This window comes from Peromyscus eremicus, chromosome 8a (genome assembly GCF_949786415.1).
Source record: "Peromyscus eremicus chromosome 8a, PerEre_H2_v1, whole genome shotgun sequence".
Lineage (NCBI taxonomy): Eukaryota > Metazoa > Chordata > Mammalia > Rodentia > Cricetidae > Peromyscus > Peromyscus eremicus.
Genome location: NC_081423.1, coordinates 46,424,697 through 46,496,785, shown reverse-complemented (window position 1 = coordinate 46,496,785; position 72,089 = coordinate 46,424,697). Strand labels below are relative to the sequence as shown.

At 45.4% G+C, this 72,089-nt stretch overlaps 1 protein-coding gene across 2 annotated transcripts; it reads right to left on the bottom strand.

Moving 5' to 3' along the window:
• Nucleotides 1-37,183: 37,183 nt before the first annotated feature.
• Pmp22 (peripheral myelin protein 22) lies at nucleotides 37,184-69,265 on the bottom strand. 2 transcript variants are annotated; one of them, XM_059269391.1, is made up of 5 exons: nucleotides 69,114-69,265; nucleotides 65,016-65,132; nucleotides 63,407-63,506; nucleotides 45,917-46,057; nucleotides 37,184-38,491 (listed from the first exon to the last, which is right to left on the bottom strand). In XM_059269391.1, exons 2-5 carry the CDS (start codon nucleotides 65,091-65,093, stop codon nucleotides 38,328-38,330), a joined length of 483 nt encoding a protein of 160 aa, XP_059125374.1. In that variant the 5' UTR covers nucleotides 65,094-65,132; nucleotides 69,114-69,265; the 3' UTR covers nucleotides 37,184-38,327. The 2 variants fall into 2 exon arrangements, with proteins under 2 accessions (XP_059125374.1, XP_059125373.1); XM_059269390.1 differs by lacking the exon at nucleotides 69,114-69,265 and adding an exon at nucleotides 66,609-66,767.
• Between the last annotated feature and the right edge of the window lie 2,824 nt (nucleotides 69,266-72,089).

Sequence of the window (72,089 nt, the reverse complement as noted above, 5' to 3'; positions counted from 1 at the left end):
GTCTTAAACTATTCAAAAGAAGAAGAGAAAAGAAATAAAAGAACAGAAGGATCACTCTTACACTCCTTCTATGAAGCTGGTGTCACTCTAATACCAAAACCAGGTAGACACAACAAGCAAAAGAAAAATACAGGCCCATATCCCTGGTGAACATGGACTCAAACGTGCTCAAAAAATACCTGCAAATAGAATATAGGCAGACATAAAAAAGATTATCCACCATGGCCAAATTAGCTTTATCCCTGAAAGGCAGCAATGGTTGAACATATGCAAGTCAATAAATGCAATCAACCACATAAATTTACTTGAAGACAAAAAAAAAAAATCATCTTAATGTTTGGATGGGAGCTCCACCTCAACCTCTGGTACCCTGGCTTCCCTATACTCAAAGAGTCTGGAATGTTCTGGTAGAAGCTCCATTTCAGTCCCTGGCTCCCTGGCATCTATATACCCAAAGAGTCTGGAATGTTCTGGTGGAAGATCCATCTCAACTCCCCTCCCCAATTTCTTTCCCCAAGCCCGCCCCTTCAAAGCCTGGCAAACTCAGCTCCTCCCCAGAGATGCTCAAGACCACTCCCACAGGGTATTTAAGCTGTATCCCAGAAAACAGACACGTGGTTTTTCTGGTCTCTTGTCCCTGTCTACTCTTGGGGAGTGGGGTGACGGCAGGGGGCAGAGAATCACCCAAGAACAATTTACCCATTAAACCAGGGCTTTTTCTAATTTAGGCTGATTTGGATTGATGCATCAGCGGAGAGGCTTATTGGGGTACAAAAAACCTTTCACTTAATAGATGATAAAAAAAAAAAAAGAAAACCTTTAACAAAACCCAACATGCTTTCATGATAAAAGTGCTATAGAATGTAGGACTAGAGGAAACATACCTTAACATAATAAAAGCTGTATATGAGAAACCCACAGCCCATATCATACTAAATGGGGAAAAAAAGCTGGAAGCAATTCCACTGAAGTCAGGAACAAGACAAAGATGTCAAATATACCCCACTCCTTTTCAATATTACGCTTGAAATACTAGATAGAACAATAATACAACAGGAGGAAATTAAAGGGCTACAAATAGGAAAAGAAGTCAAACTACCACTATCTGCAGATGATATAAAATGATACATTAGAGATCCTGAAAATTCTACCAGAGAACTTATAGAAACAATCAACTCAGCAATGTAGCGGGAAACAGAATCAACTTGCACAAATCAAGAGCTTTTCTATACATCCCAAACAAACATACAGAGAAAGAGATCATAGACACACTCCCATTTATGATAATCTTAAAGAAAATAAAATATCTAGGAATAAACCTAACCCAGGAAGTGAAGGGCATCTACAACAGAAATTTTAAACCTCTGAAGAAAGAGAAATTAGAGAAAGATACTAGAAAATGGAAAGGCATTCCATGTTCATGGACTGGTAGAATTAATATTGTGAAAAATGGTTATTTTACCAAAAGCTACTTACAGATTCAATGCAACTCCAACCAAAATCTCTATCTCATTCTTCACAGAAACAGGAAAAAAAAACAAAACAATACAAAACAAAACAAAACAACCTACCCTAAAATTCATATTGAACCACAAGAGACCCTGGATAGCCCAAAAAATCCTGAGTAAAAAGAAGAGTGATGGAGGAATTACCATTCCAGACCTTAAGGTTCCTCCCTTGATGTAAGTCTTTCAATTTAGGCTCTATGCTTTACACTGTGGTATATTTTGATACTTCATCTTTGTTACAACCCATCTAAAATGTGAAAAATCCAACTCTATTTCCTAATAAGCAAGATGAAATTCCTAGTGCTGTCTCACACTTACTTCAGCATAAGCTGTTAGCAGAACTCTCTGGAAGTAAGGCAACTTCTTACAGCACTACTCAGAGGGGAGGGTAGGAAGAAAAGTGGGGACAAGAATGATTGAGCTGGCACAAGCTGCAGGAATAGGGTTAAAGATGCTCTCCAGCCAGTGACTTTGCCCCTGTTTCCAGTCGCACTCAGAGCCCTGGACACCCACATAAGGCCAAAGGGCTTTCCTGTATGCTGGGCATTTTGATGTAGCGCAGCCTTGGGGAGCACTTGGTACCCACTATCTCAAGCTCTGAGAAAATAGGGCACTGAGTTCCAATATAAAATTTGGCCTGGCCATTGGGGCTAAATAATAAGGCTAATGTCTGTTCTAAGAGCACATCCAGGTTACCAGTGTTGACTTCATATGAAAAGTGCTGAACACTGCATCATCCACCCTCGGGCTCACGTGAATTCTTATTTTTTTTTTAAGTGCCACGTCTCTTTCAAAATACACATATTTGTGCATATTAACACTTCTTTAATTGGGACGTGCCTACAATTTGTCATCCATTTAATGAACACAGCTCGTTTTCCTGGGAAGATGTTAAGTCAATGGCACGTCTTCTTAGAGCCACACAAGTCAAGGAAACAAAGGGACAGATCCTGCTGCACAACCCGTGGTCTGCCTATTGGGTCCTCAGAGAGAGTTAGTTCATCTGGCTGCATCCTGGCTCACAGTCCACTGAGGCTGCGCACAGGAACTCTGCAGAGGATGAAGGAGAGGAACACTACTCCTAGCTAGGACATTGCCAAAAAAGTCTTCTGCTCACTGCTGTCCGCTAACTGGGTTCTCTGGAAATGCCGGGGTACTGAGAGCTCAAAAGAGAGAGGGATCTGAGGGCTCTGGGGGGTCGACAGAGGTACCGGAAGGGGGGCAGCACAGAGACAACACATCTGCTCAATCAGATGGCCACAGGCCAGCCCTGCACTGTTTTACACTGCTTTCTCTTTCCCTCTGCTTTGCCCAGACTAAAAGGCCTGAGACCTTGGACTGGCTTCACATCCTCCATGGGAAATGTTGCGGTCATTATTAGACTCATCCTCTGAAAGCAGATGAAATAGTAAACCATAGCGGATGAAATAGTAAACCAGAACATCAAAGGGCCAAGTCCATCATTGTTGCTCTCTGACTTTCTGACCAACGTGTTTTTCTGAGCACATTCCACGGTTAAATGTCCTGGCATTGCCAAGTACTCTCATATTAACACACATTAGCATGCTTTAAACTGTATCATTTATTTATCTCATTCGAATATTCTCACTATTCTGTGAAAGGAACAAATTTTGGTTGCTCCGCATTCACTTACTTGGAGAGGACCCTCTCATTATTTACTGCATAGATAAAAAGGGAGACACTGCAATTCAGTGTGTGTGTGTGTGTGTGTGTGTGTGTGTGTGTGTGTGTGTGTGTGTGTGCATGGTTTGCCCTGGGTCACTCTTGGCAATAGAAGTGGAATCTGTTTCCTGGTACCTGGCCAGAATGCCTTGCCTAAAGATAGTATGTATGTATGCCTGGAGCGGCTGGTTGTCCTGGCAAAAGACCAGAATGAACCCAAGGTGAATAGTTGAGGGATCAAACAGAGAAGCAGGCCAGTTCTTTCTTAACCTCAGGTCGACTCCTGGGTAGGGTGTGTGACATGGAAGATGACTTTCAACCATATTACGAGGTTGGTGGTAAAGAGGGCAGAAGTCTCCACTCTGGAATCTCTTGATCTTCTGGGAGATGATACTTTTAATTTACATCCACACAAGACTGTGTCCCAAACCAGAAGGGTTTTGCCTAATTCATCATGCTCCCCAGGCCAGACAATGGGACCCCTGACAAGCAGAACATCATAGAGTGAAAGGAAGGGACACCGTGAGGGCTCATGAATTGCAAATACCTCATCATTAAAAGATGTTGCCTTGCTTGGGACCATCTGCTTGATATGCTAGGGCCCAGGACCTCGGGCTAGAAACATCTGCTGCTTTAATCATTTTACCTCTTAATTAAAGCACAGGCGAAGGGAAGCCAAACATAGTCATGACCCTGGACATATCACAGTTTAGCCATATAGATCGGAGACCACATCCGCCTTGGTCGGGCATGAATGAGAATACACAGGTGTGCCGTTCAGCCAACACATGCGCTCCCCACTGAGATAAAGCACACACGGGTCCATGAATCCCCTCCCATTGATGTGATGTACCATTTTGAAGGCACTTGGTTTTGCAGTTTCATTGATCCTCCACTGAGGCAGCTTCCTGATGGTTGCCTTTAAGCTGTTGTGCCCTGAGGCAGGTTGGTCAAGCAGTTAATGATCTATAAATAAACACTTTAGGGCACTAGGGGAGATGCTTTTTAAAGGAACCCCACTGCTAATCCTTTTGTACTGCCAAGAATCCTTTTGTAAAGGACACAGACACCCCTCAATTGAACTGTTTGGTAAATTCGGATGTTTATTTCAGGTTTCACGTGCATTATCAAAGTGACAGTGTATGGAAATGTGTACTCACTGTGTAAACAGTAAGCACTCAGTAAACAGTAGGTGACACTATCATTTCTTCATTCGCAGTCCGCCCACATTATTTTGAACTCACTTTTAACGCTTGCCCAGTCACCCTGGGTTTGAATCTTGCTCTTCTTCGCTTCCCATCAGCCTGTGATCTCTCCAGAGCCTAGCGTGCTTTCTATTTCTTTGACTTTGTTGTTCATGTGGCTGCCTTAAGTTGGGTTCGGCACCTCAGGAAGCTGCCAAAGAGCTTAAGTTAGGAGCAAGACTCGTCATCTTGTTGTTGTTGTTGTTGTTGTTTATTTACACAACCAGTTCTTATAAGTATCATTCTGTCTGCCCTGGGAAGGCATGGCTATTCTGGGGTGGGCGCACTGCACAAGGTACTTCCCTTTCTTCAAGAAGAGTAAGACAAGTACACATGACTTTAAGTACAGGGCTCAGTAAAATGTCAGTATTAAATTCTATCCATGCCCCAGAATAGAGCTGGGAATGGGGTGGGGAAGCCATGTAAGACAGGATCAGTGGGAGCAGCATCTCCAGTGACCTGAGGTACCTTCCTGGGGCCCACATGTTAGCTTCTGCTTTACTCCTCCATGAATAGTATTCCTTTAATTATTTTCTGCAGCATGCTGGTTTGGTAGTTAGGAACTGCCTTATCTTACCTTATCTTGAAACTTCCTTCCTTTACTGCTGGTTTTTGAAGACAGCTTTGCTGGATACAACAATCTTGGTTGGCAGTTATTTCCCTGCATATACTGTTCCGTGCTTTCCTTTAGGTGAGGAATCTGATGATATTCTCATGTATATTCCTTTGTAGGTGAGTTGGTATTTCCCCCTTACATCTTTTACTGTTCTTTCTTCCTCCCTCTCTTCCTCCCTCCCTCCCTCCCTCCCTCCCTCCCTTCCTTCCTTCATTAGACATGGTCTCTCTATGTCATCCTGGCTAGCCTCAAACTCACAGAGATCTGCTTGCCTCTGCCTCCCAAGTGCTGGGATTAAAGGTGTGTGCCACCTCACCCAACTTACTATTATTTCTTTGCTTTATGTTTTTGACATCTTGACTATAATAATGAAGAGGGTTTTTGTTTTGTTTTGTTTTGTTTTGTTTGAGGTTCTAAACACCTCTTGCACTTAGATGTCTGTCTTTTTCTTTCTCTCCGTTTGGGAACATTTATACTATAATTTCTTTATAAAATATAGTAAGTTTCACTCCTGCCAGGGAACCAGGTAGGCAGACTGCTGATCTTCACCTCACCCTGTTCCTCCAGACCCAATGCCTCAGTCTCAGCCCCAGCTCTGCAGCAGTACACCTCCTGCACTCTTCCCTGTCCCCCTGCCCTCAGACACTATGGATCCCACAGATCTTCCTCCTAACCTCCTTCCCTGCAACTCACTGCAGTATCCCAGCCTCTACCAACAGCAGGCATTCCATGCAAACACAGCAGCTGAGCAGGTCAGGGAAATGGTTAAGCTAGCTGCAGACCTTCACCACGTCCTCCTCTCCTCCAAACTCAATTCCCCAGTCTCATCCCTGTCTCAGCAACAACACACTTGGCACAGCCTTCCTTCCCCCTTGCCCACATCTTCTGTGGGTCCCACAGGTCTTCCCCTCCTAACCTTTGTCTCCCCACTTATCACATTATCCCAGCCCCCACATCCAGCAGGCACTCCCTGCTAACCCACAGGCCTTCTTGGCTAGGGAAGCAGATAGGTTGTCTGTATAGATCTTCCCCTCTCCTTCTGTTCCTATAGATCCAATCCCCTAGTCTCATCCCCAGCACTAGAGCAGACCCTCTGAGGTGACCTCTTTTCACTGTCTCTCCATTCCGAGGAGATGAAATAAGCAGATCCTGGTTGACCACTCTGCTCTCCTCCCTCCTGTGAACTCCTTCAGACCCCCAGCCTATCCTTATTCCTAAGTGTCAGCTCCCAATACCTAGAAACACATTTTGCCTGGAACCCCCCAGTGGCCACACTTACCAGATCAAAAGAATATTCCCTGCCAGGCAACACACAGCCATCACACAATCCAAAAATCCAGAAAAGACACAGAAACCAAGGAACAAAATACCCACCCAACAAAGACAAATCCAGAAATCAGCACCTAGACCTATAATCATCCCAATCCAAGACGCCAGAGTAAAAATGCAGTCAATAACAGCCAGAGCAATGTGTCTCCACTAGAGCCCAGTTGTCCTACCACAGCAGGCCCTGACTGTTCCAAGATAGCTGAAGCCAAGAAAAAGACCTTAAAGCTGCCCATATGAAGATGATAGAAGTCCTTAAAGAGGAAATTAATAAATCATTTAAAGAAATCCAGGAAAACACAAACAGTGGAAGGAAATGAATACAACTATTCAAGACCTTAAAATGGAAATAGAATATATAAAGAAAAACCCAAACTTAGGGAATTCCAAAAAATGAAAAATTTTGGAATTCAAACAGGAACTACAGAGAAAAGCTTCACCAACAGAAGACAAGAGATGGAAGAGAGACTCTCATTCATTGAAGTTACGATAGAAGAAATGGATGCATCAGTCAAAGAAAATGTTATATCTAAAAACCCCCTGACACAAAACATCCAGGAAAATTGGCACACTATGAAAAGACCAAACCTAAGAATAACAGGAATAGAGGAAGGAGAAGAATTCCAGCTCAAAGGCTCAGAAAATATCTTCAACAAAATAACAGAAGAAAAATTCCCTAACCTGAAGAAGGAGATGTTATATAAATCTCCCCCCCCCCCCCCCCGTGTGTGTATAGAGCACCAAATAGATTGGACCAGAGAAGAAAGTCCCTTTTGCACATAATAACCAAAACACTAAACATGCAGAACAAAGAAAGAATATTGAAAGCTGCAAGGAAAAAAAAAGATCAAGCAACATATAAAGGCAGACCTATTAGAAATATAATTTATTTTGCAGTGGAGACTCTAAAAAAGCCAGAAGGGCCTAGATGGATGTGCTGTAGACTCTAAGAGACATAGGTGCCATCCCAGACTACTATACCCAGCAAAACTTTCAGTCACCATAGATGGAGAAAATAAGATAGTCTATGATAAAGCCAAACTTAAATAATATCTATCTACAAACCCAGCCCTACAGAAGGTGCTATAAGGAAAATTCCTACCTAAGAAGGTTAACTACACCCATGAAAACACAGGAAACAAATAATCTCACATCAGTAAATTCAAAAGAAGGGAAGCACACTCACACGCACACCACAAACACACATACACACACACACACACACACACACACACCACCACCACCACCAACAACAACAACAACAATAATAAAATAACAGGAGTCAACGATCATTGGTCATTGATATCTCTCAATATTAATGGCCTCAATTCCCCAATTAAAAGATACAAAAAACCAGAGTGGATGCAAAACAGGATCCATCCTTCTGCTGCATCCAAGAAAAACACCTCAACATCAAGAATAGAAACTAGCTCAGGATAAAGGGTTGGAAAAAGATACTCCAAGAAAATGTACCTAAGCAGCAAGCTGATGTAGCTATTTTAATATCTAACAAAATAGATTTCAAACCTAAACTAATCAAAAGAGACAGAGAAGGATAATACTTACTTATCAAAGGAAAAATCCACCAAGATGACATTTCAATTCTTAACATCTATGCTCTAAAAACAAGGGCACCCAAGTTTGTAGAAGAAATAACTACTACCATTTAAATCATATATTAACCTCACACACTGAGAATAGGAAACTTCAGTACCCAACTCTCACCAATGAACAGGTTATCCAGACACAAACTAAACAGAGAAATACTGGAGCTAACTTATGTCATAAACCAAATGTACCTAACAGAGATTTATAGAACATTTCACCCAAACACAAAAGAATATACCTACACTACACCTCATGGAACTTTCTCCAAAATAGACCACATACTCAGATATGAAGCAAGTCCCAACAGATACAAAAAAATTGAAATAACTCCCTGCATCCTATCAGATCATCACATATTAAAGCTGGATATCATCAACAACAGAAAGCTTACAAACTTTCATGGAAACTGAACAACTCTCTACTGGATGAAAAAGGGGACAAGACCAAAATTTTAAAAATTCTTTCTTTCTTTCTTCCTTCCTTCCTTTCTTTCTTTCTTTCTTTCTTTCTTTCTTTCTTTCTTTCTTTCTTTCTACCTATCTATCTATCTTTCTTTCTTTCTCTCTTTCTTTCTAGAATATATAGCATACCCAAACTTATGGGAAACAATAAAAGTTGTTCTAAGAGGCAAGTTCATAGCACTAAGTGCCTACATAAAAAAAAATCTGGAGAGATCTCATATTAGCAACTTAACAACATACCTGAAAGCTCTAGAACAAAAAGAAATAATCACACCAAGAGGAGTAGATGGCAGGAAATCATCAAACTGAGAGCTGAAATCAATAAACAAAGAGAACAGTAAAGAGAATCAATGAAACAAAAGTTGGTTCTTTGGGAAAATCAAAGAGATAGATAAACCCTACCCAAGCTAACTAAATGTGGAGAGAGAATATGTAGTTGGAAGTTTTCTCCTGTCCTACCTGGCACCGAGGTCCCACAGCTGCTTATAAAATAATCACTCAGAAGCTTATATTAATTATAACTGCTCAGTCATTAGCTCAGGCTTATTACTGACTAGCTCTTACACTTAAATTAACCCATAATTCTTATCTATGTTTAGCCAAAGCTTCATACCTTTTCTCAATTCTGCCTTGTCATCTTGCTTCCTCTGTGTCTGGCTGGCAACTCCTGACTCAGCTCTTTCTCTTCCCAGTATTCTCCTCGTCTGCTTATCCTACCTATACTTCCTGCCTGGCTACTGGCCAATCAGTGTTTTATTTATCAACCAATCAGAGCAACACATATTCACAGCATACAGAATGACATCCCACAGCAAGAATAACCAAATTAACAAAATCAGAAGCAAAAAAGAGGGAATGACAACAAACACCAAGGAAACCCAGAGAATCATAAGGATTATGATCATAAGGATAAGAGAATCTAAAAACCTGCACTCCAAATTGGTAAATCTAAAAGAAATGGATAATTTTCTCTGTGCATACGACTTACCAAAGTAAAGTCAAGATCACATAAGCAATTCAAACATACCTATAGCCCCTAGTAAAATAGAAGCAGTCATTAAGTCTCCCAACCAAAAAAAAAAGCTCAGGATCAAATGGTTTTAGTGCAGAATTCTACCAGACTTTCAAAGAAGAGTTAACACTAAACTTCTCAAATTATTCCACAAAATAGAAACAGAAGGAACATTGCCCAATTCATTTTATCAGGCTACAATTACCATGATACCCAGACCACATAAAGATCCAACAAAGATAGAGAATTACAGACCAATTTCCCTTATGAACATGGATGCAAAAAAAAAAAAAAAAAAAAAACTCAATAAAATAAAATGCTTGCAAACCAAATCTAAGAACACCTCAAAAAGATAATCCACCATGGTTAAGTAGGCTTCATTCTAGAGATACAGAGATAGGTTAATATATGAAAATCAATAAATGCAATCTACCATATAAACAAAATGAAAGAAAAAAACCACATGGCCAACTCATTGGACATAACTAAACGTAATAAAGGCAGTTTACAGCAATCTCATAGCCAATAACAACTTGAATGGAGAGACTCTCAAAGCACTTCTCAGCTGTGATTAAAATACTATAAGTTCAAAATAGAAGTTATAAATCCCAAAGCACTAAAATATTAGAGACCCATAGCCAACAAGGAAGATAAGACCTTGTGATGTTTTTCTGATGTGTTATCTTTACTACACTAAACTCTGAGGACAGAAAGGAAAGCAGAAGTTACAGTTCAACACACCACACACACACACACACACACACACACACACACACACACACATGTCCCCCCCCTCTCTCCCTCTCTCTCTCTCTCTCTCCCTCTCCCTCTCTTTCTCTCTCATACACACCCCACATATGCTTTCTCTCACACACACATGCTTGTACTCTCATCTGCCCCTCTCTCTCCCTCCTTCTTTCTCTCTTTCTCTTTCTCTTTCTCTCACAAACACTCCACACATGTTCTCTCTCACACACACACATACTCACACACACATGCTCTAACACATACATATGCTCACACATACACATGCTCACACATTCACACATGCTCTCTCTCATACACACATGTTCTCTCTCACACACATACATACTCACACACACACATGCTCTATCTTTCACACACACATACTCATACACACATGCTCTCTCTCTCTCACACACACACACACACTCTCACACATACATGCTCTCTCACACACACACATGCTCACACACACATGCTCTCTCTCTCTCACACACACACACACTCACACACATACATACTCACACACACATGCTCTCTCTCACACACATACATACTCACACACACATGCTCTCACATGCACACATACATACACACACACATACACAGTTTTTTCTCAGTTTTTTCATCAAAGGCTAATCTAATGATGGCTGTAAGGGATTTTGCAGATGTAATTAATATCCCTAGCCAGCTGACTTTTTGTATAAGAGATTATCTTGGTGAGATTGATCTTATCAGTGGAGGAATTTACAATAAGCTTACTCTGTCCCTGAGGTAACTTGAGAGAGAGGATAGGCCTATAATTATTCTTCCCCTTTAGATTGCCCTGGTGTGTGTATGTGTGTGTGTGTGTGTGTGTGTGTGTGTGTGTGTGTGTGTTTCTCATCTGCTCATGATCTCTTCTTGATTACCAGACACGTGTCTGTCACACTTCCTTTACCAATGCCACAGTCAGCTGAGCTGGGACTCACAAGTCAGTTTGCCTGCCTTCCAATCTTGGTGTTCACATGTGTGCTCATGCATGTATGTTAACATGTGTGTACATGAATATGCACAAGTCTGTGTGTGTTGTGCACACGCCTGTGCATTCTGCTGCTGTTCTTCAATAGTTGAACACTGGATGATACAAAGGGAATAAAAACTCAATGAAAAAGGAAATTATGTTCTTAAAGGACCCCAAATAAACACTTGTGGACTGTATCCCTATAAGTAACTTAGGAAACTGGACTAATAGTGTAAAAATTTCTCACAAAGATAGTCCTAGCCTTGGAAATTTTTTATGGTGAAGTCTATCACATATTTTTTAAAAATAAATAATACTCTACACATTTTCAACCTTCCTAATGCTGAGACCCTTTAATACAGTTCCTCACATCATGGTGACCCCAACCATAAAATTATTTTTGTTGCTGCTTCATAACTGTCATTTTGCTACTGTTATGAATCGTAATGTAAATATTTGATATTCAGGATATCTGATATGCAACCCCTGTAAAAGGGTTGTTCAACTCCCAAAGGGGTCTCGACCCACAGGCTGAGAACCGCTGCTCTACACAAACTCAGAAAACCACAAAGGAAGAAAGGCTTCCCAACCTCTCCTTGAAGCCAGGTTACACTGCCATCAGAACCAAACCAAAGTATTACCAGGCAAAAGAAAAACCATACACCAATGTTTCTCATGAGCAGAAACTTTACAAAGACAACTGTAACAAATCAAATCCAACAATATATATCAAGGATAGCACTTCACAGCCAAGTAGAATTTATTCTCAAAAAATTCAGGATTGATGTACTACTTAAAACCCAACTGTGCAATTCTAGAGATTCTAGCCAGTGCAATAAGACCAGAAAACTAAACAAAGATATTGTGACTTGAAGCAATGGAATCTACAAAAAAGTCTTCCAGAATTACTGAGTTTAGAAAAGAAAATACAAGGTCATACGAAAGTAATTTGTAATTTCATATACTAACACTTAGAAAATAAAATTAAGAAGCCAATGATATAGCATCAGAATATAAAATGTTTAATGATATACCTGAAAAATAAGATGTGTATGATCTATATAATGAAGATCCAATCACTGAGAGAAATTTAAAGATCTAAATAAGTGAATAAATGCTTTTATTCATAGATTTGGAGACTCAGATTTATCAAAGAATCAATTATCTCCAAATCGATGTATGAATTCAATCAATCAAAATTCCAGAAAGTTTTGTAGAAATTCACAGGCTGATTCTAAAGCCACATGAAAATACAAAGGATATGGAAAACATAAAGAACTCAGAAACAGGACAAGATTTGAAGGGATCCTATTTCATGGCTGATTATAAAATTGCCTTTTGTAAGCCCGCCAGCCTAGCTACCTGTCCCACAGGCTCCTTTTCCTCCTGGTGCTGGAAGCAACCGTGGAGCAGACACAGAGACCCACAGCCAAATATCAGGCAGAGAGAAAGCCCAAATTGGAGACCTCCATCTAGTCCCTACCCTTTGAGCTTGAGCAACCCCACAGAAAAGGGGAAGAAAGGATTGTAGGAGAGAGGGGTTGAGAACACCAAGAAAACACAGCCCACAAAATCAACTAAGCAGGCCCCACAGGGGCCCACAGAGTCAGAAGCAGCAATCATGGACCCTACATGGGTCTTAGCTAGGTCCTTTGCACATATGTTATAGTTGTTAGCTTGGTGTTTTTGTGGGACTCCTAAAAGTAGAGAGTGGAGGTATCTCAGACTCTTTTTCCTCCTCCTGGGACCCTTTTCCTCCTATTGGAATTCCTTGCCTAGCCCTGATATGAGGGTTTGCATCTAGTCTTATTGTTGTTATACCATACTTGATTGATACACCTGGGAGGTCTGCTCTTCTCTGAAGGGAAACAGAAGGAGTGGATCTGGGGGAGAGAAGTTGGAGGAGGGGCTGGGAAAGTGAAGGAAGAGAAACTGCAATCAGGATATATTGTATGAGAGATAAATAAATAAATCTGCCTTTGACATCAAAACAGACAAATAGATTGGAAGACAAAAATAGGCCCATGTATTAGTGGGCAACTGAACTTTCATAGTGATACACAGGTAACACAGTATGGAAAAGGCTGACTTTTCAACAAATCCTGCTAGACAGTAGATATGTACAGTCAGCACAAATGAACACACACACACACACACACACACACACACACACACACACACACACTTTGGTCCTTCTTAATGTCCCATGAAATACTTACCTAAATGAAATATCAAAACTATAGAACTCTAGAAGAAAACACAAAAGAAATAAATCTATGTGTTTTGACGTTTTTTTAATTTGTAAACACAACTTTCTCAAAGCTAAAAACTTCTGTTTTTTGAAATTCACTATTAGTAGAATGGAAAGGTAAGCTACAGAGTGGAGGGAAATATTTTATAACTCCAACAAACTACTTGAATCAAAATATGTAAGTAAATCTTAAAATTCAATAGTAAGAAAAAAATCAACCCAAGTTTGATGATACATACCTGTAATCCCAGCACTCCAGAAGCCGAGACAGGAAGATGGCAAGTATAATACCATCTTGGGCTAGAGCATGAGCTTCTGCCTAAAAACACAAACAAAAATCAAAAAGTGAGAAAAATGATCAAAAATTAGTTTGCTTTTCTGTTGTTGTGATAAAACACTGACCAAAAGCAACCTGGGGCAGGAGATGCTTTCACTTACAGTTTATGGGTCCATCATCAAGGGAGGCAAAGGCTGTAACTCGGGGCAAGGACTAAAGCAGAGACAAGGGAGGAACATAACTTACTTGTTCACTTCCCATAACCTGTTCATCTTAGCTTCTTATACAACCCAGGACCATCTGCCCAAGGGTGACATGGCCCACAGTTAGCTGATCCCTCCCACATCAGTTATTAATCAAGAAAATGTCCCAATGGGCATGCCCAGAGACCAATCTGATGAAGGCAACTTCTCAGTTGACATTCCCTTTTCCCAGGTGAGTTTAGACTGACAAACATTAAACAGCACACCAGTGATATCCTGGCTGCAGTAGTTAATATATTTTATAAATATTCAAGGTACAGAAGAGACGGATCATCAGTCAAGAAAACTCGGTGCTGTTGCAGAGGGCTGGCGTTCAGCTCCTAACACCCATGAATGGTAGCTCACAACTGCCTGTAACTCCAACTCCAGGAGGTCCAACCCCTCCCCTGGCTTCTGTGGGCACACACATGCACATACATGTACTAAGACACAGAAATGCACACATACACATAAATAAAAATACCAATCTTCAAAAATGTTAAGTGTTCAATGTCATTAGTCATTCAGATGCCTGAATGAAAATCACCATGACTTACTACTGCAAACTTGTAGGTGGCTACAGTTAAAGATGGGCAAATGGTGACAAGTTTCTGGAAGAGGTGGAAATCTTCTGTACTGAGATCATACTTGGAACACTGCGTGCTACAACCACTTCAGAAATAGCCTGGCAATTTCCCCCGAAATCAAGCTTACACCGGCTGGAGGAAAGATGAATCATCTCACACCTCAGTATACAATGTTCATGGAAGTGTTACTATAGTAACCCCACACTGAAACATCTACTGACAGATGAATGAGTAACACGGTGTGTGACTAACAGGATGGAATACCACCCAGTAATTAAATGGACTGAACTACTGGTACACTCAAAAATGTGCTTTCAAGGATGGACACTAAAACGTATAAAATTAATTTCAAAAATATACTTAGCCCAATATATCTAAAACACTCTCAATTTTACACACAACAAATACACCAAGTACCAATATAAATTGAACATGGGTAATTATGACTAAAGTTGAACACCTGCTCCTCAGTCATGTCAGCCACTTTCCCCAATAGTTCTGACGTGGCGCATGGATACTGTGTGAGAGAATGCAGATTTGAACCATGAGAAAACACTCCGGAGTCACAGTGCCATCTGTATTGATGTGAAAACAAAGCCCTGTGTCCCTTCACCACCTACCACAGATGACCGAAGCTTCCATCCATAGCAGCAAAAGTGAGGCAGCCATATCTTTTCTCCTCTCCATGCCTTAACACTTCATTTTTAGAAAGAGATTGCAGCGGGCATGTGGGAAGCAGCTGGGTGTGTTCTGCTGGTCCTGGTTCTTTGGACTCATCCTCCCTCACCACTGGAAGGGCCCCAAGCTCCCTGAGAATGGCCATTTATTTCTGTGTGTTGTGGTTCCCCCAGCTCAGCCGAAAGCGAAGCTCCCATGCTCCAGAGGCACTTTACAACCCCACAGAGGCTTTCCATCTCCCACTACAGGGACATTCTTACAGGAAAAGCTACCCCATCAGAGCTCTCTCATATTATTGTTATGTTTTGAAATTTAGCCAACTGTCTAGTGGTTGCATTGGAGGCCTGCTCCACAGAAGAGAACTTTATCCCTGGTGCTGTAATCCTGATAAAGAACCTGACATTGTGTTTTTGCTAAATGGTCACACTGTCAAAATGCCTTCTAAGTATTTACATTTATAGACATAGATCTGGGCTGCTCTCAGCCACGGTCCGAGCAGCTTCTTCATGCTGTGGGCAGCAGTCAATGGAGAGAAGGCTAGCTAGTCAAAGTGTTGAGAATAGGAGAGAAAGTGCTCAGTCCTAAACAGCACATCTATATCACTCCCACACACCAAGGCTCAGGGACCGCCACACAAGAGGAGGCAAAATGGACGTGCTGTAAACGCTGTCTTGTAGACATAGTAGAGGTGTCAAAGGCATGGACTCACAGTAGCTGTGGTTGCCTACACAGGCCTGCACAAGATCAAGCCAGCCCAAACCCTGGCATTAGTGGTGAAATGATCTCCAGGCCCTGCTGAGAAGCTGTCACAGTGGATAGCTGCTGAGGAAAAGAAGGAGTGCCACTCTTGTGTGAGAATGCAGGAGGTTTCCCATGCTCCAGCGGATGGCCCCACATCTAGGCACGTGTGGGCAGCACTAACTGGGCTTAGGGGGTGCATTAGTCAGGGTTCTCTAGAGAAACAGAACCGATAGAATATATCAATGGGATCTATTTGAGTGAGAGCAAGCAGACAAAAAGCAAGAGCTTCCTTCTTCCATGTCCTTTAGCTGAGCTTCCACCAGAAGGGGTGGCCCAGATTTATGGTGGGTTTTCTCAACTCACATGATTCAGTCAAGAAAAATTCCTCACAAGTGTACCTAGCTGCTCAGGTTTTAGTTAATTTCAGATGTAGTCAAGTTGACAACCAAGAATAGCCATCACAAATCCACCCCCTTGTCACCTTGACACATAATCATAGCTCCTTATGCCATGCTTAATTTCAAAACCAAAATAACCAGGTCATAGTTATGCCTAACATGGTATAACTATCCCACATACAACTGCAAATGCATTATATATTTAACCAGGTCAGAGGGTTATAAAAACAACAACAAACAAAAAGAAAACAATGATGTGAATTCTGGGAGGTTGATGTGTTTGGGGTGATAATGGAAGGAATTGGAGAGAGGAAATGGAGGGCGGGTATTGATTATATCTAGTAAGATCTATTTCATCATACACATGTATGAAATTCTCACTAATAAAGAAAAGAATTCTTAGAAGCTAAAACTGCCTTCTCGAATAAACCCTGAGTTACCCTGTCCTCTGCAGTCCCCTGGAATACACTTCCACCCAAACAGTGGATGAGACATAAAGTGAGAGAGACTTCCTAGAGAAATCCAATAATTACAAGTTCTGGGTCACCAAGTCAGCCCCAGGCAGGTGGGTCAAAGCCTGGCATTAGTAATGCAGAGCTGCTCAGTTCTTCAGTTTGTATTTAATGAGCAGTTTATAAGGTAAGCGTTGTCTACACATGCTTGCTGTGGCTCTACTGCTGGTTTGTGTGTCAACTTGACACAAGCTGGAGTCATCAAAGAGGAGGGGGCCTTAGCTGAGGAAATGCTTTGATGAGATCCAGCTGTAAGGCACTTTCTCATTTAGTGGTCGTTGAGGGAGGGCCCAACCCATGGTGGATGGTACCATCCCTGGGCAGGTGGTTCTGGGTCTATAAGAAAGCAGACTGAGCAAGCCAGGGGAAGCAAGCCAGTAAGCAGCTCCCCTCTATGGCCTCGGCATCAGCTCCTGCTTCTGGGATCCTGCCATTTTGAGTTCCTATCCTGACTTCCTTCAGTGATGAATAGCAATGCTGAAGTGTAAGCCTAATACACCCTTTCCTCCCAGACTTGCTTTTTGATCATGGTGTTTCGCTGCAGCAATAGAAGCCCTAACCGAGACAGTGCCTCTTCCTTTTGTTTCCCTAAATGGAAAGGCAGGCCCACCAGTGCTCAACAAGAGAAGCACTGTTATTGGGTCCCAGTTTTTGTCTGTGTCATGGGGCAGTCTTCACGGGGTTTTCTTTCTAAGACATTTTTCTCAACAACTGAAATGAGATTCTGAGCCCCCTCCCACCATCTCTCCCCTGCATGGCCCTTCCCAGCTCACTTCTCCAAACGCCCTGGGTGGGCCCTTCTCATCTCCCTGTAGTTGGACTTTCTTTTCAGACTTTCTTTTGGGCTGCCAGCTCCCAAATAATTGAGACTTATTATTAATTATGAAAGCTTGCCCTTAACTTAGGCTTATCCCCAAATAGCTCTCATAACTTAAATTAACCCATTTATATTAGTCTACATTCTGCCACATCACTTGTTACCTATCTTCCATAATGTACGTCCAACTTCTTCAGTGTCCCAAAGGGGTCTCCTGTGCACTTAGATTCATCCAGAGTTCCTTTCTCTGTCCCAGAAGTCCTGCCTATTCTCTCCAGTCTAGCTATTGGCCATTCAGCTCTTTATTAAACCAGTCACAATATATCTTCATACAGTGTAAACAAATAGCATGCAACATTTTCCCCTTTTTGTTTAAATAAAAAGGAAAGGTTTTAACTCTAACACAGTAAAACTATATACAATAAGAAAATTATCAAGAAGGATTACATTCAAAATGTCAAGTCCATTTGCATTTGGCAAATTTTGAGAAATTTTTTTATTAGCTATCCTATCTTAATGAGTCCAAAGTTTTATATCAGAACCATTTTCTATCGTAACTTGTATTGCCATCCTAAAAATACCTTTTTAGACCTTAAAACATCTTCTTAGATAAACAACAACTTAAGCTTTGATGTCTCTCAATCTTAAAAACTTTACATCTTTTTTGTAAGTTTCTTTTCTGAATTTGGTAACAAAGAAAACTGTAAAACTATAACTATCTCATCTTCAACTCCATCAGAGACCCGAAAAGGATATAATATTACCTAAGTAAAATAGGAAATGTAGAGCAAGCAACTTCCAAAACTATAAAAATGACAAAGACATCTGGCTGCCTGAACAGTCACCCAAGGTTCCTCTGCATATTGGGGCATCCATCTTCTGCCTACAGGACCAGAATATCTGACATACTTCTCTGTGAAGCAGGAATTTTGAAGGACTGTCCTACCTTGTCTTGGCAAAGTTCAGCAGTCACCTTCATTTGTGTTCTATTTGTCCAATTTGGACAGCATACTGTCAGTAGTTGAGGCAAATACAGTTTCTTGACCAGTGGCTAACTTTGCCACAATGAAAGCAAACCCCATATGGAGGTTCTTCAATGCCTATCATCCTTTTTTTAAGTAAATTGGTGCTGCCAGGAACAGATGTGTATCATTGCAATGAAAAGCCTTATATTACTAAAACATCTTAAATGACATATTACATAGATCTCTCAAATGTTTGAAGACCATCTATCTATCTAAAATAAATCTATGTTTGACCCTGAAAACATACCTAACATGACTACAAGTTTGATTGTTATAAATGACTAACAACAAACCTGCATTTTTAATTATCCTAAATAGTTTATAATAATAGCTTTCAAGGACTAGAACTACACATTACATTTTTAAATGAGCTGCATAGGTACAATACCTTAAACAAGAATAAAAACATACATATAGTATGTTATAACAAAAATAACCTTAAATTTCTATCAGTATACAAAAATCCATACAAAGATAAGATGTTTGATATTAATAATTGCTTTTTAGTTTAAAAGGAGATTCAATAATCTACCCTTTTATTCTATCATTTCTATATTCCCCCTTTCTTATATTCTCAGAAAGATATCCCTGAATTTAACCTCCTTTGCTTAGTTTTCTGCCTGATCATGAACGATAACAACTTGCAACTAACCTCCCTAAACAATAATAATCATCCATAACCCACCAAACAACCAAAACCCACCTACCCTACCTCTTGAGAATGTGGACGTCATGTTCTCTAGACTGCTTTCTGCTGGGGGCAGTAACATCTTTAGGGGACCCTGAGATAATTGGGATAATGATCAGGTCCTAGAATAGCTAGTTGTCTCATTTGTTGTCCAGTCTCTGTGTAATGGGAAAGTGTAGGGCTTATCTGAAGTCCTGGCTAGAGTAGTCTGTGAGGCTGGACCATCTCAGCAAGCAGCTTCAAAGTTGTTCTGGATACAGATTGATGAGGCAACTTCAACAGAGGCATTCTGAGAAGTTGGATCACTTGGGCTACTTGACTTCAGTGGTGTCTGGTCCTTTTTTTTCTGAAAACACAAACTTTTAAAGGTAACATACGTATCTGCATTAACACAAGTATGGAATTGCAGTGTATACAAGTCAGTTAAAGATGATTTGTTTGAGCAGGTAAAAGGCATCTGTCAACATTATAAGTCTGTTTGGACTGTATAACCAAATTGTCATGAGGACTCTATAGCCAACAAGATTTATCATGTCTGTCTTAGTTATGGTTTCTGTTGCTGCAATGAAACACCATGACCAAAGAGCAAGTTGGGGAGGAAAGGGCTTATTAGGCTTCCACTTCAGGGTTACTGTTTATCCACTGAAGGAAGTTAGGACAGGAACTCAAACAGGGCAGGATCCCAGGGGCAGGATCTGATGCAGAGGTCATGGAGGGGTGTTGCTTACTGGCTTGCTTCCCCTAGCCCACTTCTTATAGAACTCAGGACCACCTGCCCAGGGACGCACCACCCACCATGGGCTGGGCCCACCCAAGTTGATCACTAAATGAGAAAGTGCCTTACAGTTGGATCTCATCAAGGCATTTCCTCAACTGAGGCTCCTTCCTCTCTGATGACTGTAGCTTGTGTCAAGTTGACAGACAAAACCAGCCAGTACAATGTCTTACCCAGTCTCAGAGCTGGTCTCATGTTTCCATCAGCTTATACATCACCTCTCTTGCAGTTTTTCTTGGCTTATTTTTTTCATGTCTGCAGCCAAGATTTCCAGGGGTTCTCCCCCAATCAAATTTTATCTTTATTAATTTTTAAGAAATCTATAGCTTTTTGTTTCTTGTGGTAACAAAAGCATAACCTCTCCTCTAACGCAATACATTTTATGACTTCCATTCTGAAGTTGAGACATTCTTAAAATATATAGGCTGGTTTAATTCAGCCATTTTCATAATCCACTGTCTCTTAGCACCTCCCACTAAAATTCAATGATAAAAATACATACAGAATACAGCACAAGTTAATAGGGAAGAAAAGCAAGCAGGAGGATGTGTGAAAGCTAAGATCTTTGTTATCTGTTGAGTTCAGCCCACTCCCAAACAACCTAAATCACGGACCTCCTGAAATTTCCCCCTTCCTTTCAGACTTCAAATCTGAGAGTGCATGTATCTTGAAGACTCAGGTGTTCTGAGCAGACCCAATGCCCAGTCTCTTCTCAATTCTAGCCTGATTTCTACCATGGATGACTGAGGGGCCAGCACAATTAATATGTTGCCTCAAAGGAAACACTTGGACAGTTTGATACTCACCCTCCTGCAATTTGAGGAGCAGAAGAGCAAGAGCTTGACTCACACACATCTGGACAGGCAAAAGTCAGGATGTTGTCACCAGCTGGTACTTGTGCCTGCAGACAGAGGGTGAGGTGGGAAGTGACTGCAACCGTTGCCCTTAGAAGCCAGAGCCTGGAGTTTTGTAAAGGGCTGTGCTTGAGATCTAAAGGGAGAGGAGCAATTACCAACATCTGTGCCAGCAGAGATTGCAGTCAGCAGTAACAGGAAACACTGGGCTATTTTTGTGCCTCAGCATATACCTGGAGCCCTATTCAGTCCAGTGTGAGCGTATGCTGAGGTTGACCAGTTGCTGATGGGATGTTGAGCCAAAGTGGGGTTGCACAGGAAAATGATAGTGGTATCATGATGGCCTCAGTGATTCCACACACCGAATCAGGGGTGCTAAGATAAACATTTAATGTCCTACTTTCCCACTGTTCAGGAGACTTAAAAACAATCTAGAACATGTTAGCACAGCTTTGAATGACAAGACAAAGTGTAGTTTTGGAGATAAGATGGCAAAATCCCAAGAACATCATTAAATCAGAATAAGCCTTGTTCTCACCCAAGACATTCCCTGCAATGAACTTTTACTATAGCAACAATGTTCCCTAGAGGCTTATTGTGTGGAAGGATAATCCATGGCAAAGTTCAGGTATTTCTGGTTTTCAGGTATTCCTATGGTCATAACTCTTTTTTTAGAAAGGGCTGGAGAGATGGTTCAGAGATAAAGATCACTGGCTACTCTTCCAGAGGATCATGGTTTGATCCCCAGCACCTAAGCAACAACTCACAACCACCTTTAACTCCAGTCTAAGGTGATCTGACACCTTCCTCTATAACCCTTCTAGTTTCTGTGGGCATTGTATGCATGTATTGCTTGGACATACATACAGGAAAAACAAAATGATAAAATAAAAACAAATTTAAACCCTTTTTTTTTCAAAAAAAAAAAAAAAGCTACACAGGGTTTCTCTGTGTAGCTTTGTGCCTTTCCTGGAACTCACTCTGTAGACCAGGCTGGCCTCGAACTCAGAGATCCGCCTGCCTCTGCCTCCCGAGTGCTGGGATTAAAGGTGTGCGCCACCACTGCCCAGCTAAACCCTCTTATATATACCAATATATTCTCAATAAACAAGTCTTATTTCCAAGTTAACAAACTCCTTTATGGAAGAGACATACCTGAATTCTATCATCTGCCTGGACATCTGTAGTGCACTGTTCATAAATGAGTAAATAAATGACCGTTGGTCTGCAATCCGTTTAGCTGTCTGCTCTGCTCAACCCTCAGCAATATGTGTTAGTGATACCACAGTTGTGAGCCTAAATTATTAAGAATGGAAGGTGATTAAATGCAGGGGATGATTTATGATATTGCTATAGTATATGGAGTATACCAATTGCCTAATCACGTGCTCTGCAGGTGCCATCAAGCTACAAGAATGAGGCAGGGCTGGTGGGAACAAGGAATGGAATTAAAGTACTAATTAAATAACTTTAAGTCCCAATGATAAACTGTAGTGAGGCAACCATAGCAATGGGGTACAGTGTTGACCGTGGCTAGGTATAGGCCCCTATTAATCACTTAACACCAGCCTTATGACAGAAGTATCATAAAATATTGGAAAGGCTGAATGCATAAGAGCTGTACAGTTAGTGAGTGAATGAGCCATGATTTGAATCATTGTTAGGCATCGTAGAGAAAACAACAGAATTAAATACCCAAATAATAACAATGCTTATTCCTCAGTTTAGAGAAGCCACTAAGAAAACATTTTCTGTCCTTTCAAAGGCAGGCCTCTGAGTGTCTATCCCTCCAAGGACTAGATGAGGCCCAGCACATGTAAGCATTCTTCCAGTTCCTCACTCTGCCCATTTGTAGCTTTTTCTAAACAGCAGGAGGGGTGGAGAGACTTTGGGTCACAGGAACACAGAGTTTTGCACCAGACACTATACTTTTCAGCCCAATGTTTCTAAGTGTGGCCCAGTCAATTACCAGCCACCAGGGGGAGACCTTCTGAATGTTTCTGCCTTGCGATCTAGAAACACACACAGAAACCCGATCAACTCGGTACAAAAGAAAAGCATGCTGGGCCAGGAGAGACAGCCCAGTTAAGAGCACTGGCTGCTCTTGCAGAGGTCCCAGATATGAATGACTCCAGCATCCACATGGTGGCTGACAATCTTCTCTAACTACATTCCAAGGAACCTGATGCCCTCTCCTGGTCTCTGCAGGCACCAGGCATGCACACAGACACACATGCTAGCAACATAATAAATAAATAAAAATAATAAAGTGGTTTAAGAAAAAAAGCATCTTGAGTTTAGTAAAGCTGGGAGGGAAAAGTCTGGAAATGAATTCTACTCCACATCCTTCCCTTGTGAGCTTGGACGTAGATGACAAGAACAAGGATCCCTCTACTCTCTTCCCACCCAGAGCCTTCCCCATCTGGAAATCGGTCACAAACTCCATAAACTGTAGGTGACACCTCCTTGAGTAATCTACTTGGTAGTGGAACAAATAAAACACTCATAGTGTAGGATTTGAATGCCCGCAGCCCTTCTCTATGGGCTAGTGAAAGCTTTACCATGTCGGGGTGTGGGAGGAGCGCAAATCTGCTCTTGAATAAACAGGATTAGCATAGACAGTGCTGTCTATATTCATTTATTTGGTGTGTCTCACAAAAGTGTTTTCAGGAAACGTGTTTGTTGCTGTTACTATTCTCAATTTGGCAGAGCAAGGGAATCTCCCTGGAACACAAAACAGAACTCAAGAAAGCCAAAAGGAGAAGGAAATGGTCCTTATTCCGCACAATGGCAAGGTGACATGCCCCAAACCCGAAGCCAATGAGTATGGATAAATTTGAAAGTGAAACGCTTTTAGTAGTCAGCTTTTATAATTTCATGATGTGCTGTGATCATATTACCAACTGGACAGTTATTCTTTTACAACAGCTTACTTTAATTTTATACATTTAGTGTGTGTGTGTGTGTGTGTGTGTGTGTGTGTGTGTGTGTGTGTGTGTCCTGCACACACATGGGAGTATGCCATAGTGCACATGTGGAGGTCAGAGGAAAACTTGAGAAAATCAATTCTCTCCTCTCACCATGTGGGTTCTGGGGATCAAATTCAGGGCATCAGACTAGGTGGCCAGTGCCCTTACTCACTGAATCTTTTATCTGGCTTTTTTATAACACTTTTTAAGTGCTGTTTGGTATCATTTTACAGATGCACCATCACACGCATATATATAATTTCTTCAAAAAACCTTTTATTATTGTTTCCAGGCCTCCTTCTCCTAAACAGGAGATGGAATAAGAATCTTTGACTCAGCTAAATCTTTGCATATGGCCTTATTTCCTTAGAATAAAACCCTCAAAGCAGGCTTTCTAGACCTGAGGATATTTTCATATGTAATAATTTTGATACATATTCATGAATTACCCTTCAAATACACTGTATCAAAACACACTGCATCAGTACAAATCTTTTACTGATGTCTCTTTTCCAGTTGAATACATATTAATGTGTGCTTGAATCCGTGGTTCCTCAGTACGAGGAGAAACACCCTACTTTGATTTGTATTTTTGAACTGCTTACTACCTTTTATAATTCCTCACTTGCAAAGTGCCTGGTTACATTTGTCCCTTTTATAATGTTACAGTGTGTTTGTTATTTCTTACTTTACAACATTAAAAAGAACCTAGGGGCTGGAAAGGTGGCTCATCAGTTAAGAGCACGTGCTGCTTTTCCAGAGCCAAGTTTGGCTACCGGCGTCCATATTGCTTGTCATAGTTGAAGTTTCTATTGCTATGATAAAGTGCCATAACCATAAACAACTTAGGGAGGAAAGGATTTGCTTCAGCTTACAACTCTCAGGTCATAGTCCAACACCGTGAGAAGTCAGAGCAGGAACCTGGAGGCAGGAGCTGATGTAGAGGCCACGAAGGAGTGCTGCTTACTACCTTGGTCCTCATGGCTTGCTCAGTCATCTTATACACCCCAGGACCACCTGCCTGGCACCACTCATAGTGGGCCGGGCCCTCCCACAGCAATTAAGAAAACACTTCGCCAATTTACACAAGGCCAATCTTCAGTCTAACGCTCTCCCAACTGGGCTATCTCAGCTGCGTTCTATAGGCCAATCTTGTCTCAATTAAGCATCCCTCTTCCCAAACAACTCTAGCTTGTGTCAAATTGACAAAAAGCTAACCAACCAACACAGTGGGCAATCACAACTTCCTGTTAAGTAATTCCAGTTCTAGGACATCTGACCTCCCTTCTTCTAGACTCTGCGAGAAGCTGCACTGCTGTGTTCACGTCCAGACACAGACGTGTTTTTTCAAAACTTACCCAAAATGGTTGTAAATATTAATATATATTTATTTATATTACATATACTTATATGTATTTAATTATGTATTATAATACATATATTTATATATATTTATTTATAATACATATATTTCCAGGCTCTGTATATGTGGTGAAGTACAGGAAATGTTACCCTTCTGTAAGGCACATTGGTATTCTGTTTACCAGGATGGAACTAGAGAAAAGTACAGAGGCAAGAGGGTCTCTGTGAGCAAAACTGCTGAAGACCCTCAAGTGACAGGCATCTTTCCCCACGCATAACTTCCCACAGAAGGTCACCTGAACCTGAGCAAACAGGTCTGGCTAAGTTCCCGTCAGGTATACCTCCATGTCCACTCATCCTTCGTCAAGTCTAAGGGCACAGCGCTCCTGCCTCTTAAGATCCCTGTTTCTGAGCCCTGGTGTCACGTAAAACTTTGGTTAAATAAGTGTGCCATGCTTGTCTTCTGTCACAAGGTGTGAGACATCGATCTCACGGTGATTGGGACAGGAGATTTACTTTCACTCCTCTGTGTATTTTAAAACACGAATTTAAAAAACATACATTTCATAAAAACCGAAAGGGCTCATGGGATGAAAGGGGAAGCATGAGGTCAGAGCTAAGATACACGGGGCACTTCTGTACTTTGTTCAGATCTGAAAACTAAATAGCTGTGGGTTCAAGAGTTTTAAGAGTCCAAATGTCATAACAAACAGAGGAAATAGCAAGATATGTGGTCAAGACACTGAAGAAGTATTTATTGTAAAGATTATATAGTTCATGTCAAAGCAGGGGCATTACAAGATGTTAACTGTTAAAAGTAAAGGCATGGATGAAGAAACCCTGCAGAAATGCCAAAAAAAAATAAAAATTAAAAAAAAAATAGGATGACAATGTGCAAAAAACGCTGATTAAGACCGAGCCACACTACATTCTGAAGGGTATGATTCAGTTGAACATGAAATTCTTAATACAATGAATGTATCATGATATATTCATGATCCTCATTATATTAATGAATATCTTGTATAAAGCAAAAAATACTGTAGATCAGAGGACAAATCAGCAAAAATATCATAAACTGAAGGAAAACAAGAAAATATGAGTGCTAAAAATGAAGAAATGACAAAATTAACATTTTTATATCCGATGAGAGAAATGAAGCACTATCGAGCCTAGTATGGGGAAAAATTAAAAACGAGAAAGCATAAACATGCACGATTAGGAGTAAGAAAACGGACACAAGAAATCAGGGTGCCTGTTACATACAGTACCTAGGCCGCCCCACAAAAACAAACTTGGAAATGCAGACACAGCCTAGTGCTTCCTCTAACACACTAAGAATCAAGGTGCGTTAAGAACTCCAATGCTTAAACAAGACACAGACGATGAGTCAAGGATTTGAGAAAGGGGTGGGGGTACCAGCCTCTGCAGGATGACCCCTCGGCATCAGATCCTATCAAACCTTCAAGAAAACCAGCCCTACTCACCACCCCCTGCTTACATATATTGAAAACAAAACAAAACAAACCCCTTGAATTTCTGTCTTCAAAATGGAAAGTCCTGTGTGAGCCCTACAGCAGACAGATTCGTCTACTTAAAAACTACCCCCAAATCTAAACTAAAAACAGAAAACAAAGCAAGACCAAAACCAAAACAAAACCTCACTTGAAAACATAAGGGCAGGGTGGGAGTGGGGTGGGATTAAGACCCTCAGCACGTGAGATCCAGCCAATCAGAAAATGAAAAAAATCCTTCTAAGTCTAGTTAGCACAATAGTTCCATCTGATACCTCCTTCTGGAATTTTCTGGTCTGTGAACAGCAGACAAGGCTGTGGAAAAGCTATGCTAAAGGAAGAAAAACTAAGCAAAGAATTAAGACCCCCAAAGGAAACAGATCTCAACGCTGTTAGAACATGTGCCCTGAACAGCTGTAGTAGGGGATGTTTGCCATTCTGTAGACAGTCGCTCCAGGAGTCCCAAGCAGAGAGGAATGCTGTGACTAAAGGGGCAGTTTCTAATCAAAACTGTCCTGCTGCAAATTCCTAAGGTTGAAGTATTTCTCAGAAGTGCTCAAGATAGAAAGAAAATGTCACAAATTAATCCCCTGGGAAGACCCAAGATTCTGTTGCTTAAAAAGAAAAAAATGTGCTAACTGTTCATCTCCACAGTTCTGTTTGGCTTTCTACTGCTCTTTCAGAAGAAAGAAGAATGTCATCTCTTTAAAAATAAATAAATAAGTAAATAAAAAACCGAGAGCTGGAGAGATAGCTCCGTGGTTAAGAGCACTTGCTGTTCTTGCAGAGGATTGGAGTTTGGTTCCCAGCACCCATGACAGGTGGCTCTAGCTCCAGGGGACTCAACACCCTCTCCTGGCCTCCGTGGGCACCATATAGGTGTGCAGAAACCCACACTCAGAGGCACGCGTGATTTGTTTGTTTGTTTGTTTGTTTTTCGAGACAGGGTTTCTCTGTGTGTCTCTGGCTGTCCTGGAACTTGCTCTGTAGACCACACTGGCCTTGAACTCAAAGATCCACCTGCCTCTGCTGGGATTGAAGGTGTGTGCCATCAACATACAGCCATAATTTTTAAAAATAAAAATAAAATCTTTTTAAAGTGGCTTTTTGAAAATAATAGTCAAACCCACCAACATAAAAGATATTGTATTTTTTAATGAACAGACTCGATGAGACAATGAGGAACAGTTGAGCACACAGCCACATCTCCCTGTCATTAGTGAGAGCTTTCACTCCATGGGAGTGACCCACTGCACATAAAAAATTCATTGGTTCTTGGTATGTTCAGCTTTGATAAGTCAGTGTGTAACCACTGCCACCCTCAATCTTAGAATATCATCAACACCTCAGAAGGAAACATTATACCCTTCACCAATCCTTCATCCTTATCTGCCTTCCCCAGCACAAACAACTACTAACTCCTCTGTGTAGATCTGGTCTCGACCTCACTATAAATAGTATCATACAGTAGACAGGCTTTTGTGCCTTGCTTTTTTTCACTTAACATCATGTGTTCAAGGTTCACCCATTTGGTATCACATTGTGATACATTACACCTTTTTACAGATAAACATTGGCATGCCTTACCCATTTCTTAGTGGCTGTTGGGTTGTTTAGAGCTATTATAACATCCCTGTGAAAGTTTCAGTATGGACATTGTGTTTGTTTCTCTTGGGATTATAGGCGGACAGATCTGCTAGGCCAAACAGTAACCCTGCTCAATCCTTTGAGGAACTGAAAATAGTTTTCAAAGTAGACACACTGTTTATATGTATCTCACCGATAGCCTGTGAGGATTCCAGCTCTCCCATGTCCTTGCCAAAGAGTGGGGTTGGAGTTTAGATTCTAACTAGCCTTTTGGGTATAAAGCAACATCTCACTGTCCTATTAGCATTTCCCATGACTAAGGCTATCCATGTGCTTCTGAACCAATTCTGTATCTTCCTTGGACAAATACTTCATCATGGATTATTGTTTTGGGTTTTTGTTGGCTTGTTTGTTTTTGTTTTGTTAAGGGGAGGAGAGATTGAGAAAGGATCTTGTTCTGTAGCTCAGGATGGCATCCAACTTGCCACAGTCCTCCTGCTTCAGCCACCTGGGTGCAGTGATTATAGGTGTGAACAAGTTTTTTGACAATTTTTAATCGCGTTATATATAGTTAATTAAATTGTAGAAGTTCACTATATAATCTAGGTATAAGTCTTTTAACTAATACATGATTTGAAAGTATTTTTATTATTTGGTGGATTGCCTTATTTTCATTCTATGTCTTTTGAACCACAATAGATTTTTTAAAAATATTTGATAAAATTTTCACCTTTTCTCACTATCTGTGTAAAATATCTAAGAATCTGACAGATTTAAGGTCCTACGTTTTCTTCTGAAAGTCTTACTACGGTAACCTTTTTTAAGGTTGTCAATCCACTTCAAATTAGTTTTTGTGTATGATTTTGCACAGGGGCGCCAGACTTACTATTATAATAATTATTACTGTTGAGCTTGTTGAGCTGGGGATCTCATTATGTAGCTCACGCTGACTTCAGATTTACAGTGCTTCAGAGCCCCTTATGTACTGGGATTCCAGGCGTGGACCACCAGATCCACATTGACATTTGGGCATCTTCTCGGTATTTGACCTCAGTATATTGAGTATCTGGCCTGCCAGCCTCTCACTCCCCTGAATACCTCTGCTTTGGAGTGAGTTTTGAAATCAGGAAGTTTGCATCTTAGTACTTTGTTCTTTTTTGAGATTATTTTGGCTAGGTTATCCTATGGCCCTTGTCATTCATTAGGATTTCAGAGTCAGCTTGGTGGTGTCTATAAAGATGTTAGTTGGGATTCAGATGGGTTGTGTTGAAAGTGAGGTCCATACTTGGAAACATCCTCCTCTTCACAGTGTTCAATGCAGTGCCCCATGATGGTTTTCCAGCTAACAAATCTTGATTAATGTCCTCAGCAAATGCTTTGCAATTCACACTATGTGCTCTAAACTGCTTTGGTTGCAAAGTTCTTGCTCACAAACTTTCTTTCTCAATTAGGTTAACTTTTGTTCTGTGATATCTTCATGATGGCTGCTTAGAAGTCGTGTGTGTGTGTGTGTGTGTGTGTGTGTGTGTGTGTGTGTGTTTTCTCTTAGATTTAGAATGGATAGCCTTTGTCCAAAGTTTCTTTTTATGTAATTTAAGATACTTGTTGTCAATAGCAGTCTGGAAATGTTAAATAGAAAATTCCAGAAATGAAAAAGTCATACCTTTTTAGTTAGGTGCCACTCTGAGTCATGTAATGAAATCTAACTGTGTACAGCCCAGTCTCTTCTAGGATACAAATCTGTCTTTTGTCTAGCACATCCACCTCATCTATCCTACCCACTTGCAAGTCCCTTGGAGTCATCTTCATTATTGTTCCATTCATCCCAGTGTCGCAGTGCTTATTTTCAATTCCCCTACATGGTGGCCTGATTCTGCTTCACATTCATTTACTGTGTCTGACCATGTGGGCATCATCATTGCACACCAAAAAGGAGAACTGAATATGGTACAGTATTTTGAGACAGGACCTAAATTCATGTAACTTTTGTTATAGTACATCATTAATATTGTCTAATTAAATTATTATTAGTGCCATACTGTACATAGTTTATATTATAAACTTTGTTGTGAGTATACATTTACAAGGGAGTATAGCATAATATACATTAGTCTGGTAATGTCTTCTTGTGTCCACTAGGAGTTCTAGGACAATATTCCCCATGGGTAAGAAGAGACTATTATACACATTATCAACTTTATTTCCAAAGAGCATGGGTTGTATTTTTCATTTTCATTTCACATCTCATGATTTTTCTATGTGAGAAATTAGATTTTATATTTGTATATTATATTATAGCAACAGAGTGGAGAGTCTACTCTCTTACCACTTAGGGCTTTTGGTCATTATTTTCATGTTTATTTGTTTAGTGACTAGCTGAATTATTTTGGTGGGTCTGTTTCTTGTCTACTATAGTTTGGATATAAAGTGTCATCATCCCCCACTCCCCAAGGCTCATGTTTTGAAGCCTTGGTTTCCAGCTGTGGTGGTATTGGAAGGTGATTGGACCGTAAGGGTGCTAACCATCAATAGATTAACACACAGATGAGTCCGTAGCTAACTGGACTATTAGAAAGTGAGGCCTGATTTCTGGAAAGAGGTCATTGGTGTTGTGGGATACTCGTACACTGTGTGAAGCTCTATTGTTATGACTGTTGTAATAAAAAGCTGAATGGCCAATAGCTAGGCAAGGAGGTATAAGCGGGATTTCTGGGGAGAGAAAGGAAGAGGAGGAGAATCTAGGCACACAGGAGACCCCAGGAGACACGGAAAGGAAACAGGAGGTGCAAGATGGAAGAGAGGTAACAAGATGTGATGGAACATAGATTAAAATAAATGGGTTCATTTAAGTTATAAGAGCTAGTTAGGAACAAGCCTAAGCTATAGGCTGAGCCTTCATAATTAGTAAGAAGTCTCAGTGTCATTATTTGTGAGCTGGCAGCACAAAGAAAAATCTGACTACACACTGGTGCTGTGGCTTTAAAGGATATAGCTTGTCTCCTGTCCCTTATTTCTTCTTCTTTGCTTCCTGTGGCAAGAGGGTATGGGGGGGGCGGAGGAAGTGGGGGGCGGGGGGGGGGAAGGGTTGGAACTACATCAAGATTAACATATAAAAGAAGCCAGTTGTCAGGCAAAGATTGGAAGCCCTTCCTCACCCATTTCATACATCAAGTGGAGAATGCTCAAGAAAGCCCACAGGATACAAACATGGATGAGGCGGGAGCAGTGGAGGGATCCTACACAGGGTCATGTGGCTTATGGCCTGGCACTTTGGGGCTTTTCCCTTAGCTCACTAGTCCACGCCCATTCTCAGGAATGGTTTCCCTCTCTTGATCATCCTCTCTAGTCCTATTTCTAACGCCCCTGGTCCAGTTCTTTGCTGCTAGTCACACAAGCCTGGTGCCCAGGACTCAAACCCACTCAAACCCACACCCCTAACACTCTTATACACACCATGCTGCCCTGGTGTTCTACCTCAGCCGAGGCCTGGACTAGTCACAATAGATCCAGGCAACCAGGAACAGAACCCTCTGAAACTGGGCCCAAACAAGCCAGTTTTTCACAGTGACAGAAAGTTGACACCACAGTGTTCCGCCTCGAATGTTCTTTAGAGAGGCACAGCTTGGGTGTGTCGACAGGCACCCGTGTTGACAGTGGATCAGGAGGAGGCACAGCTTGGGTGTGTCCACGGGCGCCCATGTTGACAGTGGGGTGGGAGGACTCTCTTCGATCCCTTACCACACCCAGTTGTTAAACTCCGCTTGTTACCAAATGAACCCTCCACTGTCTCCAACAATGTCCTGGGTTGTAAATTGTTCTACCAAGAGCTCGCCCAGATTCTGACTCTTTTGAATAAACAGTTCCCATGGTCAGAGGTTGGCTTGGTTCAGACCCACAGCCTCCTCCTTGTCCGTATGTCTGGATCTCTCTCACAAACCAGGGTGCCTAAGTTCTAGTTTGCAGCTTGGATTCCTCCCAGACGTCTTCGCCATAACCTTCATTTCCCTTGACTGTGCCTTTGGTCTTCAATTTCTTCACTCTGGGACAAATGCAGTCGGTTCCTTGGGGAGAAGAGAGGAGCTGTTTGCTCTGTGGCCCAGTTTTTCTTCACCCTGGTACTCTTGGAGCCAAGGCTGTGGTGTTTGGAGTAGGAACACAGCAATCTCCTGTCAGATGGCTCCTCCACAGTTCAGAGTCAGGTGCCTTGAAGGACAACTCCTGTATCAATGCTTCCAATGCGACACCCCCTTTATCTTCAGCTAAACCCTCATAAACATGAACTGAGGATATCTAGAGGCATTCTTGTCCACCCTTGTAGTCTTTTAAACAGTGCTCTATGACCCTGAGCTAAGCACAACAAAACAAAATCATGTTCTACCTTCTTATCTTAATACCTTTAAGCTGAGGATGAGCTAGGATGTACTCCTTAACTGAGCATGCTCAGATATGTGCCCACCTCCAGAGTGGTTGGCATGTGAATGAGGATAGGCTCCTAGAATAAAATCTCAGCGCTTCATTGGAGGGAATGTGTTGCTTTGGAAACAGCTCCCAAGATGTCCTTGTTTTCTTCAGGGAATCCATCATCCCCTACTTTCATGCCTTGGCCATGCTCAGTTCAGCTTTTCTTTCACCGAAGTGTGAACCCACTGCTCTCAGTGACAGCCTCATTCCTTCAAGGATCTGAGCATTGTGAAAGGCAGGAGGCCCTGTCTTCCTGGTTGAAACAGGGCAAGAATGAGCAGGACCCCGTAATCATAGCACTGAACTCCTGTGCCTCCACCTCAAAAGTGAGCCTGCCTGAGGAAAGGAAGCAGCCCCCGCCCCCGCCCCCGCCCCGCCACCTCACACTGCACTCAGCTAGGGCTGGATCTCAGGAGTGGGTAGGAGGGTAGAATGAGAAATGTCAAGGACCAGCTCCCCAGGGAAGAAAGCTCTTTGGCTAGATGCTGGGGAGGTGGAACCCTGTGTTTGGCTCTTGCCATTCAGTGTGATCTCAGCCTCAGGGAACTGGGATAAGGTGGGTAACAAGAGAGCAATCTCAGTTCGAACAGCAGACTCTCTCAACTTGGTCACTTAAATTTCCTGAGTGTTCCTATGTCACCTTCCTTGCTATCTCCTTGATACCATCCGCAGAGTGTTCTTTTTCTGGTTTGACGGAGGAGTGGGCTGGTGGGGATCCTGGCCCTGTGGACCAGAAGCCAGTCTCTGCTCTTGCCAACTTCATACTTTGGGTAAGGAAAGAACAACTCTGTGAGACTACAGCCAGATTGCGCTCAGGGTGATCGCTGAGCAGACAGTAAGGATTTCTGTGTGGTTTGGGTGTGCCTCCCAAAGGTTCAGAGCTCCCTAACTGCAGTGTTCAGTGGTAGAACCTGGTGGAAGGCGATTGTGTCTCTGGAGGTATCACTATGTCAGTGGATCAATGCCCTCAAGACCACAGGTTGCCATAAAGTAAGGCCACACTACATACCCACCCACCTTTTTATGCAGCCATTTGCCTTTCTGCCATGATGTGGTACAGCTGTGGGGCCCTGACCAGAGTCAACACAAATAGGATCACCAAGTCCAGCTCAAACTAAATAAATCTCTTTTCCTTATGAAGCACCTAGGCTCAGTGTTGTAGAATATTATTTTATGATGCGTTACATTTTTTCATGCTGTGGAACATTTGCTTTGATGATGCAAAAATGTGTTGCATTCTTTTATGTTGCATTTGTTTAACTCTGTAAAGCTGTGTTAATGTGCCTTTCTAAAATATCTGATTGGCCTAATAAGGAGCTGACAGCCAATAGCAAGGCAGGAGAAAGGATCAGTGGGGCTGGCAGACAGAGAGAATACATAGGAAGAGAAATCTGGGAGGAAAAAAAGGAAAGAGCAAGAGAACAAGGAGAGGAAGATGCTAGGAGCCATCCACCCAGCCACCCAGCCAGCCACAGAGTAAGAGTGAAAGTAAGATACACAGAAGAAAGGGGGAAAGCCCAGAGGCAAAAGGTAGACAGGATAATTTAAGAAAAGCTGTCAAGAAACAAGTCAAGCTAAGGCCGGGTGTTTATAATTAAGAATAAGCCTCAGTGTGTGATTTGTTTGGGAGCTGGGTGGTGGGGCCCCCTAAAAGGCCAAAAGAGCAAAAATAGCCAAAAAACACTTTGATGGGGGTAGAGTAAATGAAAATCCAACAACAGCTCAGGTAATTATTACAGAAAAGACAAAACCACATACTACATAATGGCATTTATTGCTTAGAGTTGCATGCCCTCTGCCTCGGTGTCCAGTCCCTTTGTGAGACTCCCTGTTTGCTGTATATCAGGTCCTAGACCAGACTCAACATACCGCAACAGACAGGGTGGCAAGGCAGTGAGACTGCCCCAGGATGGGGGAGCCACACAGACCTTTCCCATGGATCTGGTGACAGAGAAGCCATTTCTAGCATCTTTACTGCGCCCATTCTCTTCTTGTTGAACCCCAAGAGTCAAGATAGGAAAGTAACACTTGACTCTCAAACACAGTTGGTACAAGTTTTCTGGAGATGAAACAGGTAATGTCAACCAAGTTTGTTTGTTTGTTTGTTTTCAAAATACAACTGCCCTTTGTCTTGGTACCCTCCCTACCAGGAATTTGACATGAGGGCAAAGTTAAAAAACCCACCAGTATTCATGCATGAGGATGTGCATTGAAACATTTGGGGTAATAATAAAAAACAGGACACAGGCTCAGTACCTATCAATGGGGGATAGTAAATAAAGGTTTGTGCAGCTATATAGTAAAAGACTAAACCAGAGCTCCTTAAAAGAAACTGGGGTGCACGCTGACATAAAGTGAGCTCCAGCTTTTACCAGAAAACAAGATACAGAACAGTGTGTGCCATCTGACCATTTGGTGCTCACTTTATAGGCATCAATATCCAACACAAGTTTGACGATTTTTCTGGAATGAATCATAAGCAAGTATCTTATTTTACTATCCCTCTGTTATTGGTTTTGTGGGCACTTGTGTCAAGAGACTATGAGATGGGGGGAAATTTTTCCATTTTTATTACTGTCTAGATATGGCTAGGATGCTATAAGCCTAGATTTGTATGTATCATATGTATATATTATAATTATCAATGGAATTACTCAGGTGGGGAGAGTTGGGGTCCATTGTTAGCTTTCTTCTTTGTGCATTATCTATGCCAATTTAAATAAAATACTTTAACATTTTATTTAAATTGTCTTTTAAGACAAGTTTTACAGAATGAGCGTGTCTTCAGACTACAGGCTTGTGGAGTCAGCGTCCTGGTTTTCTCAGTTACTCTCACCTCCATCCCACGGCTGGTTGTGGAAATGTAGCCAAAGTCTTTGTGTCATACTCACGAGTACATACTCTATGTCCTCACAGAGTCTCAGATGGGATTCACAACCCTGCCACAGGTGTTCAGGCAGAAGTATCAGGTGGCTGCAGGTGGCTGCCCTGTAGGCTGCTGATACTCACAACACACTGGGTACACCAGCCTCTCCCAGGTACTAGTTGGAAATGCAGGATCTCAGGCCCCACTCATATGTGGATCTCAGTCAGCATCATCCAGGGCTGCCAAGTGACTCAGGAGCACACTGAGGTCTGGTGAGTCTGGCGTCACCCTCCTGAGGGACTGATGCTGGTCTTCAACAGCTGATCAGCCCTCAAGACAGCAGGTTGTCAAGTCTGGCCACCTCACATGTGTGGCCCCTTCTGTATGCCACCATTTTCTTTCTGCTGTTTCATCATGAGGTGATGTTGCCATCCCGGGCACAGGGAATCCAAGTGTCTGGGGTGGGACCCCTGTAAAACAAGGTCTAATGTGCAGGCTGGGAGCCTAGACCCAGGTAAGCAATCAGGACGTCCTTCCATGCTCTTTCAAATATTTGTTTTTGATGATCTGTGGTAACTAACTCACAGGGTGTTTTCTGGAGTGTAGTCACTACTCTGAGTACTTTGCTCCCACCACCTTTTGAGTCTTACAGCCTTACAGCCTTCACACCAGAATCCATGTCTTACAGACAAGGAAGAGGACGTGCTCCCGTTGGGAAGCAGCGGAGGGCAGGCTCCTGCCTGGGCTGCTTACCTTCCATGGTCTTACACCATTACTCTGATTTACCTTGCTCATTAAAATTCAACGATGGGAATTTTCTCACTCTTTCTTGAACTTCAGCGTAGTTCAAAGGAACAGTTCAATAAATGTGGATAACTTCGTAGCCCAACATGCTGTACCACTGCAAAGGGCTAGGGAATAACAAGCCTAGAGCTGGCTAATGCTTAGGACCTCTGCCCTCCTGATGGGATTAGAAGCTCTGCTATTCCCACTTTATTACCACTACTATTCAAAACACCATTCGGATGATAATTCAGAGGCTGATGCTGCTCCTGCCAATCTCCTCTGCATAGAAACACAATTGTGTCGTGCCCGTGTTCCCTATGCATGCCATCACAGAGTGGGACCAAATGAACACTGCAGTTCCTTCCAGGCCACTGACGGCCTGCCCTCTGGCTCCATGCCCCAGCTCTGTACAATTGGCAGATATTGTAGACACTGAAGGCATCACATGTTCCAGCTACCTGTGAGATGGCCATGAGCTCACTCCTGAAGTGCTACACTGCAACCCACACCATTAACTGCACCTCCCCCTCCACTGAAGTTTGTGCCTTGAACCCACACCCAGGACCCACAAAAGGCAGGGAGACACAGTGAGTTACTCTGATGTTTATTTTAATGTATCTTAGTCCACACAGTTGGTATAAAATCAGAAAAAGCAAGCAAAAACAGAAAGGTCTGGAGTCTTAGCATCAGAAGGGCACCGTATATACATCTACAGTTGGTGGCCGATACAAGTCATTGCCAGACAGTCCTTGGAGGCACAGAACACTCTAGACCCAGCAAGCCAGGGAACTCACAATCCCAAGGGTCTAGACACTTGTCCTGATGCTCCGACCGTGAGAAAACTGTGGGAGCGATGGAGGCTTTGAGATTTATTCATTGTAGTAATAACAACAGCCTAGCTAGGTACGAAAGCAGTTATGAACTGTTTATGTCACACACAATTATTCAGGTCTCCATTCTGCCTTATGTCATAAAACTGTTAATTGAGTTTCCAGTGAGTGGTTTAAATGATTAGTAATAACGAGGAATGGTAAATCCATAGCACCATTTCACAGACTCCTTGTCTCTGACTTCTCATTTAAATGCGTGGCCCTGGTACTCTGCCTGCAAGGACAAGGGTTCCAGAGTTACCAGCCATGTTTCTGCGGAGGGCTCTGGTTCAGGGCGTTTCGTCTGTGAGTGCTTAGGGCTCCACACAGCCATTCAGGCAGTGGGCAGTCCTGCTAAATGCACCAGGTCACCCACAGTGTGAAGGCCTTTGGCCATTTGGGGTGTGTCCCCACACTTTGGTTATCCTATGAGGTTGAGTGGGAGGGAGGTATCTGCTTTTAGATGAAAGGGACCATGTGGGAGTTTTTACTTCTGAGCAAAACAAAAGATAAAAACGAAAATAAAAACAAAAAACAAAACAAAGATACTGAGCTTGGTTATAGTGTTAGAATGTAAAGTTCTTTAAGATTCAACACGAGGCTGACAGTCAAACATAAAAAGCAAACAGTCCTATGTACATATATGTAAAAAGTGTTATAAATAGGTTTTATAAACCATAGATATTATATACATCTTCAATTGACAGCAATCCCCACTCAACTGCGTTCTGTTTGGTTGGACTTGCGTTTGGATTTGGGGCTAGCTCTTTTTGGTTTGTGGGGCTTCTTTTTCTGGTTTCCTACCTCCCTCCCCATGTACCCTATGCGCGCTCAGAGCCTTGACGGATGGTGCGTCGGGCGCCTCATTCACGTTTCCGTAGGATCACGTAGATAATGCCACTGAGGAGGGCCAGGGGAAAGGCCACCCAGGCCAGGATGTAGGCGAAGCCATAGGAGTAGCCAGTGTTGACATGCCACTCACTGTGCCTCACTGTGTAGATGGCCGCGGCACTCATCACGCAAAGACCTGGGAGGAGAAAGACAGCAGGTAACTGGGGGTTCACCGTGGGACTGTGGCGCTCTGCCACGTGAACATCCACAGTGCTAGGCAGGGAGAATGTTCCTAAACCTGGCTGGGCCTCCCAGCTCAGAACTGGGAGGAGACAGCTGGAATATACGAGTAAACAATGAACAGCTCCCCACGCCCAACCTTGGCCACACACGCCAAGACCTCTTCGGAGGATCCTCAGTGTACTTCCTGCCTCATTCCTCTCTCTTTCCGTCATCCTCTCCCTAGGCCATGTGAGATGGACAGTGAGGACTCAGACTGCAAGAGAAGCCTGCCTAGCTCTTCCCAGAAGTGGCTGGGTGTGGATATGCTTTGTGAACCTGTGACCCACTCTGCACACGGGCCGTGTTGTGTGTGACCAGAAACCAGTGGAACTGAAGTGATACTGTACCACTGGTGGTGTCATGGAATAAAAGAAAAGGCTTGACTCCCTGCTGACCACAGGGGACCAGGTTCCCTTAGTGATGCTGTCCCGTGGATGTAGTGAGAAGTACCTAGCAGTGATACAGGGCAGACGGAGGGAAAGGGAGAAATAAGGACAGTAATGAGGGAGAGAATCAAAGCTGCATGGAGAGGAGACAGATAGAAAAGATAAAAAAGAGCAGCTAGTTCCATTCCACTTGGTCTGCAGCTCAAAACAGACGAAAGAATATCAGACACACAGGTGCATCAGGCCACCCCAACTCTTTGGTACAGCCACCATGCTCAAGTTCGACCACCTATGCCCACGTGACAGTCGTGTCCCTCCACAGAGAGGGGTCCAATGACATCAGCACCCCAGCCTGGAGCTGGACAAAGCCAGATCTGTTCCCTACTGAAAACAGAGCCTTTGAGAAGCTCTGAAAGACTATTATAAAGGCAGCAGGCTGTGTGGGATTCATGCGGTCCCAGGGCTCCAGTCCCTGGGCCACCTACAGCTAACCTCATTGCTATTTGTGCCGCTGACATGCTGGACAGTTGAACTCTGTTTAAATAAACAGTAGAAGGGGGATGATGTCACACCATCCACCCTGATCAGATTGTCCTTTGGCAACTCAGAGGAGAATATGCCCACTCAGCTTGCCCCCATTGGAAAAGCCAAACAATAGTCTTGGGACCGCCGTGGGATGGGACCTAGGACCTGCCACTACCTACAGAAAGTGCAGAGACAGTAAAGCTGGCTGTGTCATGGGAAACCATAGCCTTGCTGAAGGACAACAGCAGTTTGGATGTCCCGAGACACACCTGATCAGCCTCGACCAGGGTACTCAGTTATCTTGCTCTGTTGCTCCCTGGGCAACCACTTCTTGTTGAGAAATAGCAGGGATAGGGATGTGAATTAATGGTGGTGTGCTTGCTGAGCATGGGCAAGGCCCAGCTCCAGCTCCCCAAGTACAAAACAAAAGGAGAATGCAAGCTAGGCCTTTGCGACACAGGTCTGTAAAGTCTCAGCACTTGGGGAGGCTGAGACAGGGGGAGTTTGAGTTCAAAGCCAGCCTGGGATATGCTGTGAGACCCTGTTCCAAGAAATAAGAAAATCAAGACAGGAAGTGAACAAGGAGGAAAGAAAGGGGGATAGAAAAAGAGAGGGGGATGAAAATAAAGTCAGGAAGGAAGAAGACTCACGTTGACCTGAGCTGCCTATGGCCTAGGCTGATGAGGGCAGGGCCACAAGAAGGGACACACATGACAGAAGAGAGCAAGGTACGGTAGAGAGCCAAAGGAGGAAGAATGATGCTTATCATCTGGACAGGGCTTCCTGAGGCAGCTCCTGGCCACAGGCATGAACGATGCCTCGGTAGCCATGTGAATCTGCTACATCTCCATTCCCTGGCAAAGAGAAAACATCAGTTTCCGTCCCTGACCAAGAGTGACTCACAGCCCAGCTGATGGAGATGTGTCATTCAAGTAAGTGAGGTCCCCAGGAGGGTGCCAAGTTCATCCACAGGCCAAATTAAAGCCATCATGACGACACTGAGCAGTCAAGTCACAGCAGTTTGTACCTGCCTCACAATGGCTGGGTCTGCAACAACCCTCTGCACATGCTCCCTAAAGCTCCCTGAAAGAGAAGGTCTCTACCCTTAAACAGCAGTGACCAAGCAATCCTAACCAAGCAATTCAAACCCAGGGCCAACTGAGAAATTCTTGGTGATTGCTCAACAGCTCCTTTCCTTGGGGTTCCTTCAGCACGTAAGGAGTGCTTACTATCTGCACGTCCTGTCCTAGACAGCGGAAGCACCAGGATAAATGAGACAAGGCTCCGACCTTCAAGGGATGACAATCCAGAAGACAGCCATCCCTTGCAATACTAAATAGGAGAGGAATGTCCCCAAGGCCGAGAGATTAGATGGGCTGAGCTCCATACGGCAAAACACAAGCCTTGAGGGCGACGGCAGGTCAACTGGGTCCCAGGGATATGTAAGAGGTGGCCAGGCGAAGAGGAGCAGGACAGAAACTCCAGGAAGAGGAGCAAGGTCAAAGGCTAAGATGGAGAGAAAGCATTGAAAATTACCAGCAGGAGGTGACAACAGTCTCACAGGACAGGAGGCTGGACCTCATCCAGGGAAAGGGGACTGTAAAGGGGAAGCCCTGTAGAGATCTCCAGCACAGCAGGAACATAAGCAGACTCAGGTCCTGGGAAGCCCCACCCCCACCTCCAGGCCAGATGAGATGGCAAAGGTCTAAATTCCCAGCACTCAGGGGCTGGTACAGAAGGATCTCAAGGGTCAGCCTGAGCTACATCATGTCTCAAAACTAAAAAAAAGGGCAGGAGAGATGGCTCAGCGGTTAAGAGCATTTGCTCTTTCAGAGGACCTGGGTTCGATTCCCAGAACCCACATGATGGTTCACAATGATCTTTACCTCCAGGTCCAGAGGGGACTCAATGTCTTCCTCGGGCCTCTATGATCATGACATACAAGTAGGGCGAAGATACACGTGCAGGCAACAACATCCATACAATAAAATAATAATAACGAAAAGTTTTAATGTAAAACCCAAAAAGGCAAAAGAGAGATCACTCTAGCAGCAGAGTGGAAATGGGATTTAGGGGTGGGTGTGGGGCAGGAGGTGAGGAGGTGCAGGGGCCAGGTTTGTGCACCATGCAGTGGTGTCAGTGAGGACAGAGAAAAGAACTGCCACAGCACCCATGGAGGATGCCACACCACAGAAGTAGCACTGGACGGGGAAGAAGAGGAAGAAGGATGGAACAGGGCCGTCCATTGTGCATGCACCCGGGACCCGACACCTCAGCAGCTGAGAGAAGGGAGACGACTTAGCAGTGGGTCTAGTCACCCACAGTCCAGACAGCAGTGGTGACATCCAAGCACTGAAAGACTCCCCAAGACCTGGGAGGCCTGTGCAGAGCATTTCCACTGCAGAGGCAGGGGCGGAAGCCACAGTGAGGCTGGCTAGAGTGTGGACCCCGGAAGCCCACTCAGAATAGCTGAAGGCACAGCCCTGGCTCATCTCCTCACTCCCATCACCATCATTAAATAAAACCAACGGGAAAGATGAGACTCACTGGAGTCCATGGCCTCTGCTGGCTTTCTGTCCCCCTTAATCACAGTAACTGGGACCAGCCTGGCAGAAATGAAGCCACTCCAAAGAGACACTTGAGTCTCTCAGTCTGACTATCAGACTGTTGAAACAACAGACCCCAAAGAAGTTCCCTAGAAATCTCATGCTGAGAGAAGGAATTGGTGCCAGGAGGGAAGAACTTATCTCCCAGAAAGAGATTTCACAGGGTTCTATCAACATGTCAGAACATCTTACAAGATGAGTCTGAAACCCAGATAATGATGGGTGAGTGGTGGGTGGGGCCACACCTTGACTGGGGTTGCTTAGGTGTGCGCATTCATGGCCCTCTATTTGAACTTTGGATGCTACTTCAGGACCCAAAGACGGACTTAGGAGAAAGCAGCTTTTGATCTCTTTGTCCCTCTTCCCAATGTGGCCACACTGAGTAAGTCTCCTTTTTCTGCTTTCCACTTTCAATGTGGTCCTTTTGAAATTGGCTTCTTGAGCAAAGGTGGCTGGGCCGGACATGGGACACAAGTCGTGGTCCCCAAGTTTGACTAAGGTACCTAGATATTTTAGTTGATTTGTATTCTATCTCAGGGACACAATTGCCTAGGAAGCCAGTGGGGGTTGATGGTCTTCCATGTGCCTGCCTGGGGCGAGTTAGCTGCTGGACATTAACACACACACACGACTCTACAGATTCTAACTTGGTGTCTGTGTGGTTTTCTTCATGTTCTCCCACCTAGTAAGCCTGATCCAACACAGCAAAAGATAACAAACGTGTAGGAACAGTGGTACCCAGAAAACGGAAAATTTGGAAGCTGGACCGGGACATTCTCCTCTAACAGGTTTAGAAGAATGCACAGCTCATGAGCAGGGCTTGCTATTAGTGAGAAGGTCCTGGAGAACCTCACAGCAAGATCAGGGTGCTTTAACGGCTGCACAAAGTCCCCAGGGAGAGAGCCCACACGGAGATACTGCACAAGGCTCTCCAGGGTAAAGACATCTTGCCTGGATGCAAACAAGCCACTGAGGAGGGCCTTTCTTGTTATCCTCAAGGAAACGCCAAGCCAAGAAGTGTGTGATCAAGACATGGAGTTCACACAAAGACTTCAGCCATGAAGCAGCAAAGCCAGAAATCTGCTGTGTCTATGGGGGGGGGGGGGAGCTAGCCAGCCAACTCCTCAGCAGTCAGACTTCTGTCTTTCCCCTAAGCTCCAGCTCACAAGTATGATCCATACAGACCACAGCAGGCCCTTCAAAAGGAAGCTGTAAGGCCTGTAGACACAGCTCATCAGTTTAGAGCACTTGCTACTCTTGCGGAGGATCCCGGTTCAATTCCCAGCACAGACATGGTGGCTCACAACCATCTGTAACTCCAGTTTCAGAGGATCTGATGGCCTCTTCTGACCTCCTCAGCACTAGGCACACACATGGTGTGCATACATGCATGCTGGGAAAACATTCATACACATGTAAAATAAATAAATCTTTAGAATTAAAAAAAAAAGTCTAAAAAGTAAAAGCAAATTTTAAAGAAGAAAGCATCATGATACCCCAACCTGTAACAGTACCTTATGAAACGCAATCAATTCTCTATTAACTTCCATTTAATGCACACTTCAGTGCTCTGCAGACCTGGCATTCACGGAAACGTAGCTGCCCACCATGGTAGCCACATGAAGGTTTCATACGCCCTGACCACGAGGCTACTTTCTCCTCCTTTCTTCCATCTGCCTCCCCATGCACCTCCTCCCTGTCTTCCCTTCCCCAGCTGCTTTAGTTTGTCTGACTTCTTCCTTGATGCTGAACTGCCAACTCTCAAGTACGCACTAATTCTCACCTCCGGCCACACCATCCTCATCTTCTCTCCAGGGCCTATCTTCCTCATAAACACCACCCGGGGGAAAGCTCACAAACTCGACTTAGAACTGCCACCCTCTGAAAGAATCGGGAGGTCTCTGGGTAAAGCCCCAGTTCTTGGGTTTCCAATTTGAGTAGAAAGACCTGCCAGCAGTTTCAAATGAACATTCTGGAGACCCGAGATTCCTACGAGAGCGCCCTTCAGATCGTCTGGACTAGAGGTGACAACCAGGTACAGAATGTTCTTAGGAAATCACAGCCACGGTTTCACTTCAACATTTCTAACTCTCCAGAACTTCTTACCTAAATAAGGGCCGCTCAGCTGACTGAAAACGAGTCTTGTGAGAGATGAGCAGCTAGATTTGAAGGGCCTAAGGAAAAGCAAAACTCACGTGTTTTCAAAGCCAGGGGCACTTGAGGCAGTGCTCTAGAATGTTCACAATGAGTTCAGAGGAGGAGCAATGGTGTAAAGCAAGTACCACAGCAGACAGACTCTGAACAGTTAGAGCGTCCGTGTGGATGGAACGGCCTTAACCCAGAGGCCACATGGACCACCTCGATCCTTATCTCGGGACTTCACAGCTCTTCTCCTCAGCCTTGTGGCTAAGATCAAGGGTAGTGACTAGACTTTGTGAATTTTCACGAGGTTGGTATTGTAAAAAAGACCCTGGATAACTGAAAGCAGCCATAATTAAGTGGAAACAATACAGATGCAAAGGTTGCTGCCCAGTAACTCGGCTCCACCCAGCTGGTTTTCCACTGAGCAGTTCTGCAGGTGCGGCTACTCATAGCCGACGCTTCAAAACCTACCAATAACAAAAGGTGTGAATCTGAGTTTAGCATCCACTGAAAGTCAGGAGCAGGACTGGGCATGGGGACACATGCCTCTGATCCCAGCCCTTGGGAGACAGACAGACTGGCAGATCTTCTAGAAAAGGTATTAACAGCCAGCCTCAGGCCATGTCTCTCTGTATAAGCAATCCACCAAGGACTTGAGGGTTGTTTCTAATCCCCCAAGGGCTGCTTCTGAGCATGGGTGGTGATACAACTCCAGTGACGTTCTCACAGTAAACGTGGGGACACTACATCTTTGGCTATATAGACAGCCAGGATCGGGAGGGTGTCATGGTACCTAGGCATGTTCTGGGGTTTACTCTCTGCCTCTCACTTCTCTCCAATACCCTCCAGTCTTGGTCAACTGGCGAACATCAGACAGAAGATAGGCGTCAACGAAGCAAGACACTGAGCAGACTCCAGAGACAGAACTGTAAGGTATTTACCTCTGTGACAGACACTTCTGGGCCCTACACCCCATCGCACAGACCACAGGGAGAAGGTGGAAGCCTTTCCTGTGTTTGTGTGTGTCACCAGAGTCTCATATTTGGAAGCATTAGCACAGAATGCTGGTGAAGGCAGCAGAGAACGCAGCAGGAATCCAAGTCCAGGGGAGTGTGTCAGTGTGACGATTTCCACTTATAGGCACAAGACACTTTCCTGAGAACACCCTCACCAGCATTCTGCACAGGGCCAAGGTCTAAACAGGGCCAAGACAGTGTCTTGGGCATCACATCCTTGGCTCAGCGGGCAGCCTCAGCATTTACTTCTAATGATGTGCCCATATTACAGCCTCATTCATGGTGATGGGTCTGGCATGTTTGAAGGCTTTTCTTAAGACCCGAAGACTCTTTCATGTGTGCATCATTCCACAGAGCAGTGGAATGCTCCTAAGTTTAAATATATATGCACATGCTGTGCACACATACACACGCACACGCACACACACACACACACACACACACACACACACACACGCACGCACGCGCGCGCGCACACACACACACACACACACACAAACACACACACACAAACACATGTGATGAGGGCTGGAGAGAGACAGAGAGACAGAGAGAGGAAAAGCTTCAGGATAAACATCCAATAGTCGAATTCAAACATCCACCACTGGCACCATGTCCTTCAAAAGGCCCATATTCCATATGGCCGTCACCGTCCACAACTTACCAGCAAGGATCTGGAAGAATCCAGTGATGTAAAAGCGGCCGCCTTTGGTGAGGGTGAAGAGCTGGCAGAAGAACAGGAACAGAGACAGGACGCTGAAGATGACAGACAGGACCATGGTGGCCTGGACAGACTGCAGCCATTCTAGGAGAAGGAACACTTGGTTAGAAAAGCTGGGAATGGCCAGGGAACACCTGCCATGGGGCATGGGGAGTCAAGGGGGCCCGATTCCTGAGAACCCCCAACCTGGTGGGAACAGTTCATTCTGCACTTTAAAAAGACAATCAGCAAGCCACCTTTTCTTGTTGAACCATGGATATTTCTGGAAAGGGCTGTAGGAAAAGTATGCGTCACTAGACGCCATTCAAAATATACTGAACTGCCTTCCAATGTTTTTGCCAAATGGGCTGCTTAAGGTAGCAGACGATTCAGGACTTGTATAGTCCTAAGTTGTAATTTTCGACTTTCCAATAAAAAGTAAAGCATGAACAGTAAAAACTGTAATTCACACTTGGAGCTTGGCTGGCTGTGTGTAGTATAGTTCTCTGTCACAAGGGGGACAGCAGCAGCAAATGGCAGTGAGAGGCGGCTCCCAGGAGGCCACCCAGCCACCATCACGAGCAGAAACAGTCCATACTGCAGTGCACAGGGTGCTCAGCTGCTGGGCAGCTTGTGTGTTGAATGCACCTTTGACTTACATTAGTTTCTACTTATGTGGTTTTACTGAACCATAAACCCCATGGTAACCAAGGACCATCCATCTGTGTGTATATGCGCTCAACAATGTATATGAGCCATTTCCACTGCTTCCCAGTACTCAAGGGCATCTCCTCATATAGGTTTCTGAAGGGTGTGTTGGAACCTCTCCAACTATATTCCAAAAATAATAGTTCATAACCAATATTCAGTAGGTTAGCATCCCCCACAGAGATCCTAAGAATGACTGTTATAGAGAGAGCAGGAAGAAAGTGCTAAAAATGTTGGGCATGTCAAGTTCTCTGCCATTTCCGTTCTTTTCTTGGTCAATCTTGACCGTAGCCTTCGATCTCAGCACAGAGTTGTTGTCTCAGTTCCGTTAAATCACCAGATAGCATCACAGCTTCTGTGTTTTCCCTGTGGTCAACCTGCCATGCTTCTGGCGAATCGCTAAACTTCCAAATGAAATTCAGGAAAGGGAGGCTATCCCCAGGTCAACATCTGCTGCAAGCTAATCTGACTCCAGAGGAAGTGAAGGAAGAAGCGGGCTGAGCTCCGTGTGACAGGGGGACATGTACAGTGTCCACCAGATGGGTTGTACCATGTCCAGACCCTCCTCTCACCAAAGAAGAGAGCTTAAAAAAAAGGTTTTAGTTTCTCAAGCAGTAACTAGTTGGTGTGCAATAACTTAAACGTGTACATGTCACCCGGTGGCGGCAGACATCTGTAATTCTAACACTGAAAGAAGATCAAGGTGAGTTCAAGACCAGCCTGGGCTACACAGAGGGACCCTGTCACCGAAAGAAGCTTGCACCCATGCCTAGCACAACATCCAAAGCTACGAACTCTGGATGGTTTATAAAAGTTAAGCACCCTGCCGGGCAGTGGTGGTGCATGCCTTTAATCCCAGCACTTGGGAGGCAGAGCCAGGCGGATCTCTGTGAGTTCGAGGCCAGCCTGGGCTACCAAGTGAGTTCCAGGAAAAGGCGCAAAGCTACACAGAGAAACCCTGTCTCGAAAAACCAAAAAAAAAAAAAAAAAAAAGTTAAGCACCCCTTACCTAAAAACCTGCACAAAAGGTGCTCCAAAATATATAAATTTAAAAAGCCAGGATACTGATCCAAGTAGACAATGCCACACCAAGAAATGCTAACTTATGCACAAAATTATCAAACAGACTATATGAAACTGTTTTCAGGCTACCTACATCCTAGTATACAAATTCTACATTTAGACTTGGGTCTCATGGTCAACACTATATATATGCAAACATCAAAGATTTTAAAAGCCTCAATTTTCAGTATTTCTGGTGCAGGACATTTTGGATAAAGGACATGGAACCTGTGATGACTAACTGAATAAGATGGTCCTGTTAGGAGTTCTGAGTAGCTCAGGAGAAATCTTTCAGGTGCAGCCAGTGAACCACTTCCAGAGTTTCCAACAAGTCTTCTGCAGACCCACACTGGCAGCATTATCAGATGGAAGAAACTCGAGCTAAACTAATCTAGCTTGTTTGTACTGAGAGAGATTTCCAGAGATGTTTGATGAGCCCAAGTGTCACCTCCCTATCTGAGAGGCCCTGACTCCAGACTTGCGCTCTGCCACATAGCAATATATGCTGGTGCTTTCTCCAATTTCTTTCTCTGTTAAAGAACAATGAGGGGCCAGGAGCAGCCCCAATTTCAGGTCACACAACCTCCACTTATGTGTATGCCACTAACGTTGGTGTCTTTCCCTTACAGTGTGACTTTTCTGAAAGATCATTCTGCAATAAAGCTGATGTTACCATGGTACATTAAAACACCCTCTAGCTCCATGAGATGAAACAGAAGCCCCGATCTAAGGTCTCAATCTGAAACTAGAGCTATGACCCAACTGTGGCTGGGACATGCCCCCCAGAGTGCGTTGTCCTAAGGGGCAAGGCTGGAGGAGCAGGTGCTACCCTGGGTCTCCCTCTCCAGCTCTAAGATCTTTCACTAAGTGTGAATCACACAGTGTGAATCACCACTAGATCTCACACAGGATAAGACTCGAAAGCTTTATATGTGAAGTTTATACAAGTAAGAAAAGTACTCTGACCTTCATTTATTGACTTTTGAACCCCATTATACACGAGTGGTCTGACCCAAAGTTGGTTCTCAAATCAGAACAGAAGTGAGGGATTCGGGAGATTTATTTAGCGAGCATTTGTTGACCATCTATACTGGCTGTGAGGGTCAGAAGATGAAGGGAGTGGTTTTCAACCATCAGTACAATAGATGAAACACACAGACCCATACAGTAAGACCAACTCTATCCTTGGCCATGAGTTCAGATTACTCACGGACTCCGAGTCAAGTCAGTCCAGCCAATTACCTAAGAGATTCACCGAACAATCAGCAATCTGAAGACAGTTCCAAAAAGAGACCTTAACTAAATGATAATCAAAATAAAAGGTCAATGACAGCACACAAGAAAACAGAATTTGAGCCAAAATATAATAAAGGGGAGCCAAAGAGAAAAGCTTTCTCCTTCCAAGTCTGTAAATCAGAAAGCCAAAAGACAAGGTCAGGGTTATTCCTACAGCAGGCACTGTCTCAGTACAGCAGAGACACAGGAAATGTATATTCCAGCGATAAAAACTATGTTTTCAAACCCATATGGGGCAGTCTCACAGACTGACTGTGTATTAGGTATTGGGGGGAAAACATCTCAGGAAAGCAGGGATGAGCCAAGCATAAAATATAACTCAAGAGTTAAAAATAAAAAACCAGCCTGGGCCAAGGCCAAGGCCACAGCTGAGAGCATAGCGTTTGCCTTGCAAGTGCAATGCACACCGGCCTAGAAAGATAAAACAGAAGCCAAAATCAATCTGCACCTTACCAGAGGATTTAGACAATCCTTTAAAGAAGTGGAAATGAAAGGCAAAAACTTCACCAGCGAGGAACGACACCGAAAATTAACATGTCAGACCCAGGAGCTGCGGCCAAAGCAGCCTCCAGAGGACAATGTCTGCCTCAGACACCTTTACTAGGAAGACACTAAAGAAAAGGGGATTGAGCTATCAACTCAAAAAAGCCGGAAAAACAAGAATGAAACAAATCCAAAATTAATTGAGTTAGTACAGATTAATGAAATTGAAGAAATACGAAAACATGTATTTTTAATAAAATATCTGGTTGGGGGGAAATCGATATGGAATTGAACAACAACAAAAAAGCAACATTTTTTTTTGGACAGAAACACTCAAAGCTGTAAGATTCCAATTTTATCAAAAATATCTTATTCTTGTTAGTATCTCAACTGGAACTTGACAAAATGATTCAAAACTTCACCTAAAAGATGACTGTGCTCGGTTTACTGCGTGCCTGCCCATGCTGCACGCAACCCTGACTTCAGTCCCCAATACTGCTCAAACCAAGCATGGTGGCTCATCCAAAGTTCAAGGTCATCTTTGGCTGCATAGCAAGTTCAAGGCCAGCCTGGTTTACATAATACCCTATCTCAAATTTTTTTCTTCAAAAAAAGAATAGAAGCAAAAAAAAAAGCAGTTAAGAAAAATTTTTGAATCAAGCATAGTAACAACAAATAAAAGAGCAACAACAATATAAAACAAAGGGAAGAAAACCAGAAAAACAAAAATTACCAGACATCAAGCATAGACCTCCAGTGTATGCCTATTACCTTACATGCTATTAGTAATATAACTAATAAAACGTATCTATAATATATAATTAAAATATTTTACATGTAAAGCTTATGAAGTTTTAGCAAGTCAAACCATATGTTCTAGTCACTGAAAGAAAATGTTACAGAGTCGGGCAGAAGGAAGGCTTCTGATGTATAGACACAGATGTATAGACACAAATTTAGTATACATTAAATACAGTCTGCAAGCCATAAGGAGGAAGAGATGTCAGCTGAAGTTAGGTCTCTAGCTCACAGATCCACAAGATTAAGCTGCAGAGGGATCGACACACCCAACGTTAAATTAAAAAGCCACATAGATATGGGATCCACAAATGAAAACCATGAAGCCAGTAAATATAGGAAGACACTTAACCCTACTAGATAACCAGGGGGTGTATGAGAAACTCATGAAGACTGTGATATCAGTTTTTAATCTACCCAACTGTCAAAAAACAAGTGTTTAAAGCTAGCGTCTGGTCTGGTGAGATGGCTCAGTGGGTAAAAGCACTGGAAGAATCTGTAGTGGAAGGGGGAACCAATTCCCCGAAGCCATCCTCTTCCTTCCACATGGGCATCATGTCATGTGAGCACAGACACTAACAACAAACAGAATTTAAAGTTGTCACTTCGCCTGGCTCAACATGACACACTGTTCTCACAGCCCTTCACACCTAGAGATCTGAAAGACTCTATGTACATTTTTCAATGTTGAAGACGTAATGACTCAACAATTTAATATCTGTATCTGGAAGTAAATACTTGAACATATACTCGAAAACACACTTAAAAACTTCATCAGCAAAGAACGGCACTGAAAGTAAACATGCCAGACCCACAGGCTGCGGCCAAAGCAGCCTTCAGAGGACAATGTCTGCCTCGTACGCCTTTACTAGAGAAATACTAAAGAGAAGGGGGTTTAACGGTCAACTCCAGAAGCTGCCAAAACAAGAATGAAATAAATCCAAAATTAACTGAGTTGGTATAAATTAAGGAAATCAACCAGGAAATTCAACCAGGATGCTCACAGTAGTGTCAGTCCTATAAGGAAAAACGAAATAGTATATCTCCCTATAATGTCTTACGTACAGTCCCCTACAATAACACTAGGCTATCTACCTACAACGGACCTGCAACACTTGAAAAATGACAATTAGACAGCAGCACCTTTTTAAGACCTCAAGACAATAAGGAGTAAAATGTGCACACAGCACAGGGCCATTATGTAAACATACCAAACGACAGGACTTGCTACAGAGCACGCCTACAGAAAAAAAAAACAAAAACAAAAACAAAGGTCTGTCGATCTGATGCCCAGGGGACCTCTGGGAACTTCAGTCATAATGAGGAGGAGTTTGGTCAAAAATCTTTTCATTGGATCTGTATCTTCTGACTTACTTTTAATAAGAAGACCTGTATCTTCAGCTGTCTGAAGCTTTCACATCCACAGGCTCAGCCAGACAGGCCAAAGATGCTTTGCAAAGCTTTGCCTGTGGTGTACACGCACAGCCTTCCCTTACCCACACCCCCTGAACAATACAACGCCAACTATTGACACAGGCTTCCCACTGTCCTACTGCTAAGCTGGCCGAGCAAACAGGAGGATGTGCAGAGGTTACGCACAAGTACTAACTACCCTACTGAATGTGAGGAGCTTGAGTTTACGAGGATTGGGGCATCAGGCTGGGAACAAATCCACATTTCCTAAGGAAAGGCAGCTTCACATGTATTATGCAAGCATTTAAACAAGTTTAAAAAAACACAAGGCAAAGAAGATATGGTAGTGTCAATAGTAAGGGCTGGGTTTCCAAACCTTGATCAACTGCAGGATTCCTGGGCATATAGAAGAAAGACCCTCTATTCACCAAGTGCCATCCATCAGGCTAGCTAAGGACAGCAGAGGATAAGCAGAGCCAGGCCTTGGAGAAAGCAGCCTCCATGACAGTCCCAAGGCTGGCCCAGCCAGCTGGCTGCTCAAGAGGAAGCCTGCAATGCCCTAAAGGGATTGTTCAGCTACCCTAACGTTTCTCCCCAGCCAGACTCCTTCTCAGACTTAGAATAGAGGGGTGGCCAGGGCAGAAGGGTGGGTGCTTAAGTCCATGTGAGAACAGGCTCAAGCCATGATGAGCACAGCCAGGCCCTCCCTAGCAGTCATGTGTACGTGCTCTAACTGGAACAGTCCTGAAGTGGCTCTGCTGGCCACCCACTTAACTTGCCACATGCCTCTTGGAGAACTGAATTGCCCTTCTTTAGCTTGGCTTACTATCCCAGATCATAGGGCTGCAATGATTCGGACTGATGTGAGAGCCCTGTTCAAGGAGGGTGCAGAAGTTGATCCAAGTGGCTTTGGGGTTCAATCCCGTTGGAAGGAGGGAGGAGGGAGAGAAATAAGGAGAAATGGGAAGGGAGGAAGGGGCTTTGGGAAAGAAAGCCAACCCCACTCAGACAGTGCTAGCAGCAGAGAAAGAACCTTTTATGCTGTGACTTGAGGCTCCATTCTAGGCGCCTCCATCCAGGTCAGTGCTGTACCAGGGACCAGACTTCACAGAACTGGTGTGACCGGGGCACCAACTAGAACTCCAAAAAGCATCCTGACACAACTTGGACGTCGCTGTGTTTCTCTTCCCCTGCACAGCAGCACTGTAAAGCACCAGCAGACGGGTAGCTGTCTACACAGCAAGCTGACTGCAGTGAGCTGGCAGATCAAGCTTTGGAGGTCACTGGACCTCGGCCGTGACTACTCAGCTGCCTTCTGTAGGACAAAGTCAGGGAGAGCGTAAACCAGTGGGTGCAGCTGACTTAGCCAACAAACGCTTATTTAGTGAATCAGGTGGTGGCTTTACTTTGGTCTCTAAAGCTGGTGTGCCCACTTTTGCTAGAGCAAAGTAAGAGGCTAGTGACGACAGCAGAGAGAAACAGAAGTCAGGGAGAAGGCTATCCACTTGCAACTTGGGTTTCCAGTGACCTGCGAAGGCTGCTATTCCAACGGTGAACAAGCCCCACTGTGGCAATTCTCTGCTCCCCGCTAAATGCAAGCCTGCAATAACGGAGTATATAATCCAAGGAAACCTCTTGCCCTTCTCCAGAGCTCACTTAGTATGGAATGCAGACTGGATACCCGGGGAAACGTCGCTAGAATTCTCGGTGCCAAGTCTAAGCCAATCTCAACCCTGGGTCGCTGAACCGGAATGAAAAAGCCTGCATGCTCTCCACGGGCCTGCTGCTCCAGTGAGACTGCTGCCCGGTGCCAGGGCTACAGACAACTTTCTGTGTCGGGTTGTGGCTGTAGACAGGCCCATCCCCCAGAGCACACAGGGGATGGTGGAGCTGGCTCACCCAAGCTTCCCTTCAAGGTCAGATTCCTGCCCAGAAGCCAGCTGAGCAGAGAAGGAAATACATCTGCCCCCTCGGCTATATTCTTAGCCTAGGGCCTACAGTCTAGATGGTTAAGGGCTCAGAAGACACGAACAGTTCATCTGCCTCCGTCATTACCAGCACTGACCCAGCCTCTCCCTGACCTCTGCTTCTCCCTGGGCAATTTGTGAATGGTTTTCTGATTCAAGAGAGAGAGCTCACAGGAGTCTAGAATGCAGCTGAGTAGATCGGTGACTTGTTTAGCATACTCAATGGTATGGGTCTGGTCTCCAGGGCCACCAAAAACAACCCATAAATAATAAGTAGTTCTGTTGAAAATGTAAGGTAGATAAGATAGAACACGAACTGGAGAGATGGAAGAAAGCCATCAGGGCTGGTCCATCACAAAGGCAGGAGTTAGTGCCTCCCACAGGCACAGTGCTGCACTATTTTCAAAGTCACATGACAGCCCCTAAGAGCAGGACCCCCACCCCCAAATCTCCAACCCACCACCATCACACAAAAATCACCATTTTCCCTTCTTTCTCAGTATGAATGCCATTCCAGAAATAGCTGGATTTCCAAGCAGCCTCCACCCTGAACAATGCGGCCTCTGCTTACCCTTCGCCCACCAGCTTGGTGGCCCCGAGTCCAGTGTGGGTCCTGTCCCGGGGCCTCCCCCTTCCCCCCCCAGCAGTTTGAGACGAGAATGGAGGCTCAAGCTAACTTTGCCCATGACCCCTGCAGCAAGTATATCAAATAGGAAAGCAAGGCAAGGCCCTGGGGCTCAGAGACCATGGAGGCTCACCTCTCCTGAGGCCTTTTCAGCCGATAATTAAGGAGGTGTTTCAGTGGGAGCAACCTGCAGCTGGACATGAGTGAACACCAAGTGCTGGGGTGGGTGGGTGGTTTAGAAAGAACCCTCCCATCCAGGGACTCCAATGACATGATAGCAAGTTGACTGTCACTAATCCAAACACCCAAAATGTTCACAATCTGGAACTTGACGCAGTGGAAAGCTCTTCACCTGACCCAAAGTGATAGGTGCACTGAATATGTAGATGTCTATCTGTGGGCTACGAATATCAGCTGTATATAAATACATTTCAAGTTTAGACTTGAGTCCCTTGCCAAACATGGCTAATGCATATGCAAGTGTTCCGACGTCTAAAAACACCCCAAACCAGAGGCACCTCCAGCTGCAGACCTTTTGGATAAGATGCTCAATTCACACAAGTACTCAGATACCTGTACTCCTAATTAACAGGCTCGTGGAAGATACAAACCAGTTACTCAGTCTAGTTTATGCTCTGACACCCATGCTCTTCTACGCACTGGGTCTTGGATTTGCACAGGGATCCCCATGCACTCACTGGGGTCCCTGAGTTCCTTGAACAGAGGGAGCATTTGGAGGCTTCGTCTGTACCCTGTTAAAAAGCCCGGGAAACAGGAAGAGCTGCAGAAAATGTTTATCCTGAGACTCAATCCACAAGTCGACATTAAAAAGGGGGCGTGGGTTTCATGCTCCAGTACCTTAGCCTTTCTTTCTGACACAACATGTAGTGAATTATTAAAGGCCACAAGAAGTTGTGCTTGTTTAAAAAATAAAAATAAAAAAAGCTTGATAAACTTCTACAGTTTAATAGTTTTCAAAATCATTGACCACGGCAGCCCACTTGAAAACACTGAGTTTGGCCACAGAAACAGACTAGAGAGAGAGGCAGATTCCATTGCAGAGCCTAATCCTTGTGAACTGAGAATGGACAGGGAGTGGAGGGGCTGTCTATGACATCTTTGGGTTTTACGGGATTTCTCCATACAAGGAAAACCAAAGTCCTCCACTCTCCCCCCACCAGATACAAAAAGGTTATCATGGAGATCAGGAGCTAGAAAGAACACAGTCCCCACACTGACCAGGAACAGTATGCCACCCACCCCTTCCTATGCACAAAGCCCTTCTGTGTTCCCTGGGTCCCCTGATATTCTAACTCCCAAGAACAAGCTCAAGGGTTAGTCACCTCCTTGGGTCCACCTACATACCAATTATGCCCTGGATGTCAGAGGACCTGGGACCTGTGCAGTGAGGACTCTGACTGTGTGTCCTTAGCACAGATAACTGTAAAGCCATCAGGGTACCAGTCTGCCCACTTGCTAGAGATGGACCAGTGCTGGATTCCGGTGGTCTCATTGACTTGTTTTTCCACCACAATGCACTGGAGTACCTGAAGAGTCAACAATGCACTTGAAATCAGAGTCAGCAGCGTCCCCCCTGGCACCTTTTGGATTTGGACTCCACCAAAGGTCGAGAAGGGGGAGGGGAGATGATGTGGCATGGAGAGACAGCTCTGATTTTTTTCCCCAGTCAGCTAAGCCAAATCCACGGGTTCACTTCAGAGGCTCTCAATGGCACACTTGCTGCCTACCCAGACCAGCCAGTGGGGACCCTGGGACAATCTCACTAGCTCCAGAGAAGCCACCGGAAGAAGGAGACGAAACGGCAATCCTCCACTATTCCGTCAAACAGAACAAAGACTACTGTCACCCCCATGCTGGTTCAAAGGCCACTGGGAAGATTTCCAGTTCTTGAAGATGAGCAATGGAACACAGTGAGCCCAAGTCTAGAATACCGACACAGGGAAGGCCACCAGGACTGACTGCCCCAGGCGACAGAAGCTGTGGGCTAAACAAGGGAATTTCTCAAGTGTCTTCCTCTCATGGACTTCCTCTCACATCACAAGTTGCCCGTCTCAAGATTCCCTCCTTAGCAGATCCCCATTAACCTCTGTCCCAGGCTCAGCTCAAGACTGTGTTCTTCCTCTGCCCTCTCTTCAGCCTCAGGACCCTGAATATGCCCCTCACAGATTCAGGATGTCCAACTGTAGGGATCCAGTGAGACTGGTCCCTAGGGACTGCTAAATCCAAAAAGAGACTTTGCTCACACTGCTGATGAGCAAATGCAAGCCTGGTTCCTCTCCTCCGATGCCCGTCCTCCTCCATCCCTACTAACTCAGTCCAAGACCCATCTCGTACCTATCTCCTGCCCCCACAAACCTAGACATCATTTCTAATCATGCTTCCACAACCCTACATCTAATGCAGTAGCCACGGTTATCACCAGCGCCCCTCTTCTTCCCCACCTCCCATCCAGCCAAGCCTCTACCGGTGTCCTACAGTTCCAATGTGGGTTCAATGCCGGACTCTAACAAGAATGCCTGGCATAGTGCTTGTATCATCTTTGTCATCCGGACTGCCACTGCCCATCATTCCCAGCCTGGAACATCACCACAGCACCTCACTGGTCCTTTGCCTTTCCCCAGAAATCATTTTCAAAATGCCCACCCTTCACTGTGGACAAAGAGGCCTCCTAGGACCTGCTCCTTCCTCCCCAGGGATAACAATCTACCTCACTTCTACAACTTTCTGAACCCCACTTTCTACACTCAGGATTGTTCCAACTAACTGTGAGCTCCATGGGGCAGAAACCTGGTCTTTCTTACGCCTCTGTGTGCCCAATTTCTGGAACAAAGTCTACATACGGTACAGGATAGCCTCCACACACGTGAAGGACACATGGCTGCAGCTCACTGGTGTCTCCTCAGAAAGGAAAAGCTTCCCTGGAAGCTGGGTGCTTCCTATCACTAGCAGGACAAACGCACAGTGGGCTTATTGCAGAGGTGTCTCTAGACTGATGGGGACAGTGATAGTCGGAGGCTCTTGCATGCCAGTGACTGTATTTTCAGTCCCTAGGCCCACACATCCTCCTCTGAGGCCACCATGCCCTCAAGTCAAGCTACAGCCAAGCTCTCCCTGCTCTTAAAATGCAAAGGATGTTTTCTGGGCTCCAATGCAACCTGACAGATGCAGCTGATATCATAACCTAAAATGCAGCATCACAGTAACTATAATAACCGGTTATTACGAAAGGACGACTCACTGTGTTATCTGTGCAGGTCTACACTCCTGGGCTCAGGCAATCCTCTCACTTCAGCCTCACAGCTAAAGCTTTTAAACGGCAAAGACTGTGAATGTTCCATATTAACGTAGATACTGACATCCGACAGGAAAGTCAAGAGTTCAAATATCACATCCCATCCCCTAGACTGCTTTTCCTGCCAGAGAACCCATGAGATCCTGTAAAATCAACAGCCATTATTGCAGTGGCATTATGGGTTGGCCTAAGGTGCCACCAAGACTTTAAGCTGTGAAACATGAGCCGATAAATGCAGAGGGCCTCTGGGTTTCCTCAAGTCTGACCTGAAGCTGAGCCACAGCAAGGAAATGCTCTGGTGTCCTTGCCAAAATGACAGTGTCACCAAATGGAAGAGTGAGATAAAGTCTGGCATCATTTTGGAGACAGGGACAAAAGAGGCCACCAAGAGCATTTGGTGGGACCGATGCTGGCGAGATACAGGTTTTCCCTGTTTCCAGCCCGATCAAGGCCACCCACACCTGTGTGTTGCTGTCATTTAGCATGGAAATGAAGAGCAAGGATGAGATGGAGCAGTTCTCTGCAGCTGAGAGGTCCAGTGTCACCAGGGGACCTACAGGGCGTCTCCAACCACTGAGAAGGCAAAGCGTGCCTTGGGCGTGGTTATTCCCTTCACGTTCTGGGTTGAGTAGACACTTTCTAAAATCAAAGATGTGTCAAGAATGGACACACTTTCTGTGGTCACGGCCCTCTGTTTCCCACACAACAGAGCACTCTGTAAGTAGGGATGGGGTGGGAGTCAAGTCGTGCCAAAGGCAAGTCTGCTGTGCCTGACCTCAGCTGAGTTCTCTGCAGGCAGTGAGGAGGAGACCAGGGCCAGGCTGAGCCCTCCTAACCCTCAGGCACCCAAGCAGCCTGGGATCTAACCCTTCTGCTCCAGGCCAGATCCACACAGGTGAAATCCAGAGTTGGAGATCACTTCTACACATTTAAAAATTATATAAATTCAAAGCACAAGGTACAGATTCACTTAACAGCAAAGCATGTGCTGCCCAGACCTGGAGCAGCGGTTCCTCAGCTCCCTCACAGGGACTCCGGAGAAGGCTCAGCACCCACCAGAGCCTGAGTTTACAGACCTTATTTATCTGAAAGCCAAGGCCCCAGTCACTTCTGCCTCTCAGCGATGCTGTGGACACCACCCTCTGGTCCTATTCACCATGCATGGAGCTTAAAACTCATTTCTCTAATATAAAATCCTTTCTATAATTGCTGTCTGATTATAAAAATAAATGTCTCCAGAGAGGAATATATGGAAATCAGAAAAGGTTTTTTAAAAAAACAAAAAAGTGTTTTTTTGAAATAAGAATAATCAGCCAGACATTTTGGGGTTCCTGGTAAGAGCCCAGCAGAGTCTGCCTGATGAATGCTTCTAGAAGAAAACAGATCTCCCAGAGTCTAGAGCAGACAGGGTTTCAACAGAATGGGGAAGTGAGATGAACTTCCAGGGGCACAGCTCCTACTGAGTCTGGAAGATCTTAGGACACTCCCCGTCCTGACCCACTCTGCCCCTCTGCTCTATTCCTCTCCTTCCTGTGATCGATCTTGTGCTCAGTGGTCCCCCTACCTACAGCCTCTCCCAAATGTCCACACAGCTTACTCCAGGGTCATTCTCAATCTCCAACTCCTAACCCGCTTCCCCCACACCCACCCACCCACTCAAGTACACACTGCAGCCCCCCACGCTCTCAATCCACTGTTCCGTTCCCGGCATGGCTCCTGATGCTGCCTGCCATCACTTGAGCTCCCTGGATGGCTGCTCTCCAGCTCTCTTCTCTGTCACACCACAGGTGCAACAGCACAGCTCTGGTGAAACACCGGGGAGGGAGAGTGGAGGAGAGAGGCAAGAAATGGAGAGAAGAAAGGAGAATCCTGAAGTGGGGCGTTTACATCCGAGGGACAATGGGAGTGCTGAAATTCTATGATGGAAGGAAGAGGGGTGGGTGAGGAAGAGCCCCTTCCAGCCAATTCCCCTGGACCATGGCACGGCTGTCACCTTGGAAATGAGGGCCAATGGGGCCTCAGGAAGTTTGGAAAACCAAGTGACGGAACCAGGCTTCCTTCTTAAAAACTTTATCCTAGATTCCTAGATAGGAAGACCTATCACAGAGGGTCAAGAACAGATATGCGCTATCCAGTCAGAAGCTGCCTCGGTGGCTCTCACAAGTCGGGGACTGTGACTGTAGATGTTAGAGGATGGGATGACTTATGAAACGGGGATTCTGAGAAGGAGGAGAAGTGTGCACAGGGCGGCCTCCAGCTGCTGGGCAGGCTGGGCGGTGGAGCACTCTTCACTAAGATACTAGACAGTGGCAAAGAATGGTCAAGGTGCAGGATGACTCTGAAGATGGCCACTTGGGTGGGGCCTCTGAAACAGCCTAGCAGAACTCTCTGGCAGGTGGCTGAACACACAAGTCTGGTGTTTGGAAGAGCAGACTGGACTGGAAGAAACCAAGGATCCACAGGCGTTGATAAAGGACGCCGAGATTTCACTACACTTGAGGAGGAGGAGGAGGGAAATGGAGGAAGAGAGCATGGAAAGGGAGGGAGGAAGGGAGAGAGATGGAGGGGGGAGGGAGAGAGAAACTGTTGACAATTCTACTCCATTTCTCTGCCTTCTTGTAAATGTGTAAGGCATGACCTGGTAACTAAGCTCCACCAAAAGGAAGGAACAAATGTGTGTTCCAGGCACACTCTATTAAAAGTGGAAAGAGTACATTCTTTCTTCTCTGCTTTGTTCACCCTGCTGTTGAGGACGTGGATGAGATGGCTGGAGCTCTAGCAGCCTTTACATTCATGGAGGATGAGAACCAACCCCAAAAGATGGCAAAGTACCTAGAAAGTACCTAGTTTCCTAAAAATGTCATGAAACCCATGCATCTCTCGGGCTGCCGTGCTCCGACTTCCTCAAAAGAGAGGGAAATAAACTCATTTGCGGTGCTAACGTTTGAAGATGTTCTGCCCGGTGGAGACAGTCCTAACACTAATCAGAATACCAGTCAACTGGTCTACCACGTCCTGTCTTCCTGCAGTAGGTCACTGTCCAGACAGAGCCTATCTCCCCGCTTGCCTGTATTTACTTAAATCCTGCCTGCCCTTTGGAGGAGGGATCATATTCTGCCTCCCACTGGAGACTGCCCTCCACTTCCTCCTGAACTCTGGCGCTGTCGGCCTGCCCCCTCTCCTCGGGCACCTGGCCCAGTGTGCCTTCACAGGGAGTGACTCATGCCCCCACACTTATCCCCTGACTCCTCAGCGAGGTTCAGCGTCAGCAGCGGCAAAGTCCCTGACTGCCAAAGCCAGGAGCTCCCCAACCTTGGGGTGGGCCCCACAGAGCCGTTCACCTCTGGCTCCAGCAGGGATTAGGCAGGCAGTACTTAGAAAGTAAGCGAATCAGTTTGGAAACAAACTGAGAGTATGGGAAGAGGTTGAGGGCCCGAGAAGAACAGGTAAAACCAGATCCAGTGTGAAGAGACAGCTTTGAGAAAAGACCTGATACACCTTGACAGTGTAGACACTGGGCTGCCTCAGAGGACACACTAGCAGTCCACATCCACATAGCACTGGTTTCTATGACAACAGAGCATCCCACCTCCCCCCAGAGGGAGGAAGAGAGCATCAGTTCCCTTCAGAGAAAGAGCAGGTTGGAGCTAAACAGTGGCATATGGCTATGGTATCCCATTTCCTCGAGGAAGCTGAGGCATGGGGACTCCCTTGAACCCAAGAATTCAAGACCAACCTTGGCTGCAGCAAAACCCCAAGGGAGGTAGGAAGCCTACCATGAACATGGAGGTACATGCTTGATACCTCCTCTTCTTTACAAATCACTATCAATAATGATTATTTCAAAAAATATGCTTCCAACATTCTAATAACAAACACATTTTCATTTAATTTGGAGACCAACGCAACACAGTTCATTCATGAAGGTGGCTGGCCCAGTGTTTTAAAAGTAACTTTGTAACTCTATTGTCGAACTACTCATTGTTGAACACCATTGGAACAGGCAAAGCAGACCCAGGGGACTGATCACTCAGAGCTTAGTTGGTAACCTGCTGACACACCGGGGAGACGTCATCGAGATAATTACTACTCGGGAAGTTTAGATGGAAACTCTTAATTTAGAATAAGCCCAACTGGAAACAAGCCCGGTTTCTTTGGGACCTTTCCTGAATGCCTCAAAATCCCGTTATTGTCAGAGCTATGACCTGGGGTTACCAGAAAGGCCATCCGGCAGACTCGGAAGACACTAACAAACGGAGCAGAATCACTGTAGGCTAGAACCCAGGAAGAAGAATCTGTCAGGCACGGAGAAGTTGAGAGGCAAGTTCCCTCTTTAAAAGAGCACTAGTGTCTCTTTGACGTGTGCTTCTGGCATCACGGGACAGCTATTTACCGTGTAGGACGATGCAGAGTTTGGGCCAGTTAACGGGTTACCCAGCTGTACTGGCCATTCTCTCGCAGACAATTTGTGCACAATTTAGCAGTTCCTCTGCCTCCTCGTCTCAGCTGAAACTCAGGCGGTTTTAATATGCTTGCCAAAACTGCTCCTTCCGGGCCTAAGAGTCTCCAATTCTGTGCCAACCCCACGTGGCCAGATGCCACTTGGGGACAGCGCCTGTGGACACCAGAGCCAAAGCCCGAGAGGAAGCTGACTTTTCAGGCGGTCTTGCCACTTTTGACCACTAGGTGTCAGCGGTGAGCCAGAAGCCGCACATCCTGAACGTCTAGGGCACTTCTGCCAAGCCCCTGAAGCTGAAGCGGTTGAAACCTGATGCTGTGGCTTTGGGGGGGACCAAGAGCGCTCTCATCACGTTCTCAGGCGCTCATGAGCGGTGCTCATAGACTTGGCTGCCAACTCACCATGCAACCTCTAGGACGGTTTCAATTTAGTGTGTCCCACACACCCAGATGAAGAACTATCCATTTCAAAAGGACCGGGGTCTTGGCCCTGTCCCCAGCCCCAGAATGGTGAAATTTTACAACAGCTTTTTACCTGTCCTCCCTATGAATATGTTACCAGTTCCCATTTCTGCTGAGTCTAGGGTCTTTCATTTGCTACATTTCAATGATACTCTTGCAGAGTCTGTAAGAAAGAAAAACCCAACCAAGGGTCCAGATTGCACGGAGCCCAGAGTCACTTCACTGCCTGCTGTGGGGCTGGATATTAACTGGTCCCTCTCACTGAGTGTGGCATCTTCAACTGAACAAGAGAGAGCAGCTTACAGTAAGATTGGAAGCTGTCCTTAACGGGCCCTATGGAGAAGGACCCACGGGCTCAGCTTATGATGCTAAATGGTACCACTGAGGCTCAAGACCTAGGAAGGCTGTCTGGTAACGGGGGTGGGGGCAAACCTGGCCAGGCCATCTTCCGGAAGTCTCAACTGCCTAACGCTGCAGTGAGAAGACACGGGACATTTCTGATGGAGAGTCACCAAACCAAGTATGTCCACAGTATCACCTGCTGCCATGGGATCGACTTTCGGTGAACCGGCATGTTACCACCTCTGCTTACCTGTGTCTGTATTTCTTTACCCACAAAGAACATTACACAAAGTGACCAGGACAGGCTCAGGCAGAGGCATGGTGATACTAAAGACACCCCCCACCCCCCACCCCCCGTGAGATGACTGTCCCCTGCCTCTCATGTTGGTTTCGTGACTCGGTGACACATTCCACCCCACCCCCCAGTAGGGCCTTTCTAGACCAGAACCTCAAGAATTGATGTTTTTGGGGTGCAGAAGAAGAGCCCTTAGGACCACTCTGAACAGAGCACAAAACTAGTCCCTCACCACTTGCCGAGGATGAGGAGCAATGCTGCACGGCTCCAGAGAAGGACGTGGTGCAGTTCTGCCAGAGATCAGTCGTGTGTCCATTGCCCACAAGCCATTGCTGCAAAGAATCAAACGCCCCAGTCAGTGTAGCAGTGAGGAAGGAGGGAGGAAAAGGGGGTCAGGGTGAGGATGGTAGAGCAGCCAATCACCTGGAGGCCTGCCCTACCCCATCCTGCCCAGTGAGATCAGCAGGGGCCACTCCTTAGCCTCATTACCTGGAGGCCTGACCCTCCCCCTTCCTGCCCTCAGCACAGGCCACTCCCTGGTAAAGTTAACAACTGTGATCCAGGAATGAGAGGTGACAGTCTGATACAGATACCACGTCGAGGTGGGAGTCGTGTTTTGTGTGTGAAAAGCACTTTGGAAATAGGAAGATATCACACACAGAGAGAGACACCCACATATATACATGCTACCACACAAAGAGGTCTGTGGCGTAGTAGGAACCAGGGACTTGCCCAAGGACGACTGCACGCAAGCTCTACCCCCACCACACATATATATATATATATCTTCTGGGCCTCATTCCTAGCCGTGAGCTCTCTAAGCCTACTTCTTTACATATATATTTCTTGAGTAAGCATGGAGGGGCCAGGGTTTTATGTAGCCCAGGCTGTCCTCAAACTCTCTGTGTAGCCAAGGATGACCTTGAACTTCTGACCCTTCTGCTTCTACCTCAAGAAGTGCTGAAATTACAGGCATGCACTACTATACGTAAGTTCACGCCCTGCTAGGAACTGAACCCAGGCTTCAGGCTTGCTAACCAGGCTCTGTGCCAACGGAGCTTATCATTCCTACTGCTGTCAAGATGAGCATCAACCACGGTCATAATGAAGACCTTATAAATAACAAAGCAATTTACAAATCCCAAAACCTGTTTCTCAGAAACCACCCTTCCACCTTGCCTTACACTAAGTCATTAAGGCCAGAAGCATCCATCTTCATTGGCAAGAAAATAAACGTACAAATGAATTAATCCACCGTGTTTGACAGCTTCATAACCAGTCATTTCCCTGGTCAGCTCTTATCAGTGGAGGGCAGTCCCCTAAGATACTACAGGCCTGCTGCAATACTGCCTAGAGATCTGCAAACTTTCCTTCCAGATAAGTCGATTTTAACTTGATAACTCCAAGTCCTCACGAGTTTTATAAATGGAACAACTCGTCTGAGCTATGATTTGGGGGGGGGGGGGGGGTAAGACTTTATAAATTGCCCACCTAGTTCAAAGAGGCTACATCAAGGTGGGGAAAAATGCAGTCCAATCTTATCAACTGGCGGCCAAGAACCATGGATCTGCCCTGCTGTCCTTTGGCTCAAAAGCCTGACCAGCTAAGTTCCTGCAGTTCTTGCTCACTTGCTACCGCTGACTCTGGCCCGACTTTCTCACAGGACTGAAAAGAAACGGGTGGCCAGAAAGTGCCAAACCAAACGTCCCTGGGCCTCTGAGATGTTCAGCTGTCTGCAAATATCATCCCAGCTTTGGTACTTGGGGAAGCACCTGGGAACCCAGAGCAGGGATAGCTGCCGCCCCGCGGGGAGCCTCCCCTGCCCGCCCGCCCGCACTCACGCTGACGATGGTGGAGACGAACAGCAACACTAGCACCGCGATGTGGAGGAACAGGATCCCCAACAACAGGAGGAGCATGGTGACTGGGAGTTGGGCTCGGGCTCGGTGGAGCGATGCCTGCACGGAGAAGGAGGCGGGTGTGAGGCCTCTGGCCCTGGCCCGGGGGCCCAGCTGGCCGGGAGGGGGCGGCAGCCGCCATCCCTATCCCCGCCCAGCGCCCGCCCGCGATCAAACATCTTTTGCCTTTGGAACAAAACAAGCCAGTGGTACGCACGTCTCGATCACCCCGGGAGGCGCGCGTTGCAGAGGAGTTTCCAGAAGGATGAGCCGAGGCCACAGCAAGCCTCCGCCCAGCCCGGGTGCCTCTCGGGGCTCGTGGGACTCGGGAGGCCACATCCCTGCCCTAGTCACGGGGCGGATTCCCCCGGGGGGCGGAAGGCTCAGCGGGTGGCGCCAGGATTGTATCCAGCGGCTTGGGGTCGCCCGCCGCCCGAGGCTGCTTTCCCAGACCCCAGAGTGCCTCGCGTTCCGTTACTTGCCTCCAAGTTTCCACCGGGTTTTGCCAGCGGAGAGGAGCCGCCCCGCCCTGGGCTCAGCCTAGACGCTGGCAGCTCCGGGATCGGGAGAGCAGGCGGGCTGGAGGACTGCCTGGCTCCCGAGCTTCCCGCGCGCGGGGCTCCGCGCCTTCCCTGCGCCCCCAGGGGGTTAAGGGCCTTCAGCCCCGCTAGTTCCACGCTCTTCCCGCCGCCCCCAACGGCCCCACGGACAGCCAGACTGAGCCCGCCACAGGCAGGGCCCCCACGCGTACCCCGTCCAGTTTTCCATCCAGAGTGGATGCTCCAGGAGCCCTATCTTGGGGTGCCGCTAACTAGCGGGAAGGAGACTGTAAAAGGACTGGTTGAGTCTGAGAATTCCCACAGATCAGAACTGGCAAGGTGTGTTTCTGAAGTCCGGAGATCCTATCCCTCCACTTCACAGACTTTAGGGAGCTAAAGCTTGGGTGATCGATAGCGAATGTGTACAGCTGTGAAAGACCTGGATGGCTGCAGCTGGGTGGACCAGTTAAGGACAGAACCTTGGGCCAAGGAGACTTCAGAATAGTTTTGACAAATATTCGATCCCAGACACCTCCCTTTTCCTCCCAAGGAACACATCAAAAACAAAAACCCAGGAATGCACAGAAGATATAAATAGGATTTTTCCATGCTTTACAGAAAATTAAAATTACAGCGGAGTGCTTCAAGGAGCAGGGAGCAAGAGCAGATAAGGCCTGTGGCTAGGACCTGAAGGGCTAGAGGTCTGGGATACTATCCTAGGTATTTTAACAGTCCATCTTCTGGAAAGAATTGCATGGCTGCCCCAGTCACCCTCTATCCAGACACCGCCACCACCCTGAGGTCTGAATGCTGTGGAGGCAAGTCCTAGGTGTGTCCCTGGGGTAAGGCTAGGAAAGTAAGCAGGCAGGGGTCTCAGCGCTCCCGCCACAAGACGGCCCTGTGGAGGGCAGGAGCCCGGTCACCACTCTAGGGCACCATCTCCAGATGATGCACAGGTTTATCCCCCCCACCTCCTTCACTTTCCCTACCAACTTACTTGCAGTTCAAAGAGACAGCTGTCTCAGAGCAGTGTGGCCTCGGGCACAAACTCCGGTGCGACCTCTGGGTTGCTGGCGTCCCCCAAAGACAGCTGTGCTGCGGGGCTGCGCGCGCGCAAAGCAAGGGGGCAGTGGGAGGCTCCCGGCGTTCCCCTTTAACGGGAACTACGCCCTGTTTGCGTCGCTGCAGAAGGGTGTGTCCCGGGGTCAGCGTGTGCGGGAGGGCGGGCCTCCCCGAGGAGAGGGGGCCGGCGGGCGGGGCGCCGACTGACTGCCCGAGACAGTTACTTGGACTTAAAGACACTCCGGAAAAAAGCAGATCTCGGCGAAACCTAGACTTTTACTCGAAGCCTGAGGTCCCTGGGCTTCTCACCTCCCACCTCCCTTAGCCCTGTGGTATTTGGACCCTGTTGACCAATAAATCATACCTTCGCCCCCCACTCCCACATGGGTAAAGCTTGCCGGGCATCATGCCGCATGTGCACAGGGCTCGGTTTCCGGGAGCACCGAAGTGGACTGTGCCCATGCGGGGTTACTGGGACTGGATCCCCTCTCCTACCCACAGCCGGGACCTCTGGGGCCTCGCACACCTGGCTCGCTTGCGCTGGGGTCTTAACTGGGCTTGTCCCCAAAACACCCATTCCCGCCATGCTATTCCTGTTTGTACCTAGAAAGTGTGCTGGCTTCTTGGGATTCAGAGGACCCTGCTGGGACCAGAATCGGAGAGCCAGGGGCAGGTTGACAAAGAGACAGGGAGCCCTAGGACCCGGTTCCTCCTAGCTTTGGCAAACACCAGATTACAACCGCATATAAGCTCCAGGCGAAGTTTGCCTGAGGCAATCTGGCCTGGCTCCCAGCCTTGGCTGGAGTCCTGGCCTCGAGGGTAGGGGGGGGTGAGGGAACTGGCCATCTGAGTGAGGTGCGGAAGATCAGCCAGAGAAACGAGCTGATTCATAGCCGCCTGAGTGGCCCTCCCAGAGTTATACAGGGAGAGGCTAGCCAGATCTTCTTGGAGATGTGCCCAAGTAGCCATCAGGTCACCTGTGTCCTGTCCAGCAGACTGAGCAAGGAGCCAACGTGTTAAAAGTCTCTACCGGCACATCCACACCCTCCCTACCTATTATGAGTAGTGAGCTGTGTGTCATCAAGCCCTAGATGACTCAAATAGTTCCATATTATTTTGCTATTTGAAAGTAGCCATTATTTGAACTAACTGTAGATTCTTGCTCACGAAATATAAATAAATAAATAAATAAATAAATCTGAAGGGTTCTTCAGACAAATGATCTTTTAAATTTTCTTACCAGATGAAAAAAGAATATTCGCAAAATTTGTATTCAATGGCCTGTCTGCACCAGGTGTTTTACCTGGGCTTGGCACACAGGAGGAGGAGGAGAGATGAGGTGTGCAGTGGCTGAGGTCCGGGCTCTGCACTCAGGTCCGGGCTCTGCACTCAGGCACACCTAATCAGCCAGCTCCCTTCCGGTTGTAAGCACTCACTGACCAGCTCCAATGTTTTCAATGTTTCTGGGAAGAGCTACTGGTGCCTGCGCTGAAGGGCGTGGTGAAGATATGCTCAAAGCCCTTAGCGGTGTGTCTGGAACAAAATGCAGGCCCAGGCCACAAACGCACCCCTATTATAAGAATACTACATTTAACGTTCACAGCCCTACGAGGCAGGCCTGTCCACCTCTGTACTAAAATAGATTAGAATACCTAGAGCTATACAGCTACATGGAGTGCACGTGGCCTGGGAATGAGGGAGGAAATGGAACTAAGTCTTCTATTTTATAGGTCATTTTCAGGTTGGATGTGTCCTGGAAGTCACTGCTGCACTCCTGCTTGCTTAAAACCTTATTTGTTCTAAGCATTCTCGGTGGCATCGTATTTAACTCTGGATTCTCTTCCCTTTCTGTCTCTTCAGGGAACTTCTAAAGGCGGTCTACTGCACACCCTGAAAAGGGGGTGGCTGTAGGCACAGCCACAGCCTGCTCCTCCCCATTGTTTGAACTTGGTAGTTTAGTCAATAATCTCCTGGGTCACAGACACACCACAAGCTGCCAGAAAGGTGACCCCATCTGTCCCTTGCTGCCTCTTGCTTCCTGGCCATCTCTCAGTGCTCGAGAGGAAATGCTACTGAGGAAGTGCTGAGCAAGCCTAGCCACACCCAGAGCCTGCTGGCCACAGGTGGAGAGGCCATGTCCCAGCCCCGAATGCCAGCAGTGTGAATACTGCTGCTTGCACTGGGTGGGGGGACCTAGGTGCCCCTTTCCCTTCCAATCTGGATGTATTCGGGTTCTAGGTGCTCTCAGACCACTCTCTTGCCTCCCCAGCCAAATACACACCTGGATTTTAAGCAAAAACTTAAGAACGCCGGAGTCCCTGTCATTTTCAGTACCTTTGTGCTGTCTCCATTACAGTCCTTTCCATTGGCAGGCTACAATGGATGGGAATTGAATTGCCACTCACACTACCCAGAGGCATCATTTGCCAATAAAACTCACCAGAACAACGGTGTAACGCCTTCCTCCACACAGATTTCTTTGCAGTCAAATGCAAAGGATGGAAGGCAAGCCCTCCCCACAGGACAGCAGATGCCCACAGCAGACAGGAATCTGAGCTCTGCTGCTTCCAGTCAGGCTCCCTGAGATGTTCTCTGGTGGAGCTCCCTGTGACTGAGGCTGGACTAGGCGTCTTTCCAGTTTATTCAGGGGCTGGTCCAATGCTAGGATATGTCATGGTGGCCTGAGAGGTTCTCAGCCTCTACTATTTAAAGAGACAGTATTCGCTGTGTATCCTCTGGAAGAGAGTGATCCCAAGAGGCCCTGCAGGAAATGGAGAGCTTGGAAAGAATTTGGGGTGTTCCTGAACCTGATAACCCAGGGCTCTTCTCCCTGGAAACACTAGCTTATGTATAAGCAAAGAGGTCCAGTTGGTTCTCTGTAACTGCAGATTCTGCAGGACTGAAATCTACTGTGTAATGGGTATACACACACAGTGTTAACAGTGCAAGAAAACCAGCATCATTTTAGAGTATTCCAACATGACACAAATTAATCCCTCAGCACATCACACCAGAGGACCAAATGTGTGTCGGTATCCCCCAAGTCAGCTCCATTTTGCTGTGTACCCCGTTAGCAAGGGTCCATGCTACCTGCTCTTTCTGCTTTGACAACATACCGTGCTCCAACATACCATGCTGGCAGTGTGTTAGAATGGAAGTTAAGGAAATGTGTCTTCCAGCTCTGTCTTTAATATGTCTTCCTCAAATCACTATTAAATATTGACCTTTGTGAGATCATTCATTTCAAGTAAACAACCCTCTGCAGAAAAGGTTTCTGACCTATCAGGCGGGCTACACTGGAAGAACAATTGGGGAGTTGAGAGCTTGGTAAATGATGTTCATTGCATTTTTTTCAACTTATCCCACCCCTTCCAACTCATAAGAAGGGTCCCTATCACTAGCAACTGCCTTGAAGCAGATACTCATCTAAAATAAAGGGAAGAGGTTTAATTGAATAGATTTCCTGGAATCCTGGCAACTCCCCAACCTCTTATGTCAGGGACTCCCACTCTGAATCAACCCAGAGTTTGAGGAAGTCCTTGTCTTCCACAGAGATTTTACGTTTTGTTGGGCTCCCTTGTCGGGAGCAAGTCCGAATGGTCCAATTGTTCCGCTCACAGCCAGCGTGCCTCTAGTTCCCCCAAAGCACTTCGTGCTCCCTTTGCTTAGCCGTTTCTGCTCTCCCAGCACCTGGTCTCAGCCCTGACTGCTGCTTAGAAGCAACTGAGAACTTCGCCAATGATCTCACCCAGGCCCCTGCCAGACATGCTGACATTAGTGGTAAGGGACTCAGGGGCAGGTCGCGTGTCACATTCTGCTTCTCCAGCATGTCCCATGGCCCAGCTGGGTGTCCCGGAGTTAGTTCACTCTTGCTTTTCCTTCCAACTTCCATCTGTGGTTCAGTCCAAACTGGGTCAAAGCTCGGGGTAGGCTACCTTATTATGCGAGATATGGGTTAGTCTTACCAGGTGAAACTGGGAGCGGTGTGGACAAGAGAGTCCATCGCAGTCCTCCTCTGACATGGCCTGCACAGCGTTCTGCGAAGTGAGGAACACAGTTCCTTCAACCTTTACAGACATCTCCCCAGTGGGTGTTCCCATGATTAAACTGAAGATTGCAAGGCAGAGGCTATTGGCCCTGGGTCCAGGACAAAATGGTCACATTAGGGAAGATTACTTATGACCTCAAAGCCTGGAACTTGAGGAAGAGTGAGGGTAAGGGCTGAGGGCATGGATTTTTCCATCTGGACCAGTCAGGTCAGCCAGTCCTTCCCTCCATGGGCCACTCTTCCCTAGATCCACCTTCTCAACCTGTGTCTCTTTTGGTCCCTCCAATCTCAGTAGCCAGGCCCTGGAAGACCGGCTGGCTATCCGCTCCATCCAACACTTGTCTTCACCCATCGGGACTGGGTTGTCTCCCTCCTCCCACTGGAGCCACCAAAATGTCCTTCTGGTTCTCTCCCTCTCAGCCAACTAGGACTTCATCCCAGCCACAAAGAACATCCCATTGGACCACTTGCCACAATAATCACATAGAAAGGTCACCCAATCATATTAATCAGTGTGGAGGTTGCCTCCCTTTGCACACAGGGAAAATAAGACTTGTGCAGCTTCACAGAGGAGACAGCGAAGTTCCCCCAGACTGGCTAATTCTACCAGCAGAATGTTTCAGCTGCACCTGAGTTTGAGTCTCTCAGGAGTGATCTCCCCACTCAGAAGTCATGGACTAAAATAATAGCATTAGCCATTCATATCTACCAGATGCCTATTAAGATCAAGGACCGTCATGAGCATCATCTGAATCAAATCACTGATCTTTGCAGTGACTTATGAATGGGTACCAATGTCACCCTCTTTTATAAGAAGGGGCACAGCATGACATCAAGTGACTTTCTCTAGACTCTACTGTAGAGCCCACACTTAGGACCCATTCTATCTTACTTCTTGCTACATCTAGAACATTTCTAGTACATCTTTAACATTAGGCTTCTGTCAACTTTCTATAATTCAATTTCCTTTTTCATGAAAGATACTCTTTATATACATTTAGTTAGTCACATTTCTTTTTCCGTTAAAAGGGAAGATTATACCAGTCCCCTTGGTACTGATTTCCAGCGTCCAATCTCATTCTACTGCGAAGCCAGGCACTTCTGCATGGAAGAAAGTCCATATCACACACATCTGCCTAACACCTGTACCAGGGCAACTCCCAGAAGAAACAGTTGGTTCCATGAGACTGTCACTGTTGTCCTTGTGGAACAGGACTTAAGCAGACTCCGGAGGAGGAAGCCCTTTGTGCATTTGGCAACTGATAAAATGCTGTTGTCTACAGCATCCTACCCAGAGGGAAGCATTATAACCATTTCCATGTGAAGGAGCCGAGGCATGAAGAATTCATGTGTTTTTCCCAGGATCAT

Bases quoted from the DNA above. Each gene is read 5' to 3' on its own strand.
- Pmp22 (XM_059269391.1), bottom strand. From the start codon at position 65,093: ATGCTCCTCCTGTTGTTGGGGATCCTGTTCCTCCACATCGCGGTGCTA. The intron at 63,507-65,015 runs GTGAGTGCGGGC...GATTCTTTGCAG, and splicing joins TCGTCTCCACCATCGTCAGC to CAATGGCTTGTGGGCAATGG. The intron at 38,492-45,916 runs GTAAGTTGTGGA...TTCTCCTCCCAG, and splicing joins ATTCTTCCAGATCCTTGCTG to GTCTTTGCGTGATGAGTGCC.